Source organism: Thamnophis elegans, chromosome 11, assembly GCF_009769535.1.
Source record: "Thamnophis elegans isolate rThaEle1 chromosome 11, rThaEle1.pri, whole genome shotgun sequence".
Taxonomy (NCBI): Eukaryota; Metazoa; Chordata; class Lepidosauria; order Squamata; family Colubridae; genus Thamnophis; species Thamnophis elegans.
The window spans coordinates 20,917,700-20,989,788 of record NC_045551.1 but is presented as its reverse complement, the minus strand read 5'-3'; positions in this window follow the sequence as shown (position 1 = coordinate 20,989,788).

Genomic DNA, 72,089 nt, shown 5'->3' with positions numbered 1-72,089 from the left:
TCTCTGAATAGGAATATATTATTTTACATGTAAGATATAGTTAAATGTCAGAGAAAAGCAGAAGTGTTAAACTAACAGATTTTATAAATAAAAGTGAATAATTAATCATTGTATAGCATTTTCAGTGTGTTCAAAGAATCTAGAAAATTTATTAATAGTTTGATCTACAAAAGAAGTACTCAACCATGATATTCCACACAGCCCTGAGCATTTGTTTAGTAACTCTTGGAATATTCCCAGATTGTCCTGTCAACATTTAATAGCAAAACTAGTTTGCTATTAATTACACCACTGTAGCTTGAGTGATGTAATTAAGAGAATAAAATAAATAGAAGTATTCTACCTTTATGTGGCAGATAAAGGGTCATTTTGACCCTTGATATTGCTCAAACCCACCATAGAAAATGGTGTTCATATATGTAGGTTTAATATTTAGGGTTCCACCTGCTGAAACTAAAATAAGAATGAAAATTGCTGCCTTGGAACAGAAAAGATGCCACTTCCCTTCTTTGATCATGCTGGTTGGGGAATTCTGGGGTTGAAGTCTACAATTGTTAAAGTTGTCAAGTTTGGACATCCCTGGTATAAAACGTGATAGGATGTGGCTTGATTCAAGCTACTTGTGGGGTTCATGGTGAAAGCAAATGATGACACTCTACTGCTCCTTTTTCCCCACTAAGTGTTGAAATCTTTGTATTGGAAGGAGAAGCTAGAGGAGCATGTCTTCAAGATGTTCCAGGGATGAAATTTGATATATAATATATTACTGCTATGCCTTCTGCATAGCCCCAACTAAAACATTAACTAATTTTTGAAATTTATTGCATTGGTTAGCACCCTAATTTATATTTCGCCATGTAATATTTCCACAAAATTATATAAAGTACAATAGGTTGCTGTTGTGGCCCAGCAGGAGCCGTTGGAGCTGCCGACAGACTCCGATAGCGAGGGACCCTATGAGTCGGATCTGGAAGATGTGGAGGACCCTGGGCAGGGTTCAGACTCCGAGCAGGGACCAGAGAGGCTGGTTGGCCACCAGGAGGTGCCTGAGGCATGGAACTCCAAAGGGAGTTTGTCCCTGACGTCAGGCCCTGGAGCAGTGGGGAGGAGCAAAGGGAGTTGGTCCCGGACACCAGGCAGAGAAGGGTGGATAAACTCAGGCAGCAATTAGGGAGACATAGAAGATAATCGGGCCCAGGTGGTTGTGATTTGGGGGTCAAACAACCCTTTCACAGGGGTCGCCTAAGACGTCCACCTCCACCAGCATCGCCTATGCTCAGGAGCACGTCCTGAAGCGGCAAGTACATGAAGAACACTGGGTGGTGAAGCAGCCTCCTGGCGCAACCCAGCCTTTTTTGGCGCAACCCAGAGGCTGCCCCGCCCAATCTCCATGCCAGGGAAAGGCCAAGGCGCTGAAGGGGGAGGATCAGCCTGGGCTCCGACTGATGTCTGAAACAAGAGTGGTTGGCAGTGCCGCTTCAGCCCAGCCGCCTGCACGGGCTCGAAAGTGCCCAGAGAGCAGGGGACCGGCGGAGCAGTTGGGCCACCTGCTTCAGCCGGCGGAACGGGCTCTCTCCCAGGTAGGCACATGCCGGGATTCAAGCCACCTTGGGCCTGGATGCTGCCTTTGCCGCTCCCGCTGCCAGTCCTGTCCTGCAGGCTAAACTGAGCTCGGAGGCTTTTTGGCCCCTGGGAAGGGCTGGAAGGAGAGGTCGGAGGGGAGGACAGGCCCCGCCCACCCATTCCTTCCATCCCGAGGAATTCCACTTGGGATGGAAGCACAATTCAATGTAGCTTAAGCCTCCGTTTAAAATCCCATTTAAAGGGCAACTTCTTAATCTGTGTTAAATCAATTGCTCACAAGAATTAACTGCTACGCACTCCCACGCCTGGTTGTAATGATAAGAAAGAAAGAAAGAAAGAAAGAAAGAAAGAAAGAAAGAAAGAAAAGGGAGGGAGGAATGGAAAGAAAGTAAGAAAGAAAGAGAAAGAAAAGGGAGGGAGGAATGGAAGGAAAGAAAGAAAGAGAAAAGGGAGGAATGGAAAGAAAGAAGAAAAGGGGGAAGGAATGGAAAGAAAGTAAGAAAAAGAGAAAGAAAAGGGAGGGAGGAATGGAAAGAAAGAAAGAAAGAAGAAACGGGAGGGAGGAATGGAAAGAAAGAAAGAAAAGGGAAGGATGAGGAATGGAAAGAAAGAGAAGAAAAAGGAGGGAGAAATTTTTTTCGTAAGCTGCACAGCGGGCCAGTAGAGTTTGATTAATTGCTTGAAGATAAGACTTATAATGGCATCAAAATTAAATCCTGGGCTGAAACCTCCTCCTAGAAGCACATCCCCCATACCTGGCACAAAGTTGCAGCCTCCACCCTCTATGCCCCCTACTGGAGATGTGCTAACGAAAGAACTTTTTTTGGAAACCTTCAGAGAATTCAGAGAGGAGATAAAGGAGATAAAGGACGAATTAAAAGAGTTTAAGGTGGACTTATATGATAAACTTGATACTAGGATTGCCAAAATAAATGATGATATGCTGGGACTTGTAACTGTACTGACAGAACATGTTTCTGGAATTGAAGATAACCTAGAGGTTCTTAATGAAGCTAATACCAATTTGACATCCCAAACTGAGGTGGTGCAACAAAAAGTTGAAAACGCTGAAAAACAAATTATTATGATACAGTACAGGCAGATGGAGCTGGCATTAAGAGTGGATAAGAATTTTAAGAATTTTAAAAGTCATATTTTAAGAAATGCTTTACTGCGGGTCTGGAAAAAATACCAATATAAACTAAATGACAAGATACCCATGTGGGCAATTCCCAGACATGCAATTGAAAATATGAATATAACATAAAAACAGGATAGAACCACCTACAGACAGCTTCTCACTTTGGAAAGGGGGGTACTACAGTTAAAATCTTTAGAGGTATTGAAAGAGGAGAAGGTAGTTCAAACATGGTTTCAGTATGGACAATTACAGGCCAGGTGGAAAATAGACCAAAAAAGTAGTTTTATCCAAGTTGAGGATAATTTGTTTAAACAAATAAGAGATCAAAGCTTAATGCACATAAAGAGAATATATAATGTACTAATACAGATGGATTCGGAAACAGAATTAGTTAAAGATTGTATGATAAAGTGGGCTCAAAATATTGAAGAACCAATAATGTTGGACACATGGGAAAGAATATGGGTAAGAAATGTGAAATTTACACAAGCTCAAAATTTGAGAGAAAATTTTTACAAGATGTTCTATAGATGGCATTTAGATCCTAAAAAGCTGGCTTCTACGTATCCGAATGTACAGCCTAAATGTTGGAGGTGTGGTTCTCTCGATGCTACATATTTTCATATATGGTGGACTTGTCAAAAGGTTAAGGCATTTTGGATAAAAATGTGGTGGATTATGCAAAATATCTTTAAAAGAAGGATAAAGTTTACTCCTCAGTTATTTTTACTAGGTATAGGTACTGACTTTACAGTGGTAGAGACTAACTTGGTTCTGCACCTAATAACGGCAGCAAGACAGTTGGAAGAAGGAAGACTTGCCTACAACTCAAGAATGGACATTGAAAGTTACAAACCTAGCCGAGATGGCTAAAATATCGGCATATCTTAAAGATCATTCAAATGGGAGATATAAACGAGACTGGAAAAAATGGATTGACTATACACAAAACAAATGCGGGACTAAGAAATTACAGATAGCCTATGCTTATTTATTATAACTAATAGCCAGCACGGGTTTGTTAAAAACAGATCATGCCAAACCAAACTTATTTATTTCTTTGACAAAGTGACTCAATTAGTAAACCAGCAAAATGCGGTGGACATAGTATACTTACATTTCAGGAAGGCATTCAACAAAGTACTTCTTGGTAAACTAGAAAAATGTGGGATAGACAGCATCACCACCAAATCTATTTTTAGGAGGTGGGGCTGATGTTGCAGTGATACAACGCATCACCATGGGGGTCAGTGGAATCATGCTGAATTCGATCTGCCAAGGTATTCCAAGGGATCAAGTCGCCCTGAATGGGTGGATGAAGATAAAGAGGACATTCCATCGATCACAAGGAGACACAAACTCCTTGTTTGATTGGGAGAAAGCTCTCAATCTGGAGGGAAGAAAAAGACAGCCATTGTGTGACAGTCAGCCTATTGAAGCTTTGGCAGCCAACTGATGAAGCAAGCATAAAAAACTAAGGAACAGTGTGGTCAAGCTGGGTGAGATTTTTCCAACTTCTGTTGAGGAACTTGCTCCCTTAAAACTAGCCTGGGTGAAAGTGGGACTCAAAGAAGAGGAGGTGAAATTATTTGTTTTCCACCCCCCAAGAATAGCGATGAGCAAGTTTGAGAGCTATCTATGTAACAGGAAGTAGAAAAAAGAGAACCTTTCAGGAAAGAGAAAGAAGTTTAAAGCTAGGAAAGTTAGACTGGGAATTTTAACTACAGTATTGACAAAGTTGAAAACTTTTTGTAATATGAAATTCTGATCCCTGGGACTTTTAAAAAGCTTTGGATCAGATAATACAATACAAATTAACGAGACAGGAAAAGGAGAGAAATAGAGCAACAGTGACATGTAAGAGCCGAGGTGGCGCAGTGGTTAAATGCAGCACTGCAGGCTACTGCTAGATCAGCAGGTCAGCGGTTCAAATCTCACCGGCTCAGGGTTGACTCAGCCTTCCATCCTTCCGAGGTGGGTAAAATGAGGACCCAGATTGTTGGGGGCAATATGCTGACTCTCTGTAAACCGCTTAGAGAGGCCTGAAAGCCCTATGAAGCGGTATATAAGTCTACTGCTATTGCTATTGCTATCTACAGGTGGAGAAAAACACTGAGAAGTGAAAGTGAGTGAAAGGATGACCTTGACTGTCTGCTGAAGATTAGCTTGTTTGCTACAAATAACACCTGCACTGGCAAATTGTTTATATGGGACAGTAGAGACAGAGAGTGAAATATTATAACTTTTTAACAGCGTAGCCCTTTGAACTTATATAGAAGCTAAATAGATAAAGTAAACAAAAGCTGAGAAATAGCAGGGGAATATTTTTTTAATTTTTTTCTGAACTCTCCTTTTGGTGATTTATGAACTTTTGTTTTTGAATTCTGGGGCTTGGTGGGACTATGTGGATTACAAATTTATCAAGAGAAGAAGAGAACCATGTTTGAAAAACTTGGAAACTAACAAACAATCTTTTTGGGATTACAACAATGGAAAGTGTGAAATTACTTGGAGACTGAGAATAAGAAGAGGGGGAAAAGAAAAAGGGATCTGGTGGTGGTTTGACTTGTGAAAATATTTTTAAAAAGTGGAAAGTTGGTTGGGGATTGAGAAAACATTAGTATAATATTAGAGTTATTATTGATTATCTTTTTAAAATTCCTTAAAGTTTTTAAGGTTATCCAAAATGACAAGTACCTGAAACTTAAGTAAATTAGGGGGGGGTGCATCTGCACCATCAGCAGCAGAAGCATCTAGTCCAACAAGTTAAAGAAAGCATGTTGAAACAGGAAAAAATGAGCATGATGAAGCAGAATTGAAATCAATGCTCCAACTGCTTCAAGAAGCCACAATAAAAATTTTTGAAGACATGAAGGAAAGAATGGAAAAGATGGATGATAAAATGGAAAATATTCAACAAATAATAACTAAAAATGAGCAACGGATTCAGAAAATAGAAGAGAAATCTGATCAAAAAGAAAAAAATGGAAGAGATGGGTAATTGGCTCTCAAATAAAATTTTTGAGAGAACAGTAATTACAATGGAGATGGATAAGGCTGAATACTTCTTGAGGTTCCAGAACTTTGAGGAGAAAAGAGTTAGGGTTAGAACTGTTGGTGGATACCATGGAGGTGGATAAGCAAGAGATGCTTGCTGGGATGGATGAAATATTCAGAGTATATACAAGATATGCATCAAGGAATAAACTCCCCAGAGAGGTGCATGTGAGATTCACTAAGAAGGCAATAAAAGCAGATACTTCAAAGAAGAATAGATGACCCACTGAAATACAAAGGGAGAGAAATTGTAATTTTGAAACAGATCCCTAGAACAGTAAGAGATACAAGAAAACAATATCAATTTTTGACAAGACAACTAATCAGATGCCCCATACCTGAGGAAATACTGGTGACCTGGATAGAACAAAGACATGGTCTGGATTCTATAGAGAAAACAGCAATTTTATGATCAGCAGTTTGGGTCATATGAGGAAAAAGCAAAAAGAGAGGAAATAGATGATTAAAAAAAACAAGAGAAAGCATCAGGAGGGGGAAACGCACAACAAAAAGAAGATGAAATAGAACTAGAGAAATGAGCAGAATGAGAAGGCACAAGGATAAAAGAACAGAGAGAAATAAGAGCGACTAGAACAAGACCTATCTACAAGTAAAACTATGGAAGAAGAAATAAAACTGCTGTCAATTAACATAAATGGACTGAATTCTCCTCTGAAAAGGAAAAGGACTTTTAATAAATTAGGGTTAAAACTAAGGTTAGATTTAATTTGCCAAGAGGGCCACATAAAAAAACATAATAAATTATTGAAATATCCTAAAATTGAGAAATTACATCTTCACTAGCACAGCAAAAGAAAAGAGTTGTGACCTTATATATTAAAGGAACGATAAATGCTAGACAAATTTTTGCAGATGAAGAGAGGAGAATCTTGATGGTGGAGGTAATAATGAACTATAAGCAGATACTTTTAGTAGCAATATATGCACCAAATAATAAATAAGAAGATTTCTATGAAAAACTACACAAGAAAATTACAGAATTGGAATATGAAAATATCTGTGTGGTAGGAAACTTCAATGCAATTGTAGATGCAGAACTTGATTATAAAAGTAAAGTAAGCAAAAAAGTTAGAAAAACACTTCCAAAGACCTTCTTTAAAATAGTGGAAGAAATAGGTATTCAAGATGTATGGAGCAAGCTATACCCTAAGAAAAACCAATATTCATTTTATTCAAATAGACTTGGTCAAGAATAGAAATGATATGGATGTCACCAGAGTTAAAGTCAAAAGAGATAATGGAGATGGACGTTGACTCAATCAATATTAAAAGATAAGGAATTCATACAAACTATGGAAAATGAAATGGACTTTTTCTTTAAAGAGAATAGGAAAGAAGAAACTTCACTGCAAAATGTATGGCATACTGCTATACATTTAAAGGGGAATGTCAGGGCTGCTTCGCTCAGTAACCAAGAAAGAAACCACTCAACTCCATTTTGCAGAATTAAGAGTACTTTTACTGGTCATGAGTAGATAGTAGTTAGGCAAAGCAAGATCTGAGGCAAAAGCGCGCGTAATCATAGATATCATTATGTGACCCAATCCCCTCCCCTTGGTAACCCCATCCCATAGTCCAATCCAAACACCCCACTTGTGTCATGTGGGAGACATCTTCAAAAATCATCAGGTTGGTACGCCGGACAGTTGGCCTTGACAGCAACCTGTCTCTCTGACACATGTGCAATAGATGGTGAGAACAACTCCCTTATTACAGTCTCTCCTGCACAGAATACTTCCCTCACCCATTTACCATGCCCCCCCTTCCCTGTTTCAATGGCAGCCAAAAAGCAAGCAGCAAAACAGAGGCTGACATCCGGCCCTCCGTCAGGAAAGGAAATCATCCCTGCAGGAAAACAAACACACAGACAACATAAAACAGGAAGAAAGTAAAAGTGGAAATGTCCAAGGCAATCTGGGTCATGGCTTGTCAGGGTAGGATGAGTAGAACTTTTGTAAAAGTTGAGGAGCCCTCACATGGGACTTATCGACCCATTCAGCATGAGAGGGGGGAAAATGTTTCCAGGATATGAGATACTGAATTCGATTTCTATGTTTCCGAGAGTCCAAAATCTCCTTAATCTCAGAATGTTGCTCTCCCTCAATGAGAAGAGGGGCAGGTGGTGCAGGTAGAGGAACTTGCAGAGAGGAAGTATGTTCCGGCTTCAAAAGGTTTACATGGAACACTGGGTAAACACGGTTAAGGTATTTAGGCAAGTCCAGTTGCACCGATACAGGGTTAATAATCTTTACAATAGGAAACGGACCGACGTACTTAGGACCAAATTTCTTAGACTTCTGGGTGGTTTAGAGAAACTTGGTAGACAAAAACACATGATCCCCAACCTTGTATTCTTTTTGTTTAGTTCCCTTCTTGACAGCCTGTTTCTTGTGTGCTCGATGAGCAACATCCAATGCCCTGTATGCCAAAGGCCAGATTTTGTGGAGTTGGTCACTCCATTCTGAGAGGGACAGGACTTGTGGCTTTTCTCGTGGTACCTCTGGAATAGGTACAAAATCATGGCCAAACACTGGTGTAAAACCCATGCTGCTGTGCACCGAGTTGTTGTAGGCCACTTCAGTGTGAGGTACTAACTCAACCTAATTATCTTGCTGATAATTAATGAGACATCGGAGGTACTGTTCCAAAACAGAATTAGTCCTTTCACAAGCTCCGTTAGTTTGCAGATGGTAGGCGGAGCTTAGCCCCTGGGTGGAGCCAATCAACTTTAAAAACTCCTTCCAAAATAGAGAGGTGAATTGGACCCCTCTATCGGAGGTAATGTGGTCTGGCACACCATGCAGGCGATATACATGTGTAATGAACAATTTAGCCAAGGTTTTAGCCGACGGGATTTTGGAACACGGAATAAAATGAACCTGTTTGGAAAACAAATCTGTAACGACCCAAATCACAGTATTTCCTTGACTCTCTGATAATTCAACAATGAAATCCATGATACTTCCTTCCATGGAGCCTCTGGACGGGCCACACCTTGGAGCAGGCCCTGGGGTTTCCCTGGTGGGTGCTTCGCAGCAGCACATGTAAAGCAACTGGCCACATAAGACTCAATGTCATTCTTCAATGACGGCCACCAAAATTGCCTTTTAATAAGTTGCAGAGTTTTCACAAATCCAAAATGGCCTGCCATGCGTGAATTCTGGGCCCGTTGTAGAACCAAAGTTCTAACGGCAGCAGGAACATACAATTTAGCCCCTATCCAAGGTAGACCATCTTTCATGGTACACTCATTGGAATGCTTTTTAAACCACTCATCGGACTCAAGGCCCTACTTGAGTTTGGAGACGAGGTCCTTTGTGACCTCAAAATTAGAGCTGCTCTGGCTTCTGGTGACCACTGGAGCAGCGAGATTCTTCACTGGGATGTTTGGGTGAACCACGCTAAGCTTTGAGCTGTTGTATTGAGGGAGTTCTGGATAGGGCATCTGCCATAAAGTTCTTCCCCCCTGGGATATACTTTAAAGTGAAATTGAACCTGTTAAAGTGTTGTGCCCATCTCATCTGTTTAGGAGACAATTTCCAAGGGGTCTTTAATGCCTCCAGATTCTTGTGATCAGTCCACACCTCAAAAGGGTGTTTAGCCCCCTCCAGGAAATGGCGCCAGGTCATCAAAGCCCACCTGACTGCGAAAGCCTCCTTTTCCCATATAGCCCATCGCCGCTCCATCTCAGTCAGCTTCCGAGAGGTGTAAGCGCAAGGTTGTAGCTTTCCATCAGCATTGGCTTGTAGCAATACTGCCCCCACTGCAACATCACTAGCATCCACCTGGACCACAAATGGCGAAACAACCAAGAGGACAGTTGAATACAATTTTCCACTCGTCACCCTCCTTAATTCTGACTCTGTAATAGGCTTCTCACAGGTCTAATGTTGTGAAAAATTTTCCTTTACCCAACTGGGCCAGTATGTCCTTCATTAACGGCAACGGATAGAGATTCTGAATACAGATAGCGTTTGATTTTTATAATTCACCACTAAGCGAAAGAAGCCATCTTTCTTTTCTCTGAACATAACTGGGGCAGCCACCTGGGGCCTAGCAGGCTCAATGAAACCCTTCTGCAAATTTTTGTCAATAAACTTCCTTAACTCATCCATTTCATGGGGGGGTCATTGAATAAATCTGAGGTTTCGGAAGTTTTACTCTGGGAAGAATGTCAATGCTGCAATCAGTGGCATGGTGTGAGGGTAATTTATCAGATGACTTTTTACTGAACACATCTTTCATGTCCCAATATTCTTTTGGGATTTTCTCCTCCCCCTCAATTTTTTCTTGCCCCCTGGCTGCTAGGTTGGAGTCAGCGTCATTCCATTTGGGAGCCTCCCCTCTCCCCCAGGGGATGTAGCAGACCAGATGCGTATCAAACCTTTCCTCCAATTGATGTGTGGATTCCATTTGCATAACCAGGGTAAGCCTAATATAAGAGGCCGGTCCATCCCTGGAGCAACAATAAAACTTATTGACTCTTGATGAGTTCCCATCCACATGTCTATTGGCTCAGTTACAAAATGGGCCAGGGTCCCTCCAGCTATTGAGCTATCCAACTGGTAAAAAGCAATTGGGACTTTCAAAGTTTTTAGTCTTAGGCCCAATTTTTCCACTACTTCGGGGTTAACGATGCAACGTGTGCAGCCCGAATCTAAAAGAGCCAGCATTTTCTCTTGCGCTCTAGTAGAGGGCATTTTAAATTCCACTGGGATAGTCATGGGGCCCGATCAGGAGCTCACTAGGCGATCATCATTAGATTCAGTTTCACTTTCCTCCGATGAGGAGGGTGATTCCTCTTCCCCTGGGGCAGGGTGGATTTGCGGAGGAGCTTCCAATGCCTTCATGGCAGTCTCCCTCCTCCCCCCAGGTGGTTCCTCTGGCCTCCTCTCCCCCCTAATACAGGGCCTTGGGCTCATTTTGGTGCGGCAGTTTACTGCTTGGTGCCCCTCCCTCTCACAATTGGAGATGAACAATCTGGACTTGCTTGCAGAGCCGCTTTTCCCTCCTTTTGGAGCTCCTTGGGAGGGTGGGGGGGTAGCCTTCTCTCTCCCACTATCTTTGCTATAATTGTCATGGACTAAATCAATTCCCATCTCTGCAGCCAGTTCATAGCAGAGCTGCAATTGGGGGGGGGGGGCTGTTTATACAGTTCTTGTTTCCCTAGGTAAGGGTTTTAATTTTAGCTTTTGTCACTCTGTGAGCGAATCATCAAAGTATTTACTCAGAGCAGCCATAAATCTTTTATAGTCTCTCAGTAGGGAGGGGTCAGCATCATGCAGGGCCTCCATCCAAACGGATGCCTTATTTTCCAATGCCATAGTAATTTTTCTTACGTTGGCCTCGTCAATAAAAAATATGTCTTCGAACTGTTGCATGTAATTCCACAGCTGCCTGAGGGGAAGCCATAAATCTTTTGATTCTCCCGCAGACTTCACACCCTGGGGGGAGGTTTTAGCCATCCGGCGTCTGTTGGGGGGGCTCCTCCTCTTGGAATGTTTTTGGCTGTTGTCAGTGGGGTCACGGCTAAGTCATTTTGATCAGTTCTACCTTCAGCCCCCCCGCCTTCTCTCAGGCAGAGTACACTCTCTACAGACCTCTCCTCTGTCCCATGGAGATCCGCTTCTTTTCCAGGGTCATGACTGGAGTGTTTCCTTTTCCAAGCCTCTGCAAATAGCTTCATGAGGCTCTCCTCATCTTCCCCCTGGTCACTGCCTTGTTGGGACATCTTCCAGGGGGAGTAGGAATTGGGTGCACTCTCCTTGGAAGTTATCAGCTCCGGGATGAGTGTGAGGAGATTTTGCTTAATGTCAGGGCTGCTTCGCTCAGTAACCAAGAAAGAAACCACTCAACTCCATTTTGCAGAATTAAGAGTTCTTTTACTGGTCATGAGTTGATAATAGCTAGGCAAAGCAAGATCTGAGGCAAAAGCTCACATAATCATAGATATCAATATGTGACCCAATCCCCTCCCCTTGGTAACCCCATCCCATAGTCCAATCCAAACACCCCACAGGTGTCATGTGGGAGACATCTTCAAAAATCATCAGGTTGGTACGCCGGACAGTTGGCCTTGACAGCAACCTGTCTCTCTGACACATGTGCAATAGATGGTGAGAACAACTCCCTTATTACAGTCTCTCCTGCACAGAATACTTCCCTCACCCATTTACCATGCCCCCCCTTCCCTGTTTCAATGGCAGCCAAAAAGCAAGCAGCAAAACAGAGGCTGACAGCATATATTCAGGGATTAGCTATAACCTATACAGGAAAGAAAAAGAAGATAAAGAAACAAAACCAAAAAGATGCTGGAATTAGAACTACAGAAAGAACCACATTTTTAAAAAAATCAAAAAAATCAAATGGAATCAAAAAATCAAATGGCGGAGCCTGACAGGGAGTTGTTATTCTTAACAGCTCTGGAATCTTGGCATCGTTAAACTGTTTAAACAGCAATCCATCAAGTTGTTTAGCAGTTTATTTACCCTCTCTTCAGGCCTAGAAGAGAGAGGTCAGAAGCTATGCATTGAAAGCCCTCTAACTAACCCTCTCAACCTAAACTCAGGGAGAAAGGGGAAGGGCACCGGCAGCAGCATAGCAGCTCTGCGCCGGGACTCATTCTGCCTTTTGTTGCAGAACGAAGGTTTTCGCTCATCCTCAGCATAAATGATTTACTGTGGACTTCAAGTGGAGCTGAACCAATATCTGTGAACATCTAATTGTATGTATAAATCCTTAGCTCCATTTGCAAAGAATTCCTTCTGCTAATTACTTGCTGAAAGTAATTGGCGCCAAGCTGTGTAGGAGGGGCGAGACTCAGATAGAATTTGGTGAAGCCTAGAAGTGATTTATTACCAAGAAGTGATTTACTATCAAACCAAATAGCAATTGCTGTATAATTGGACTGCCTGGACTTTTTAATTGACTAAAGAAGATTAAACTTGAGAGGGCTTCTAAGCATAAATTTCCCCCTCCTCCTCCCCCCGCATCGGAAAGTGCTGGAAATTCCCCAGTGCCTTCTACTAAATTACAGTCATTACTTCCTCCTACTTCTGCAGGGGACCCCTTGACAAGGGAAATTCTGCAGAAACAATTAATTGATGCGTTAAAAAATCATGCTGATACGATGGAAGCAAAACTTAAGGAAGAGATAGCTGCTTCTAACAAACAGATGTCTGAAGAACTTATGACATGTAATCAAATGGTTAGAGGGGACTTTCTGATGGCTCTGAATTCTCTATCTGGCTATACACATGGACTTGAAGAAAAGTTAGAGACTCTAATACGAACCTGGTAATGAAGATGGATGCGGTCCAGCAAAAGGTTAGTGATGCAGAAAATGAAATCATAATGTTACAGTATAGACAAATGGAATTTGCTTTAAGGATAAGGGGCCTCCCTGAAAATACACAAGAGAACCTGAAACAGATTCTCTCTGAAGCCTTCGACCTGATGGTGGGAAGGTCAGGAGGGAATCTTGATTGGCAAATCGAAAAGGTAACTCCTGGCTGGCAAGACAAAAGCAATTACCAAGAGATATAGTGGTGTATTTTGCCACTAGAGATATAAGGAACATGATATTACAGAAGTCCTACAAAAATAAGCTTCAAATTGGGGGTCGGGAGGCGACTGTCTTGAAGGAGATACCACCTAAAATGCTGAGATCTAGGAAAGACTATGCCTTTTTAGTTGAAGAGCTTAAAAATCACCAGATATAGTTTAGATGGGACGCGCCAGCCAGCATTGCATTTAGCTACCTTGGGAAAAGACATCGCCTCAATACAGTATGGAAGGCCCAAGATTTCTTTTTCTTTTTTTTATTATTTTTTTTTTAATTTCAATTTAAAACAAGTACATCTTTCTTTACATGTTATAGAAAGTGTATCAGTCGGTCACAAATAAACTTTGGTACATCTCCTCCACAGTCAACAAACATAACTCATGTTAACTCAAGTATTTTAACTCAGATATTCATACATATCACCATCGTCATATATCCATTTTCATTTGACTGTAATTATTATTTAAAAATATTGATAATAATAATACTCTTAAACAATACATGCCCACACCAGTGGGAAAAGAAAAAATCAAAAAAAGGAAAAAAAAAGGAAAAAGACAAAAAGAACAAAAGACAAGGCAGGGAAGAAAAAACAAAAAACACACAAAAAATGAAAAAAAACACACAGGTATATATTATAAAAAAAGTATATCAGCTGGTTACAACATGTTTTGGTGCATCTCTTCCATTAATTCATATTAATTCAAATATCTTAACTCAAATGTTTACCATATTGACATCATTATACCTCCACTTCTAGTTAACTACAGTTATTTAAACATCCTTCAAACTTAACTATGCCAAAGAGTTCAATAACCACATGCTGACATTTCATTTACTTGTTTGTAAAATCCTCTATTGACATCAAATCCTCATATCCTATTTTAGCTGAACATCCATAATATTTAATACCAAAAATTCCATCTTCCATGCAATATAATTTATTATCATTCTCCCTTCTTTATGTAGTTGTATCGTATATCATAACATTTTCCCCATATTAATTAACATTTAACTGTATATATTTTATTTTATTTTTTAGTAGTGATAATTATTGTGATTAATAACCTTTATATTAGCCCAAAAGTATTTCCAACCTTCCTTTCTCATATCCAATTATTATTTATCATATCAACTCCACATTATATACATTACTATCAATATCAATTATTATTCAGCTATATCTATTACAAATAAGAGTAATTAGATTTAGCTAATTTTAAGTTGTATTCTTCCATCTGTCAGCCTATGTCTCTCCAATAACAAAACCTCAGTCCTATTGCCATTCGTTGAATAGATTTACCAAATGTTTTTATAAGCAAGTCCAAACAGGGATATCTTCGCACCTTTTTGCTCAGGATGTCTCTGATGAGATAATAATGTTGTCCCAGGCTTGTTAAACTTTTCAAATTGACTTTAATTCTCAAGGGTGGAATTTTCATTTCTCCTGCGCTCTGTCTCTTAAAATGAGTCTTCTTTATAGCTCCCCCTCTTTCCAGCATAGCATTCCTTTCTTCCTCCGAGATAGACCAGACGTCATTTCTCACATTTTTCATTTGTATTTCAGGAACATTCAAACATTCAACGTTCTCACCTTTTCCTTCATATTTTAATGTCAAATAATCCAATTTTTTTCCAAATCTTTGATATGAATCAAACAGCTTCCGAAATGCGGAAAAAAGAATTTGAAGCGAGCCCTTGGGAATATAATTCAACGCCATGTTGTGTCGCAGTTAGAGACTCTAAGGTATTTGCAAGTAAAAACACGCAGGGAGCTGTGCGATCTTATCTGATCTTAGACCAACACAGCCAAGCAATAAAAGTGTCAGATCGTGAAGGGCCAATTAGTAGTAGGTTAGTTTTTACAACCCACTTAGAAAGAGTCAGGGGGGAATGTTGAAGAATTCCTTAAAGCGTTTAAGAAATAGGGTAACCACCGGCCATAAATCCATTTAAAAAAAACCAATTCACCGCTAGATTCTTCTGTTCTTTGGTTTCAATTAGCTAAAATTTTAGTGAGGACCGTCTCTCTTTGAGTAATAAAATCAGCTTACCAGTTGAATCCACTTACACCATTCTTAGGGGCAACCTGCAGTTTCAGTTAGCATACAGCTAATCCAGAAAGGAGTTGGCAGGAGGGGTTAATTCCAAGCCCCCCCCCCCCGAGACTTTGCTAACGTCTCTGAGGTCACTGGATCTCCCCTCACCTTTCACTGTCTTCTCCGGGACAGCTAGGGTCCGATGACCCGTCCAAAATTCCTTCGGAATAGGGGAATTTCAGGAATAGCCTGAAACTCCGTCTTCTCACTGCTAAGCCCCGCCTTCTTCCCAGGCCCAAGATTTCTATAGCAACATATTGAAGGCTGGACAACCCCCTCCCTCTAGATTTAGAGAAAGAGAACAAGAAGGACATGATGGAAAGCAAACTACTCAAGCATTAACAAGGGGGGATCAACTTGTTTATTAGAGGTACAAGAAGCTAAAGACAAGACCGCGTGGTTACTAGACAAATGGAACATGAATTTAAAAAGCAACAAACACAAGCCACCGTTCAGGAGCCTACAGGCGTTACATCAGAAGCAATGGGAGGAGCCAGGCCAAAGGTTAAATTCCAAGATGTTCAGATGGCTCTTAAAAAGCTTCAGGGGGCTAATGATGGCAACTAAGTTTCTAACTTGGAATGTCAATGGTTTAAATTCCCCACAGAAAAGGAAGAAAATTAACCACTATCTTAAACAATTTAAGAATGACATAATTTGTTTGCAAGAAACCCATATTAGATCAACTGATCAAAAATACCTGATTAATACAAGACTTGGACAACACTTCATAGCTTCTGCCACTGAAAAGAAAAATGGTATTGTTATATACTTAAGGAAGGATTTGAAAGTTGAATTAATTGAAGCAGACCCCCATGGAAGATATATTGCAATAGATTTGATTTTAGAAGGGAAAAAGACCCTACTATTGGGAATATATGCCCCCAATCAACAACAAGATAAATTTTACAAAATGCTTCATGCTAAGTTAGTACATTGGGACTTTAGATCCTGTATATTACTGGGTGACTGGAATGGCGTCATGGATACCAAGAAAGACAAGAAGGCTCTCCACCAAAATACCCCAAAGCGAGCGAAATTACCTAAGTCCTTTTTTTGATATGATAGAGGATTTTGAATTAAGAGATATCTGGTGAGAAAGGAATGCAGAAGAATATGACTTTACCTTTTTCTCTGATAGACATCAATCCTTCTCTAGGATCGATTTTATACTAACAACCAATGATTTGCTTTCTAGGGTAAAGAAGACGAAGATATGTTCCAGAGCCTTATCAGATCATAATCCAGTCTGGATGGAGTTGGGGGTGGGGATGCGAGCAAGAAGGTCTTGGAGACGGAATGAAAACTTACTTAGATATGAGAAAACCATTAATGCATGTAAAAAGTTGTTAAAATAATATTTGTTTTTAATATGAACAAGGGTACATCTATGGAAATGGTATGGGATGCAAATAAAGCGTACATGAGAGGAGTTCTGATAAATATGAATAGACTACATAGACACAAACAGGGGGAAAGGAGAATTGAACTTGAGAATGAAATTAGGAAGAGAGAGCAGGAGATAATCTTAAATCCAGGAGACAAAAAGATTAAAGAAATAATCACATTATTAAAAGAGCAATTTAACATGTTAATGTCAGATCAGGTGGCTACCAATTTGCTATATGCAAAACACAATACTTTCTGTAATGCAAACAAATCCGGTAGATGGTTAGCATATCTGATTAGGAAAAAAACAGAAGTCTCGTAACATATCGAAATTACATTTTAAAGGAAAGGAAGTGTATCAGCAGGAAGAGATTCAAAAGATTTTTTGTGAACTTTTTTATAGGATTGTATGCGAACGATAAAATTCAAAGCTTAGATATAGATAGATACTTGGATAAACAAAAAATATCCATAGTTAAAGATGAGCAGAGGGAAAGACTGAATCAACCAATAACCTCGGGGGAAATCCTACAGGCAAATAACAGCTAAAAGCAGGGAAAGCACCGGGTACAGATGGCTTGACAGCCGTTTATTACAAAAATTTGCAGTTAGAAATGGTAGAACCGCTTAAGGAATTATTTAATAAGATCCAAGTGGAAGGGAAGGTACCCCCATCTTGGAAGACAGCCTTTATATCTCTGATCCCCAAAGAAGATCAAGACCCTACTCATCCAAAAAAATTATAGACCCATATCATTACTTAATATAGATTATAATAGCTTTACTAAAATACTAGCGAACAGGTTAATGTTGGTTATTCAACAATTGATTCATAACGATCAAACAGGTTTTATTCAAGGGAGACATATGAGAACTAATGTAAGATTAATCCTTAACACACTAGAATACCTGGGGAAGAACAATCAAATCCCTGCGGCGCTTATATTTTTAGATGCTGAAAAAGCGTTTGATTGAGTGAATTGGCAATTCCTGCTGAAAACATTGCAAAAAAATGCAAATAGGGGACCACTTTCTACAATCAATCAAAACAATATATCAGGAACAAACAGCCCAAATCATAGTTAATGGAAGCTTAACAGATTCATTTAAAATCGAGAGAGGCACAAGGCAGGAGTGTCCCTTGTCCCCACTATTGTTTATTATAACTTTAGAATTATTGTTGAATAAAATACGGGGTTCAGGGGGCCTACAGGGAATCAGGATTAGGCAGCAAGAATACAGAGTACGGGCCTTTGTGGATGACTTGGTTATAACATTAACACAACCACAGGAATCTGGTAAGGTCTTAATGAATATGATTAATCAATATGGTCAAGTGTCAGGATTTAAAATAAACTTAGGGAAAACAAAGATATTAGCTATAAATATGAATACTAAACAAAGGGAAGAACTAGAAGGAACGACAGGATGTGAAATAGTTAAAAAAGTAAAATACTCAGGAGTTTATATTTCAACCTCAAACGGGAAGTTATATAAGCACAATTATGAACCACTGTGGTATAGTATACAGACAGAGATGAAAAAATGGGGGAAATTACACCCATCTCTGATGGGAAGAATAGCAGCAGTGAAAATGAATATTTTACCTAAATTTTTATTTCTTTTTCAAACGTTACCAATACTTAAAAATGATGCAAATTTGTTAGAATAGCAGAAGGGTATTAATAAATTTGTATGGGGTAGGTAAGAAGCCGAGAGTAAAACTTAAAATAATGCAGGATGTGCGTGAAAGAGGAGGTTTGAAATTACCCAATTTAAAACTATATTATGATGCAGTAGTTTTATCTATAATTAGTGATTGGATCAATTTAACAGATGATAGAATACTCAATATTGAAGGGTATGATTTGGTATATGGTTGCCATGCTTATTTGCTATATAACAAAAAGGTGGATAAGAATTTTAAAAGTCATATTTTAAGGAATGGCTTACTGCAGGTTTGGAAAAAATATCAATATAAACTAAATGATAAGTTACCTATGTGGGCTATCCTTAGACATGCAATAGAAAATATGAACATAGTACAAAAACAGGATATAATTACTTATAGGCAGCTTCTTACTGTAGAAAGGTGTACCACAACTGAAATCTTTGGATGTATTAAAAAAGGAAAAGGTAATTCAAACATGGTTTCAGTACAGGCAGTTACAGGCTAGATGGAAAATAGATTTAAAAAACTGGCTTTATGCAAGACGAGGATAATTTATTTAAACAAATTAGAGACCAAAGTTCAATGCATTTTAAAAGATTATATAATGTAATAATAGAAATTGACTCTGAAACAGAGCTAGTTAAAGACTGTATGATTAAATGGGCTCAAAATGTTGAAGAACCAATAATGTTGGATACATGGGAGAAGATATGGGTGAAAAATGTAAAATTTACACAGGCCCAAAACTTGAGAGAAAATTTTTATAAGATGTTTTACAGATGGCACCTAGATCCCCCCAAAATGGCCTCTATGTATTTGAATTTACAACCTAAATGCTGGAGATGTGATTGTATATATGCTACATATTTTCATATATGGTGGACTTGCAAAAAGGTTAAGGCATCCTGGATAAAAATATGGTGGATTATGCAAAATGTTCTCAAAAAAAGGATAAAGTTTACCCTCCAGCTATTTTTGTTAGGTATAATTACTGACTGTACAGCAGTAGAGATTAACTTGATTTTGCATTTGATAACTGCAGCTAGATTGTTGGTGGCGCAATACTGGAAGAAGGAAGATTTGCCTACTATCCAAGAATGGACATTGAAAGTCACAAACTTAGCAGAGATGGCTAAAATATCTGCATATCTTAAGGACTATTCAAACGAGAGATATAAACGAGACTGGAAAAATGGATTGACTATATTCAAAATAAATATGGGTCCAGGAAATTTCAGATAGCTTATGATTAAGATCAGAAATGATACAAATTGTTTATAGTTAGCCTAGCAAGGAGGAGCTAAGCTCAATTCAAAGACGTTATTAATTTTCTACTTTCTCTTTAAGTATATTTTAAACTGTTTTTGTTAAAGATTTATACCTTGTATTGGTTCTGGGAAGTCAGGGGGGAAGGTTGGCGGGGATTGGGGGGGAGCATGGGAGGGAGCGGAGTTTACTAAGTTGGAGGAGGGGTGTTGGATTTTAAGGTATTATGATTGTACATGTATACTGCTATTTTTTTTCTTTTTTATGTATATTGAAATGGAATTATAAATACCATCAACACAAAAGGGAGTTTGCTCAGAAGCTGAAATACACCAAGTGAATTAGAGGAAGAGTGGGAAGCAGAGGAGAGAAGAAAGATAGGAAGAGAGGGTCAGGAGAGAGGGTGAGGGGGGAAGATGAGGTGTATAAGGAGGAGTGGTAAGGGGAGAGAGGAGAAGGAGAAAGGAAGGGGAATTAGAGTAGAAAAAGATGGAGGGAAGAAAGGATGTAGAAAGGGGGAGGAGAGAGGGGGAAGAAAGTGTCGGATAAGGTATAAATATGGTGTATGGAGAGTAGAAGAGACAATAACTGTTTTTTTTTCCTTTGGTAGTTGATGGTAAGATGAATTGATGTAATTACTTAATAATACAACATGATATTGACTATGTAATAGTATACATGTGATTATATGCTATGAAAATGGAAAATAAATTTTTTTTCTATGGGCAAAAACAAAAAGAAAATCAAATGAAATTAATAAAACATAAACTGAATTTATTTGATAAAGAAGAATAGGCACACAAAATTAAAAGTGCAAACAGAACTACTTTGAATAAACAAGAAGATGGTTGGTATATAAACTTAAAACAGAGAAAGAAGAAATTTATACATAGATTGGTAGATGAAAAGGGAACTCTATATTCAAAAAGAGGCCAAAAGCCTCTATGGCGGACATAGCACCAGAGCGGCCAAAAGCCTCTATGGTGGACACAGCGCCGGGGCTTTTGGACATCCAAAAGCCCCGGCGCTATGTCCGCCATAGAGGCGGGACGCATCCCACCTCTATGGCAGACATAGTGCCAGAGCAGCCAAAAGCCTCTTTCTTGACAGCAGCCAAAAGCCGCTTTCAAGAAAGAGGCTTTTGGACGCCTTGACGCTGTCTCTGCCATAGAGGAAAAACTTCCTTAGACCAATGGAAGACTTTAAAAGCAGAGAGGACCTATGGAAAGCTTCAAAGAATCAATGCTGGATGGAACCAAAGCCGCCCTGCTGCCCCGACGCTAGAGGCAAAAGCGCCCTGCTGCTATGTCCAAAAGCCCTGGTCTGCTGCTATGTCCAAAAGCCCTGCTGCTATGTCCAAAAGCCCTGCCGCTATGTCCAACATAAAAAAAGTGCCAGGCTGCACGTCACCTATTTCCATTTACCATAGCATATGCAGTCTCATAGTTGGCAACTGCATGTGAAATTTATTTCCTGCCAGGTTCTTTGAATATTAGTCAGACTGCTACCTATATTGTCCCTTGTATGCTTCAATTTCCAGCTACTGATCCATTTTTATATACCAGCAGACTAGCAATGAGTTTATTTTAGAACACTAATTTTTTTTAATTATTTTTATTTTTTATTACACAGACAGCAATGGGAAAGGGAGAGGATGGAAAAAAAAGGGGGGGGAGGGGAAACCCATCTTCACATACAATATGTCGTTTAATCACAGGTGCATCCCTACTAAGTTTATACATCCCGTATCTCTCTATTGTATATTTAATAAGCACCACAATAAGCTAGGGTGTCAGCATCACTCCATTACATAATTAGGAAAGAAAGACTAAGAGACTCCATGGGAAGAAATCCAAAGTACTTTTACTAATTATAAATGGTAAGCAAGCAGTTGCGAAGCAAAGTCTACTTAATTAGGCGCGAAAGTAAGTGATATATAGAATAGCCCATTCCCCACCCCTTAGGATCATAGCTCCAGTCCAATCATAAGTCCTTCAAGTGTCAGGTGTGAGATAACTTCAAAAGGCATCACGAAGATGGAATGTCGAGGCCGTTATTCTACGCGGGAAGGTCCCACGCATGCGCCATCCGAGCATCTCGAACATCCTAGAAGACTTCTCCAGCACATCAATTAACCCCTCCCAAATACCAGCCCTCCCTCCCCGTTTCATGGCAGCTGAAGCAACAGCAAGGCAGAAGCTGACATCCGGCCGTCCCCCGGAAAAAGGCTGTTAGGCCTGAAAGAAAAAAAAAACAAACGAAAGAGACAAACAACAAAACACAAAAAGAAAAAGGAGGGGGGGAAAAAGAAAGTCAAGGCTTGTCGGGATAAGCAGCATAAAATTCTTGAAGTAGGCGGGGAGCACGAACATGGGATTTATCAACCCATTCAGTGTGTGAGGGAGGAAAGTGCTTCCAAGCCACCAGGTATTGGATGCGATTACGGTGCTTGCGGGAATCAAGAATGGCACGAACTTCAAAGTGACGTTCCCCATCAATTAGTAATGGAGCAGGTGGAGGGTCGTCTGGGGGACGCAAGTGGGAAACCCGAACAGGTTTGATGAGGTTAATGTGGAACACCGGGTGGATTCGGTTGAGGTGTTTTGGCAATTGTAAACGAACAGAAACAGGATTGATGACCTTCACAATAGGGAAAGGGCCAACATATTTGGGTCCCAATTTCTTTGACTTCTGTGTAGTGTGCAGGAATTTCGTGGACAAATATACCAAATCCCCAGGCCGGTATTCATAGGGCTGAGAGCGTTTTTTATCCGCTTGCTTCTTATGGGCTTTATGTGCAGCGTCCAAAGTGGAGAGGGTCAATGGCCAAATTCTACTGAGACGCTCACTCCAGTCCGCAATTGAAGGGACCTGTGGTTGGGCACTAGGCAATTCGGGAATGGGGACAAAATCTTGACCGTAAACGACCCGAAAAGGGGTGAAACCCGTGCTGGAGTGAACCGAGTTGTTGTAGGCCACCTCAGCATGTGGTAACAAGTCTATCCAATCGTCTTGTTGATAATTGATGAAACAACGTAAATATTGTTCAAGGACGGAATTTGTACGTTCACAGCCACCATTAGTCTGAGGATGGTAGGCGGAGCTAAGGCCCTGGGCGGAGCCAATGCGTTTGAGAAATTCCTTCCAGAAATTTGATGTAAATTGGACCCCACGATCGGAGATAATACGGTCGGGCACTCCATGCAAACGGTAGATGTGGGAAATGAACAGTTTAGCTAATGCCTTGGCGGAAGGAATTTTGTGACAAGGCACGAAATGAACTTGCTTGGAAAACAAATCAGTGACCACCCATATAACGGTATGCCCCTGGCTTTCGGGAAGCTCAACAATAAAGTCCATAGAAATCTCCTTCCAAGGAGCAACCGGGCGAGCGACGGACTGGAGCAGGCCTTGCGGTTTTCCTGGCGGTTTTTTGGCGGCAGCGCAAATTGGGCAACTGGCCACATAAAGTTCAATGTCTTTCTTTAAAGAGGGCCACCAGAATTGTCTCTTCACGAGGTACAAAGTTTTTACGAATCCAAAATGACCCGCCAATCTGGAGTCATGAGCTCGACGAAGGACCACGAGCCGTAGGGACGCGGGGATGTATAATTTAGCACCAATCCACGGTAGATCGTCCCTCATGGTGCACTCGTCACGATGGTTCAGGAACCAGTCGTCGTGAGGAAGAGCTTTTTTAAGGTCAGAAAGTAGATCTTGAGGCACCTCCCTCTGTGCTTGGGTCTGTTGACGCGTGAGGACCGGAGCTGCCAGGAGCGGTTGGACGATACTCAGTTTAGAGCAATTATATTGAGGTAATCTGGACAAAGCATCCGCCATGAAGTTCTTCCCTCCCAGGATATACTTTAGAGTGAAATTGAAACGGTTGAAATATTGGGCCCATCGCATTTGTTTGGGGGAGAGACGACGAGGCGTCCGCAACGCTTCCAAGTTCTTGTGGTCAGTCCACACCTCAAATGGGTGTTTAGCGCCCTCTAGGAAATGGCGCCACGTAGCCAGGGCCCACCGGACCACGAAAGCCTCCTTTTCCCAAACTGCCCAACGCCTCTCCGTGTCAGTGAGTTTTCGGGAGGTGTACGCGCAAGGCTGCAGGTTACCTTGGTCGTTGGCTTGCAGCAGAATGGCCCCTACGGCGACATCACTGGCATCAGCCTGGACGATGAAAGGCCGGTCGAGGTCAGGATGTTTAAGTACTGGTTCAGCGGCAAAGAGGCGTTTAAGTTTCTCGAATGCCACCTGGCATTCCATGTTCCAGTCCAAAGGCTTAGTAGGTTTAGGTTTTGGGTCGCCTTTCGTCTTGAGCAAATTAGTAATAGGAAGAGCAATCTTAGCAAAAGAGGGAATGAACTGACGGTAGAAGTTAGCGAAACCCAAAAATTTTTGCAATTGCTTACGAGTTTTGGGCGCATCCCATTCAGTGACCGCCCTCACCTTCTCAGGGTCCATTTCAATGCCATCAGGTGAGATGCGATAGCCAAGATAGTCAATTTTAGTTTGGTGAAACTCACATTTAGACAATTTGGCATAGAGGTCAGCGGCACGGAGTTTTTTCAAAACAGTGCACACCAGAGCGACGTGGTGGTCGTAGGTGCGGGTATAGATAAGGATATCGTCCAAATATACGATAACTCCTTTGTAGAGATGATCGTGCAAGATGTCATTAATAAGTTGCATGAAAACAGCAGGAGCCCCCTGTAGGCCAAAAGGCATGACCCGGAACTGAAAGCAACCAAGAGGGCAGTTGAAAGCAGTCTTCCATTCGTCTCCTTCCTTAATGCGTACTCTATAGTAAGCTTCCCGGAGGTCCAATTTAGTAAAGATGCGGCCCTTCCCTAGCTGTGCCAACAAATCTTTCATCAACGGGAGCGGATAGAGGTTCTGAGTTGAGATAGCGTTAAGGTTTTTAAAATTACAGCATAAACGAAGAGAACCATCTTTTTTTTCACGGAAAAGTACAGGGGCAGCCACTTTGGGTCGAGCCGGCTCAATGAAACCACGTTTCAAATTTTTGTCAATGAAAGAACGCATTTCCTCCATTTCCCTGGGCGACATGGAGTAAATCTGGGGTTTAGGGAGCTTAACCCCAGGTAAAATGTCTATGGAGCAATCAGTAGGCCTGTGGGGGGGTAGATTGTCCGAAGATGTTTCGCTGAAGACTTCCTTAAGATCCCAATACTCTTTCGGAATTTTCTCCTCTCCTGCAATTCTCTGTTGCCCCCTAGCGGCCACTTCAGGAATGTCAGTGATAGGTTGGTCCGGAGAGCCCTCCCCCACTGGAGGCACCTTGGAGCGAACGCGTAAGCGGCCCGTCCGCCAATTTATGTGAGGGTTCCACTTCCGGAGCCACGGGATGCCCAAAATGAGTGGCCTGTCCATGCCCGGTGCGACCACAAAGGAAATTAGTTCAGTATGGGTACCCATCTTCATTTCCAAAGGTTCCGTAAAAAAACGGGCGCCCCCCCCCGCAATAGATCCATCTATTTGGCAAAACACAATTGGGGTTTTCAAAGTGCGCAATTTGAGGCCCAATTTTTCCACCATGGCTGGGTTGATCATGGATCGGGAACAGCCTGAATCGAGCAAGGCCTGAAGGGTGGCAGGTTGCCCCTCAGGAGGAACTTTTAACTCAATAGGGATTAGCAGGGGCCCCTTGTTTGAACTCACCCAGTGAGGCGATGTGTCGTCATCGGAGTCCTCAGAAGAAGAGGAGTTGGCGTCCGCGTCTCCCTCTAATGGCTGGGCGAAAGGAGGGGGGTTGGAGTCCACAGCGAAAGCTGTTTCCTTCTTCTTCTTCTCTGCGACTCTGCCAGACTTTTCTTCACGTTTGGGGGGGAGTTGAGCAGAGAGGGGCAATTTAGCACGGCATTCGGGGGCGGTGTGCCCTAATTTTCCACAACGAAAGCATGTTAAAGGTCTGGAGAGGCCTGAAGGGGGCCCCCTCCCTTCACCTCGTCGTTTGAAGAGCGATTGAGTGGCTTGAGGGGGGAGGGACTTGGCAGCCCTCTCTTTCCGCTTCCTCCTTTCCTCTTTAGCATAACGGAGCCGGGTTAAGTCGAGTTCAGCGTCCGCTGCGTGCTCAAACCACGTGATCAAACGTCTAGGCAGGTTACGATTGACACATTGCTGATAAATGTCTTCATCTAACCCCGAAGCAAATTTGTCCAGTAGGGCGTCCTCCCCCCAGCCTCTCATGTATTGTGAAAGACACTGAAATTCCTGGATGTATTGGGCGACAGGTCTATCGTCCTGTTCAAAGGTTATAAATTTCAATTTGCTCCGCTTCTCCGTTAACGGGTCATCAAAACGTTGGCGGAAGGCCTCCATAAAGCGGTTGAAATTCCCCAAGAGGGGAGAGCCAGACATATGCAAAGCAGTTGACCATTTGGCAGCTTCACCATCTAAAGACAAAAGAACCATTCTGACCCTCATGATGTCAGTCTCAAAATCTCGGCCATAAATTTCCATGTAATTAAACACCTGCATAAGAAAAGAGGCCAGGCCAGCAGAATCACCATTGTAACGCACAGGCAAGGGAGGGATTTTAGCCATCCGATGTCTTCGGGGGGGGTGGGCCCCCTTGGTCAGCAAAACCTCTAGCCGCAGGGGGTGAAGCAGGCCGAGGGGGAGGGGGAGACGGCGGGCGTGGGTAATGTTGCCAGCTTCTCCAGTCTCTTTCATCGTCCCCCCTTCTTTCCCCAAAGTACCTTTGACTCCAATAATCAGGGAATTCACTCGTCTGGGGTTTTCTCACGGCTCCCGGCTCCAGCGACGGTTGTCGGGGTTGCCTTTGGGTGATTCCAGCATTCCAGCTTGTCTCTGCCTCTCTTTGGCCCACCGAAGTCGACCATCGGGGTGGGGGAGGTTCAGGCTGGCTGGAAATTTGCAATTGAAATAAATCTTCGTGTAGGGAGAGGTCGGGCGGGCCGGGCTCGTGTAGCGAAAAGTCGGGAGGTCCTACTCTGCTGGAATCTGCACCTCCAACGGCCCCCTCCTCCTCCCTGATCGGAGAAGACATTACCTCCCTTCTCGGTAGACGTAAATCTCCTGGAAAGGGTTTGAGTAGACTTTGCTTCTTGTCAGCATCACTCCATTACATAATTAGGAAAGAAAGACTAAGAGACTCCAGGGGAAGAAATCCAAAGTACTTTTACTAATTATAAATGGTAAGCAAGCAGTTGCGAAGCAAAGTCTACTTAATTAGGCGCGAAAGTAAGTGATATATAGAATAGCCCATTCCCCACCCCTTAGGATCATAGCTCCAGTCCAATCATAAGTCCTTCAAGTGTCAGGTGTGAGATAACTTCAAAAGGCATCACGAAGATGGAATGTCGAGGCCGTTATTCTACGCGGGAAGGTCCCACGCATGCGCCATCCGAGCATCTCGAACATCCTAGAAGACTTCTCCAGCACATCAATTAACCCCTCCCAAATACCAGCCCTCCCTCCCCGTTTCATGGCAGCTGAAGCAACAGCAAGGCAGAAGCTGACATAGGGTTTAAAAAACAAAAAACAACAAAATAAAACAAGAGAGAGAAAAAAAAAGGGTAGGGGGAGGGGGGGAGGCCAAAAAGGACAAAAAAAGGTCCAAGAAGGAAAGGGAAAAAAAAAAACCATCATCACATGCAGCATGTCGTTTGATTACGGTTGTTTTAACATCTACATCTTCAAATAATGTTTACCATCTCAGATATTTCCTCTAATGTAACTAAAGGTCTCATTTTCCTTCTACAATATATATTCAGTTAACATTAGCATTGTTTTCCCCCAGAGAATATACTTCTATTCATTGTTAATCTTGCATTTCATACCTTCAAACAGAGATCTTATTCCTTCATTGTTCAACAAGGCATCGCTGCCTATATATACCAGTTTTCATTTGTTCCCCTATTAGAATTGCCTTATCAGCAGCGAAATATCATTATAATAAGTTCTTAACCTTATACATTATATCACCAGACCTTATATTAGTACTTCCTTATATCATTGTTGAATTATTTCACAGCATAATTATATCATCATTTACTTTTTCCAACTAAGGCATAAGTGTATCATTTTCATTTCCAAAATTTTGTTTTTTTTTCCCTCAGCCATTGATAAAACAAGTCCCATATCTTATAAAATTGTTCATCCTCTTGCTCTCTAATTTCAAATGTCAATTTACTCATTTCGGCACAGTCCATTATTTTTCGAATGATTTCTTCCTCTTTTGGTATTGTTTCATTTTTCCAGTTTTTGGCAAATACAATTCTGGCTGCTGTTAACACATTTACAATCAAATATTTTAAGTCTTTGTTGTAGGTTTCTGATAAAATTCCCAATAAAAAGACCTCTGGTTTAAAGTCTATTTGTTTGTGTATCATTTTCTCCAACCACATGTGGATTTTAGTCCAGTATCTTTTGGCTTCAGTGCAAGTCCACCACATGTGGTAGTATGAGCCAGGTATCTGGTGACATTTCCAACACTTTTCTGATTTATTCTTGAACATTCTTGCGATTCTGGTCGGGGGTAGATGCCACCTGTAAAACATCTTATACAAGTTTTCTCTATATGCAGTAGACATTGTCATTTTGTAATTTTGAGACCACAATTTCTGCCAATTCTCTAAATCAATCCCATACTTAAAATTTTTCCCCCAAGCAATCATAGTTTCTTTAACTTGTTCTTCATGCAATTTAAACTCCAATAAATATCCATATAGTTTTTTAATTACTTTTTCATCAGTACCTGTTAGAATTTTGTCTAGCTCAGTCATTTTATTATAGAGACCTTTAGTTTTTCTATCTTCATTATATCTAGATTGTATCTGTACATATGAATACCAGTTCATTTCCATCCCTTCTTGCTTCAACTCTTGACTAGATTTGAGCTCACCCTCTGTATTCAATAATTCTATATATCTAACTGTTTGTTCCTTTTTATGTATTATCGGATACGAGAATGCTTCAATTGTTGATGTCCAGACTGGAATTTTTAAATAATGTAATTTTTAATCTTTTCCCAATTTAACAACAACGCCTCCCTTATATAATGTCTTCTAAAATAACCATGTGGTTTAGTTCCCTTATACCATAAGAAAGCATGCCATCCCAACAGCAAATCGTGACCTTCTACGTTCAATAATCTAGAGTTTTTTAATGATATCCACTCCTTAATCCACATCAGGTTTGCTGCCTGATAGTATAGCTCCCAATCGGGTAAACCAAAACCTCCTCTTGATCTAACATCTTGTAGTAATTTAAGCTTTATTCTAGCTTTTTTCCCTTGCCAAATAAATTTCAAAACTATTTTATTTAAGTCTAGAAAAAAATCCTTACCCAGTCTAATTGGGATTGTCTGAAACAGATATAGAATTCTAGGTAGAATGTTCATTTTAATTGTGGAAATTCTTCCCATCATTGATAAATGCAAGTTTTCCCATTTCTCCAAATCGATTGCTATTTGTCGTTTTAATCTGGTATAATTATCCTCTTTAAGAGTGCTACATCTAGGTGATAAATGTATCCCCAAATATTTAATCTTACTTGTGTTTTGAATCTGCAACATTTCTGACAACTATTCCTTTTGTGTAGCTGGGATATTCTTTGTCATGATCTTTGTTTTATCTTTGTTTATTTTCAAGCCTGCTACTTCTCCATATTCCTCTATTCTTTCTAACAATTTGGGTGCGGTTTCTAATGGATCTTCAAGAATGAAAACTAAGTCGTCTGCGAACGCTTGCAGTTTATACTCTTCTCTCTTAATTTTCATTCCTCTTATTTCTTCTTCTTCTCTGATCTTTCTATTTAAGACCTCTAGTGTTAGGACAAAGAGTAGCGGTGATAGTGGGCAGCCTTGTCTTGTACCTCTCTTTATTTCAATCGGTTCTGTTAGTTCTCCATTTACCATTATCTTTGCTGCTTGTTTCTGGTATATCGTTCGTATACTTTGAGTGAATTTCTTGCCAAAGTTCATCTGCTCCAGTTGCAAAAACATAAACTGCCAATTCACATTATCAAAGGCCTTCTGCGCATCGAGGAACATCAGTGCCAATTGTTTTTCTGGGTGGGCCTCATAGTATTCCAAGGTATTCAAAATTATTCTCATATTGTCTTTGATTTGTCTTTTAGGTAAAAAGCCATTTTGATCTGAATGGATGAAGCCATTTAAGTATTTTTTAAGTCTCTCAGCTAGTATAGATGCAAATAGCTTGTAGTCTGAGTTTAATAAAGAAATTGGTCTATAATTCTTGATTTGTGTTAAATCAGTCTCTTCCTTGGGTAGTAATGTGATATACGCTTCTGACCATGACTTCGGTATTTGGTTCTCAGTCATCACTTCATTCATGACTTGTAGGAGTGGGAGGGTCAATATTTCTTCAAATGTTCTGTAGAATTCCACTGGTAGGCCATCTGGTCCTGGGGCTTTCCCATTATTTTGTTTTTTAAGTGCCTCTGTTAGTTCCATCATTGTTATTTTTCTTTCTAACATTGTTCTAGTTTCATCTGGTACCTGGGGGAGATTGGCATCTTGTAAGTACTTTTTGACTCGTCCCTCCTCCACCTTCTCTTGTTCATAGAGTTTAACGTAGTAGTCATGTATAATATATATTTTTTCGGAATTTCCATATTGCATTTCTCCTTGTTTATCTCTTAGTTGAAGTATTTCTTTGTTTCTCTCTCTTTTTTCATCTTATATGCTAACCACCTGCCTGGTTTGTTCGCATTTTCAAAATAATTCTGTTTGGCACCTCTAATTTTTTGTGCCAGTTCTTCCTTTTCTAATAGGTCCATTTTGTGTTTAATTATGTCCATTTTTATTTTAACATCTTTTTTTTGTGGTGCTCTCTGTAGGTCTCTTTCAAGTATTTTATAGTCATTGTCTAAAGCTTTATGCATTTGTCTTTTTTTTGAGTTTCTCTTCCTTGTGTAATCTATTGTCAAACCTCTGATAACAGCCTTCATTGTGTCCCAGAGATTCTGCAACGACGTATCTTCTTTCCTATTTTCTTTAAAAAAAAAGGACTAGCTCTTTTTTCCATTTTTTGTACAAACTCTTTTTCTTTCAATATAGTGTTATTTAGTGTCCATCTAGATCTTGCCCTTGGCCTTTCCATTTAATTAAAATTGGATTGTGGTCCGCCCAGGTACTTGCTTCAATCTCAATTTCTTTTATGTTGGAGCTCAACTCCGCTGAGACCCATATCATATCTATTCTAGAGAATGAGAATGTCTATTTGAGTAGAAGGTATATTGTTCTTTTTAGCGTTTCTTTCTCTCCATATATCTTTTAAATTTAGTTCATCTGTCATCCTAAAAAAAGATTTCGGCAGAGGCTTCCTATTTAATTTTTTTGTTTTATGTGTTTTATAGTCCATATTTTGATTCACAATGCCATTAAAGTCTCCCATCATACAAATATCAGCATAGTCTAGTTCCAAAACTTTTTTGTGTAGTTTTTTGTAGAATTCATCTGTTTTTCATTGGGGGCGTAGATTCCAATTAGGAGTGTCTTTTTGGTATCCATAATTTCCACCATCAAAATTCTTCCCTCTTCCTCTGCGTATACTACTTTTGTTGGGATGTTGCCTTTAATATAGAAGACCACTCCTCTTTTCTTACAATTTGCCAATGATGAAAACATTTTCCCAAGCTTGGTGAGTTAGTAAATGTTCATATTTCTTTTGAATATGTACTTCTTGCAGACAGATTATGTCAAGTTGTAATTTCTCTAATTTATGGAATACTTTCTTCCTTTTAGTTACCGAATTGAGTCCATTAATGTTAATTGTAATCATTTTTCTTTCTTCCATGTTTATACTTTATATACAGGGTTTATCGCTCTAGTGGATCTAGGTTCTCGTTTTTCTTTGCGGCTCCCATTCCCTGTCTCCCCTTCTTTCTCACTTCCACCTACTGCTCCTTCTATTTTTTCGGTCGTGGTTACAGGTGGTTCCAGTATTTGTATCACTGCATCGTCTTTCCCAGCTTTCTCCGCCATTTCTCTAAAGTATTCTTCGTAGAAAGCTTCTGCCTTCTCAGTTGTATCTATCCTGTGTCTTTGTCCTTGCCAAGTACATAATAAACCTTCCGGTATGAGCCATCTGTAATTAACACCTTTTTTTATCAATACTTTGGTCAGAAATTGATATTCTATTCTCCTCTCTCTCACCTCTCTTGGAATTTGTTTGAGTACTACAATCTCCTTACCTTTATATTCTAATTTTCTATCTCTCATTTTCTGTAAGATTTGTGATTTAATTGTTTTCTTAGTAAATCTTACATGCACTTCCCTTGGAAGAGCATTTCTCATTGCATATCTTGTGTATACTCTAAAAGTCTCATCAATTGTTTCTTTTATTTGGTCCTGGGACATCCCCAGAACATCTATCAAAATATTTGAAATTATCTGAACTAAGTCCTCTCCTTTTTCTTCTTCTATGTTTTGAAATCTTAAAAAAAATTCAGACCTGTCCATCTCCCATCTTAATATTCCACTGCTCTCTCTTTCTACATCACTTAGTCTGATCTCTAGCTTTTCAGTTTTCTTCTCTCCTTCTTGAATCTTATTTTCAATTTTTTGAATCCTATTTTCGTATTTCAGCATCCAGTTGTGTATACTTTCTACTTTTCCTTCCATATTATCAACTTTTTGCACTATGCTTTGGTTTTGTTGTTCCATTGCCTCCATTTTTTTTACAAGAGTATCGTTTCCTGCTTGCATTTTCTGCATCATTTGTATAAGTATTCAAAGTTGGCTTCCTTCTCTTTTTCCTGATGGACATCGTCTGTGTTGTCCTCTGGCCTCCGCAGGTGAGGGGGCAGGGGTTGATGTAAAGCCAGGGGCAGCTGCTTTTCTACTCATAGCCAATTAGTATTAGAGGGTGGAGGGTTATAAGTATGGTGGATTAAGTACGTAAAGTACACAGAGGAAAGGGGGGGAGATAAGAAAAGGGGGAAAAGAGAAAGGGAAGGAAAAGAGAGAAGGGAGAGAAAAGGAAGGAAAGAAAAGGAAACTTTTTTTGTTTCAAAGATGAAATGCAGTAAGAATGCAATAAAAATATATATATATAAATAAGAGAATATGAAATAGTAAAAAAGAAAAGGGAGACACCCCCCCTCCAAAAAGGGGAGAAGGGGTGCTTCAGTTACAAGTGAGAAAAGAAAGAAGCAGAAAAAATGTAAATAGTCAAGAGGTGATCCAAAGGTTAAAAAGAATAATCAAAACAGAAAAGAAAAAAAATGTAAAAGATCAAAAGGTCGATGGTGATGATCAAAAAGAAAAACTCAATGTCGATGTCTCCACAGCCGGTAATATGAGAATGGTGTTGGGAGATGAAAGGAATGCCAACAAGCTAAAACAAATGATTTTTTCCGGACTCTTTCCCCCCCCCCCTAAGATAAGAGTCTCTCCAAGGTCACTCTCAGCTTTGCTGTTTTATCTCACAGGTTCCCAGCTGCGTAAACACGTAAATCAAATGCATTACAGGGGGGATTTTAATAACAAAGTTCGAGTCCACAAGATGGCAGTGTTGGCTTGTAGTTTGTAGTTTACAGCTTGTTTTAGTCCGTCGTGGCGTTTGTTAATTACTAATTGTTAAAAAAAAAATCAAAAGGGCTAAAAGGCAACGAAGAAAAACAAACAAAAAAAAACCCAGATCTTCAAAGCACTTTAAGTTTGAGATTTAGTGCCCCATTCGATTCAAAGTTAAAGGTATCGACAACAAAGAGAAGGAACGCAAAAAGCCGATTCAAATTACAGGAAAGTCCAGCCCAGCTTCCAGGAATTAAAAAAAAGGAACAGAAAAATAAACTTCCAAATGGCAAACATTTATCACCGCCGCTTTTCTCACTTATCAGCCTTATTTAAACTAAGTTTCCAAATTTAGAGTGTTCTCTTTCCAACAAGAAAAAAGGATTTAAAACTCACATCAAACGACATGTTCATATTCAGCTCTCTCTCTGGGCCTTTGCAGTTGCAGTCGGCATCGAGCCGATCCGGAAGTCACTGGATTAGGAAGGCTTTCCTTAGGTTCCCAGAGATTTTGCGAACATCTCTGGGACCACTGGAGTTCCCCCCACGTCACTGTCTCTACGGGACAGCTTAGATTCAAACGAATCCTCCAAAAAAGACTCCGGTATAGATGGTCATTCAGGAAATGCCTGAAAGTCCGTCTTCTCACTGCTAAGCCCCGCCTTCTTCCCTAGAACACTAATTTTAAGTATATCTCTCTCTAATGGCAGATTTCTTATTTAATTTTTTATTTTAAACAATATAAATTAATACTTTCTGAATTCTCATATTCCAGAGATCCAGAGACTAAACGTGGTCTGAATGCATATGAAATTATTTGAGGGAATGTCACAAGCAATTTGCGTAATTTGTAAATCAACATTGCTGCAGCCGAATATTGCTTGATATGTAAAATAGGTAAAATGGCTTGCTCACACCAACCATTATTAAAATAATCAATTATATATAATTTATATGTAATAAAATTAAAACCAACTTGGCTTAGTTCAGTACCATATACCTCAAGTGGTTTGGTTTATAATCTAACCTAAACCATAAACCAACACAAATTAACGGTGTCTTAGCTGAAGCTTTTTCAATGACCATGTTTTTGTAAAGTGGCATATACATCATGTGTATATCCATTTAGTCTGCTTTTTTTTTAATAATCCCAACATTTCTGGTGAAATGTGACTTTCATAAGGGATTTTTCCCCTCAACAGGGTCTCCATCTCTATCATTTGTTTACCTTAAGATGTACCCTATATCACATTGATTCCACTATGGGATTATCTTTCTTTAAAGGTGATCCTAGTGCTTCTTCTTGAGATGCTTCAGAAAGAGTTAAGTCACATCTCTTTGAGTTACCCTTTAAAAACATGAACAGTGAGCTTGCTAACATTGTATTCATGTTGTTTTAAAAATTTTATAGTTTCCTGAAGTTTTAATTGTTATGTCCTATTTTCATGAAATTTGTCAAGAAGCAGTATTAATACCATAAATAAGGAAGCAATGTAACAAACATCCTTTGCTTTTTCAAAATCATGATAAGGAAACCTGACTGCAATCATCAATCCTGATTCTTAAGACCTTTGTGTAATCGAGATATAATCTTCTATAGATATAATCTCCTATAATTAATTTTTGTTTTATTTTGGGCCGTTTTTCAATTATCCTAGGGGGGTGGTAATTAACTTATTGTTTATTATTTCCCCTTTTTAATTATGGAACCCTTTTTTACTTGTGCTTTAATTACATAGTTTTATTGAATTTCTATTGTATTATTATATTGTATTTAATATATTTATTATTACTTTGTTGTAAGCCAGGGATGTCAAATTTGCGTTGTCACAATGACGTCATGTGATGTATTGGGAATTTTTTCCCCTTTGCTAACTGGGCAGGGGCAGAGCCAGCACGTGACGCATCTGGCCCACGGGCCATGAGTTTGGATACCCCTGTTGTAAGTTGAAGGGAGTCAGGATGATTTGATGGTACACAAATTTAAATAACAAACAAACAAACCTTAAGCCACATCTGGAAACTCACTAGGACATCTTTAGAATTCTATCCCTCCCCAGAAGGATTCTAAGTATGGAATTGCTCACAGCTGCCTGCTGCTTCTTGGACATATGCAGTTGTATAGGTAAGGATGTAAAGCAGTTGCAAAGGAAGGTGAAAGTGCATTTCCTGAAATGTTCTGCAATTAGGGAAAAATAATCAGATGCCCTTTACTACCTTCAAAGGGTGAGGATGGAGAGAAGAAAATATCTGCATAAATTAGGGAAACTTTTCTCATTTTGATTTTAAAAACTATGATGGGGAATAAATCTCTTGGAAGATAATTGTGGGGGAACAAAGGATCGAAAGAAGTATTACTAGAAAGACAATCACCCAAAAAAACCTGAAGAAAAGAAAAACATTCAGAAAGAAAAAGAAAAATGAGCAGGAGACTGCTGGAAAAGATTTTTTAAAAATCCTTTTGGGGGGGGAGCTTGCCTTCTGATAGCTTGTTATTCTCCTTTTCCCAGTCCTTTGTTCCCATTTTAGAGGTGCAAAGCCTTGATTAATGTAAAAATGTTCTGCTGCCAATTATGACATTATTTCAAGAGAAAGCTCTGGATCAGATTAAACCCAGCCATTTCAAACTCATTTCACTGTCCAGGGCACCATTTTGACTTCAGTGAATAACAAAACCAAAGGAAGGAAGTGATGCCTGCTTTTCAAAACAGGTCAACAATGTGACCTCTGTTGTTACCAACATGCAGTGAATTTTCTTTTATTTTGGGAAAGTTGCTTCAAAAAGTATGTTCAGTGCAATTGAGGAATGTTGTTCTGCCCAGTTACTCATGATTAACTTTGAAGATAAAGGCTGTTGGTAATTGACAATTTTTGGAAAAAAAAATGGGTCAGATCAAGGAATAGGTATGTTAAATATTGGTCCATTGACCTTGGAGAATAATGATTGGTTCAAATAAAAAGCTACAGTCCAGGAGAAAAGTAGTCCAATGTCACAAATCACAAAAGCTTTATACAGTATGAACTTGGAAAGACTATAAAACAGTCAGGAAATAAAGATGCTACATTGCTAGATGATGAAAAATTTAACTTGATGCCAGGGTTTCTTTGGTAGAGCTACTATACTCCTGTATGAATTTGTGATATATATTGTAGAACTGTTTCATTAGCTGCAACTTCTGTCCATCAGTGATAAAAGATTATGAAAAGTGTATGTTAACCCCTAAATACCAAGCATATTGATATGGAAAAGGTACCCATGTCTCTAAGATCAATGCTCCACCCACCTCTTCCTGTTTGATGGAAGCTCCTGGAAAAGGCCTTTTACAACAAACAAACAAACAACAAACAAACAAACAAACAAAATTATCTAGAGAAGCATATATACCAGGAGTTGATTCTCATTTCTGTAACGTACATTAACAGAGTGCCTTTTAGAAACATCAATTGTATTATCTCTCACTTCACTTTGTACTTATATTTCTCCAGTTTCTATCTTTTTATGTATCCTACATTCCTTGGCAGGCTGATTCCAAAATTTATTCACCGAGTTGTAATTTCTGCTGGTTTTCTTGGGTGATAGAACATCTCTGGAGGAAATGAGAACCCTGCTTGGTTTTTCTTTCTATAATGGGTTCACTCTCTTTATTTAGCTAATCTCTATTATTTCACCATGGTTCCAAAAATCTCTATAGCTTTGACTCTTCAGTGGAGACTTCCTTCCTTTACAGATTACAGATTAACAGAGTTGGAAGGGACCTTATAGGTCAACCCCCCCGCCAAGCAAGAGACCCTACACCTCCTTATTTCTAGGTTGAATCTCTCCTTGATCAGTTTCCACTCATTATTCTTTATCTGGCCTTCAGGTGCCTTGGAAAATAGCTTGATCCCTCTCTCTCTGTGGCAGCCCCTCAAATATTGGAACACTGCTATCATGTCTCCCCTAGCCCTTCTCTTCACTAAACTAGCCATGCCCAGTTCCTGCAACCATTCTTCATATGTTCTAGTCTCTAGTTCCCTAATCATTTAGAGTCCCAACATCTTTTTATAGTGTGGTGACCAAAACTGGATGCAGTATTCTAGGTGTGGTCTTACTAAGGCTTTATAGAGTGGTATTAGTACCTCCCTTCATCTTAATTGTATCCCTCTGTTAATGCAATTTAGGATTGTGTTGGCGTTTTTTGCTGCCGTAGCACACTCTAGCTCATATTTAACTGGTTGTCCATTAAGACTAAGGGATGCAGTGGCTAAGACACTGAGCTTGTCGATCAGAACGGTCGGCAGTTTGACGGTTCGAATCCCTAGTGCTGCATAACAGAGTGAGCTCCCATTACTTGTGTCAGCTTCTGCACAAGTAATGTGCAGTTCAAAAGCATGTAAAAATGCAAGTAGAAAAATAGGAATCACTTTTGGTGGGAAGGTAATAGTGTCCCATGCACCTTCAGCATTTAATAATGCCGGGCACATGACCACAGAGATATCTTCCAACAGCGCTGGCTCTTCAGGTTAGAAATGGAGATGAGCACAGCCCCCTAGAGTCAGGAATGACTAGCACATATGTATGAGGGGAACCTTTACCTTTACCACTAAGACTCCAAGATCCCTCTCACAGTTACTGCTATTAATGCCTGGTTTCACCTAGTCTATATGTGTACTTTTGGTTTTTCTTGCCTAAGTGTAACACTTTACTTTCTCTACATTAATTTCATTTTGTTTGGATAAGGCCAGTATTCAAGTCTGTCATAAGCCATCTGGATCTTGAGCCTAACATCTAAGGTGTTAGCTATTCCTATCAGCTTAATATCATCTGCAAATCATCTGCAAAGTTCCCCTTCTATTCACTCATCTAAGTCATTTACGAAGTTATTGAAGAGTACTGGGCCTAAGACAGCACCTGGTGGTAGCCCACTGCTTACTCCCTTCATGTAGATGTAGACCATTAAGAACTGCTCATTGAGTGTGGTTTGTCAGCCATTTATATTATCCATCTATTCCACTTTTTCCAGCTTACCAAGAAGTAGATTGTGGTCTACATTGTTGAATGACTTGCTGAAGTCTAATATATTATGTCCACAGTATTTTGCTGGTCTACTAACTTAGTTCACTATGTTGAAGAATGAAATAAGATTGGTTGGCATGATCTGTTTTTAACAAACCCCATGCTGACTTCTAGTTGTTACTGTACTCTTTCTAGATGTTGGCAGATCTGTTTTTTATTATCTTTTCCAGTATCTTCCAGGGTATTGATATTATGCTGATTGGTCTATAGTTTCCTCGGTCTTCCCCCCCACCACCACCACCTTTTTTTTGAAGATGGGAACTACATCAGTTTTTTTCCAGTCCTTTGATAGTTCCCCAGTCCTCACTATTTTTATAAGATGTGATACAGTGGTTCTGAGATGACATCTGCCAGCTCCTTTAGAATTCTGGGATGTAATCTATCAGTTCCTGGTGATTTTTATTCATCAAGATCAGACAGGTGTTTTCTTACTTTTTTTTTTTTTTGCTTATTTTAACTTTTGTTTCTAGTCTGTCTTTTACAATTATATTTTTGGTAGGCTGGGCTTATAGTTTCTTTTTGCGGTGAAGACTGATGCAAAGAATGAGTTAAGCAGCTCTGCTTTCTCTCTCTTTCCTGTTACTTCCTTGCTGTCTTCTTTCTTTAGTGGACCTACTGTTTCCTTGATTTTTTTTCTTGTTATTTATATGTTGGAAGAATTTTTTTATAGCTTTGACTTTGCAAGTCTTTCTTCATTCTGAGCCTTTGGTTTCCTGACTTCTTCTTTGCAGATTCTGGTTATCTGCTGATATTCTGCCTTAATTGTGGGTCTCTTTTTCCATTTTTTGCACCTGTTCTTTTTGTCTTTCAATTATCAGAGAGATCTTTGTGTACCCATGCAGGTTTCTTCTAGGATTTCTTGTTTTTCTTTCTCAGTGGTATTGTGTTGGTCTGGGCTTTTATGATCATATTTTTCAGAGTTTCCCAAGATTCTTGAGGTTGTTTTCCCCTTTAGGATTTTCATCCAAGGAATCATTCCCAAGTTCTCTCTGAGTTGTTAAAATCAGCTCTTTTAAAATCTAAGACTCTGGTATCATTATGTTCTATTGCTTGTGTTTGTGTTATGTTGAATTCTAGTATGACATGGTCCTCTCACCCAGGTTCCTGCAGTTTCAATTCTCTCTTCTCCTCTATTGGTAAGAATTAAATCCAGTATGGCTGTCCTCTAGTTCCCTCCTCTACCTTTGGGGGAATAAAGTTGTCAATTAAGTTGGTTAGGAACCTGTTTCTGTTCCCCCCTCCTTTGCTTGTTAACAGACGACAGGCAAACAAAATGAAAGGGAACTTTCTTTATCAGTTCTCAGTTTCAAACTGGCTGCGAGCCAAAATAAACCTAATTAAAGTCTCTGCCAAAGATAACGGACTGAAAAACAAATCTTTCTTACGGCAACACAAGGTGAACCAAATGAAAGCAAAGCACTTCTTCCAAAGTCTCTACGAATCAGGGTTACAGAAGTCAAATCACTTTTCCAAGTGTACATCAAAGAAACCATGATCAAGGATCAAGGAACGTTGACTCCTGCAACTAGGGCATGGCACCATCCGTCCTTTTATCCCCCAAAGACCCACTAATGAGCCCCAGCTGCATTATGAAACTTGCATCCCTAAAAGACTCACAGAAGACTGCTGCTGAGTCACAACAGGAACCTATTTGAATTCTCACTTGGTGCAGAATTAGTCTTCCAATTGATGTCAGGGCAGTGACGTGCAGTCAGGTGAGGCAAGTGAGGTACAGCCTCACCGCTCTCATCATGAAAAGAAAAGAAATGTAAAAGGAAAAAGGGCAAGAGCTGAGGTGAGGCTAGCTAGCTGCTGCCTCACCGTGGATGACTCTGCTTAACTGTTTAAAAAAGCCTCTAAAAAAGCACCCTCTACTATGAGGCAGGAGAACTGCGTGCCTCATCTAGTCTGACTTTTAGGTGTTTTATGATCGCTTAAGCAGTTAAGCAAGGGTTAAGAGCCTAAAAAGTCAAGAGGTAGGTGAGGCACACGTTCTCCTGCCTCATAGTAGAGAGTGCTCATTCTTCCTGTGACTCAATGGCCCTCTTCCCCTCTACCCCTCTTCCTTCTACTTGCAATACAGTGACAATAAAGGGGGAGTGCAGAGATGTACCTTTATCTTTTCATTGATTTCCCTTTTTACAGGATGAGCCAGCTTCCTGCTTCTTTTATTTTCTGGAGGGCTCACTTCTTTCTCCATTTCTGCCATTTTTATTTTATTTTATTTTTTGTTTGGTGTGTGTGCGTGTGTGCGCGCGCACGTGTGTGTGTATGTATTTACTTTGGTGGAGATGAAATGGCTGCTGGTATTATTTGGGAAAAAGCTTTCGGGGGAAGGTTGTGAAGAGGAAGGGAGGGAGGATCGGGGCAATTTTTAGCGCTGGGCGAAAGCGTCAATGGGTGTCAAAGGAGAAGAGCTCCAGCCCTTTTCTTGTGCTATCTCTTATCTCACAGAGCCACGCTGTGCAGGAGGCTACTCAGCGCTAGACTCAGGTCAGCACGAGCCATGGTCCCCTTCATGTTGGCTCAGGAAGGAGGGGAATGGGGAGCAGCAGCAGCAGCAACAGCTGGTTGAGTGCAGGGAGGGAACTCGAAGCCAACATGAAGGGGACAGCGCTGACCTGAGTCTGACACTGAGGAGTCTCTGCACAGCGTGGCTCTCCTCAGCATCAGAGGGGGAGAAAGAGAGAAATGAAAGAGAGCTGGAAGGAGAGAATGGGAGAGAGGGAAAAGAGAGGGAAACAAATTAGAGAGAAAAGGGGTAGAGAGAGAGAGAAATGAAAGAGACCTGAAGGAGAATGAGAGAAGAGAAAAGAGAGGAAACAAATCAGGGGGAAAGAAAGAGAAAAGAAGAAAGAGAAAAGAAAGAAAGAAGAAAGAAAAAAGAAGAAGAAAGAAAGAAAGAAAGAAAGAAGAAAAAAGAAAGAAAAAGAAAGAAGAAAGAAAAGAAAGAAAGAAACTTTCTCAGACCTATGACGAAAGCAATGGCAAGCTAGATCTCTTGCCAAGAAAACTGCAGTTTGCCAGAAGGCACAAATTGGGAGCAAGTCTCATTTTTAAAAAAGAAAATAACAGAGATGGCAAAAAAATACATCTGAAAATAAGATTATTTATAATTTTGGATAACGTATTATATTGTCAAACTGAAAAGGCTTTTGATACTTAATTGTCATCATCATCAACATCTCTCTCTCTCTCTCTCCCCCACTCCCCCCCCCTCGGAGGGACTGTCGTCCCTTGGGAAAAACACAAGGAACTCCTCAGCTCCTTGCCCCCCCATCTCTTTTTTGTTGTTGTTGGCCACTGGTGGTCACCACATATGGTCCTCAGTGATACGGTCTTGTCCGCCACCCCTTCAAAACGGGCAAGGACGGGACAAAATGGTACGGATCCTTTTATTAAAACACCCTGTATTATGAAAGCATTTTAATAAAAAGATTGTGATGACATCAGTGCCTCACCAGCCATAAACCTCACCGTACGTCACTGTGCCAGGGTAATTGAAGTCCCTCATTACTATTTGTAGTGTGTTTCCTACCTATATTGATTGATTTCTGTGCAACTCTTTACATTTGGCAAATAGCAATTTATTGTACCTATGGCCCACTGGTATTCTCTACTCCACAATTTCTCAGAAGTGTGAGCTATTGCTACCATACTTCCTTTATCTCTACCCCTATGTTCAATTAACATCATATACACTATTCACCCATATCTACAACCATGTAATCTATAACTGCAAGCTTTTTTCTCCACTGTGTGTAAATATACCAATTTCTCAAAACCCCTCCAACATTCCTTTAATTAGCCACCATTCTCTCTCTTTGCCTTCAACTTCTGAAAGTGTCTCCCCCCCCTTTTTTACCATCTTCTATTGTTCATGTCTAATTTGACCTTTTTGCAACCTAGTAAACATGTGACTCAACTCTTCATATCCATCAACTAGTAACATAATTGATCTTGACCAGACACACTGCCTTCACTTTGATGTTTATTTTTTTCATATATTCAGTTATCAAATTATCTTGTACGTGAAATAACCATTCATTCCATACTGTGCCCAGTTAAAATTCGGTACCAGGGATGTTACTGTAATCATATCTTCCTGTGTTTCAGTAAAACTTATCTAACATACTCCACATATATTCAGTAGAGCTGTGCAATGTTTTGGATTTGATGTGAAACAGCTGCTTTGGAACACACACAAGTACAATTGTGTATAATCCTTTCAAGAGTCATACAGTTGCTGCAAGGAAGTTTGTTGGTGATTCTGGAAACAGACAAGGCTGCTTTAATAACTTGGACCACAGCTGCTCAGTTCATATTCCTCATGTTCTTCTGAAATAAATCCAAAGATATTTAATATCTGATATTTAACAAAAGGTTAATGGTTTCAATAAAAAACTCTGAAGTTGTGTTTCTAATTTCAGTAAATTCTCTTCACCTTTTTATTATTTTCCTAAGTTATTAGGAGAATTCCTATTTGATTTGGCCATCAAAATATTGCAACCACTAACTTAAACGAAGTCTGCTCATTCACAGGCATATAAGGAGGAGGGCAGGGCACAATACAATTGTATTTGCAAGATTTTGTTATTATTTTCAATAAAAGCTAAAGTATCTTTAGCCTTCCTGTGGAGTTGATTTCCTGCTCTGGTCAATTCACTTAATGACTGTTAAAAATTAAACAGCACTGAAAAAGTTACATGACCATTTTTCACACTTATGACCATTGCAGCATCCCTATGGTTATGTGATTTATATTTGGATGCTTGACAACTGACTTATATTTATGACAGTCGCAATATCTTGGAGTCATGTGATAAATGGAGAAACCAGACTCACTTAACAACTGTGTTACTAATTTAACAGCTGCAGGGATTCATTTAACAAATGTGGCAAGAAAAGTCATAAAATGAGGCAAAACTCACTTAACAAATTTCTTACTTAGCATAATAAATTTTGGGCTCAGTTTTGGTTGTAAATTGAAGATTAACTGTAATTGGGCTGACACTAATAGACAGAAGCTAACATCTAGCATCAGTAATTCTTCCACTGGGCCCCTCACACATATAATAGAAAACATTTTCCAGTAACTTGAGCTAATGCCCTTATTTCCAGGAATGTGTTTTGGTATGTTGTACGTCCTTGATTTCTTTACCTGTGTGTGTATGGAGTTGAAATCTCTTTTAAAAAGGTTTCTGCTGTGCCCAAGGACACACTATAAAATGCTGTGTACTAGTTTACAAATGCACCATCACACAATCTTCAGCCTCTCCTACCAGGGGATTATTCTCAGATAACCTAATTTCTATCCCAGCAAACTAACATTAAAGGGAGAAAAATAATGGCAACTGCTTCATTCCATCAGCTATAGAAGCAACATTATTACAATTCCTTGGTTTTTAGTGTTAGTGTTCTTTGTAATTAAAGCCTTTGGAATGAAAAAGTAGCTTGAGATACATATTTACTACATATTCATTTAGTTCACTTAGGTTCCCAATAGCTCAATTTGGACAGGAAATAGATCATATTCGTGATCTGTCAAGGCCCTGGCCAAACCCAGACTTTAACTAACAGCCCAGTCTTTTAGCATGACAGACCAAGGAAAAACTAGGCATTACTAATATTGAAATTGTTATTGTATTAAGTTCAAGTCAAACAGAATCATCAAATCAGCTTGCAATGCACATTTAAGTGGATATATAATTTTCTTCTTTGCAAATGTATTCATGGAATAATATTTATGTAAAAGTATATAAGAACAGAAATCCTTCCTTTGAATCAAAATCAGAACAATATCAACAATCTTTGATGAATAGGAGTTTCTTCTCTATATGAACCGGCTTTCCCTAATCTGTTTATCAGATTTCAACTTCATAGCATATATGATCTAAAACAGGGAGGCTCCAAACTTGGCAATTTTAAGACTTGTGCATTTCAACAGTCATTTGAGGAATTCTAGGAGTTGAAATCCATAAGTTAAGAGACCCCTGCCAAGTTTGGAGAGCCCTGATCTTAAGCTTTGCTGCTTCACAGTAACTTGAGCCTGCAAAACAGTGTCTCCTAACCACCATAATTGGGACAAATAACTCCATTGCTAAGCAATGCAATCATTAAGCAAGACATCAGATGACTGTGATGGGCTTATGACTTCACTTTAACTGTAATTATTTGGTGAGACATCACATGACCCAACTTGTGATTTTACTGCTGGCTTCTCCATTCACTCTGTTGTTGGACGTTGGCTGTGAAGCACACAAATGGCAATAATATGACTGCAGGCCATTGTAGGGCTTGTAAGTGGCCCAAAGCTGTGTAGCACCTGAATCTCAATCACATGACTAGGGTATACTATGATGGTCATAAGTTCCAAGACCAGTTGCAAAGTTACTTTTTCAGTGCTGTCATAATTTTGAAAAGTCACTCAAAGGGCAGTTCTTAAGTGAGTACTGAGCCACCAATTCTGTAAAGTACAATTAAGGTATGTATATATCAAGAAAGTAACAATATTGCCAGATTTATCTAAAACAGCAAAGACTACAACTGGGAGGATTTTGGCACAAGTGAATAAAGTGCAACCATCTGGGTACAAAAATAGCAGGATGTGGAATATTAAACAAGAACAAAGGGTGAGGCATCAGGAAATAGTGTACCAGTTGAGTGATTTCTCCTCAAACTCTCTAGATGTAAAATACTAAATGAGTATCCTTCATGCAAGAGCTTCCTTTGTAGTTTACCTTTGTATTTTAATTGCCTTATGTGGGATAAAACTGTAAAACTGCAATCTAAATTAAGAATTTAAATAATTTCTGGGAAGAGTTGATTTACAATTTTAGTTATTACCTGATTTGGTTGAAAATAATTCTGAGTGTGTTTGATGCTTGACTACATATTAGCAGCACTGTTCTTAAATGAATAGAGAAATATCTGTCAGCATGTAGCTCATTTTTCTTCACTTAAACCTACAACCAAGACGTCAGAAGACTATTCCAGCTGCCAAAGAAGGTACGCAATCCAGTGGCTTCTTAAAGCCAAACACATTAAGAATGCAACTCATGTTGGAGTTTGTGGAGAACCAGCACATGGGAACCAGATGTGTGTTCCATCCTTTAACAATTCTACCTTTCTAATGAAAAAAAATAAACTGAAATTACTGCCAAAGGTAACAGTAAAGATGACAAAACCTCTGCTGAATATATGATAGGAAATGAACCATATATGAAAACTATACATCAGCTTGGAATACTAATCCTTGATTACATGGACACAATTAAAGCAAAATAATTATAATCTCAGACCAGTTACTGTTCATTAGGGTGAAAAATAGTACAGTCTTTTTTTTCCTTCTAGGCTCACAATTATCCCAGATACTATTGTTGTGTCTTTACTGCTTACTGCTTCCCTGCATAAAATTTCACCATTGTGGGGGTAGTCAAACAGGTCATTGACAAGAGGAAAGACTAACAGTGAGTAAATTAAAACAAACCATAGCTTAGCATGTTTCATAAACACAGTGTCAGGGTTCCAAATAACATCCAAAATTAAATCAGATTCAAAGGCAAAGTATTGCTCAGTTCCAATTTATTAAGAAAGTTATGTTGGCACATCTGGGAAAACCCAAATCTGAAAGCTTCCTGGTTTTCCCCACCCAGTTGAAAAGTTCAAGATCTTGCGCCCACACCCATAAGTCCATCACATGGTCCAATCTTCCACTGCCATGCTGGTAGTTCCACCCATCCAGCTCCGGTCAGGTGCAGAGGTACAAAGACAAAGGGTGACCTTGGCAATCTAAAAGGAATTTTGTTTTGGTTACATCACATCCAACTCCTTACTATCCCCTCCCATTTCTCCACTATAGAAACAACATGGTAGATAGAAGTGTGGCAGGCCAAAGATCCCGAAAGGAACCTGGCTGCAGGCCTGACACCCGGGCACTTTCATTTCCCTACTTAGCCATGGTTTGCAAACCACAATGGTTAGGTTCATACACTGTAGAATAGAATAACAGAATTGGAAGGGACCTTGTAGGTCATTTAGTCTAACCCCTGCTGAAGTAGGAGACGCTATATCATTTTTGACAGATGGCTGCCCAGACTCTTCTTGAAAGGTTCCAATGATGAAGCACTCACAACTTCTGAACGCAAGTTATTCCATTGTTTGATTGTTCTCACTGCCAGAAAATTCTTCCTTATTTCTAGGTTGAATCTCTCCTTGATCAGTTTCCATTCATTACTCGTCTGGACTTCAGGTTCCTTGAAAAATAGCTTGATCCCTTCCTCTCTATGGCAGCCTCTCAAATATTGGAACACTGCTATCATGTCTCCCTGGTCCTACTCTTCACTAAACTAGCCATACCCAGTTCCTGCAACTGTTCTTCATATGTTTTAGTCTCCAGTCCCTAATCATCCTGGTTGCTCTTCTTTGCACTTTTTCTAGAGTCTCAACATCTTTTTTATAGTATGGTGACCAAAACTGGATGCAGTATTCAAGGTGGGGTCTTACTAAGGCTTTATAGAGTGGTATTAGTACCTCACTTGATCTTGATTGTATCCCTCTGTTAATGCAGCTTAGATTGCATTGGCGTTTTTGACTGCTGCTGCACACTGCTGACTCATATTTAGCTGGTTGTCCACTAAGACTCCAAGATCACTCTCACAGTTACTGCTATTAAGCCTGGTTTCACCCAGTCTATATGAATACTTTTGTTTTTTCTTGCCTAAGTGTAAGCCTTTATAGGTTTAGGTTTAGGTTTATTAACATTTATAGGCCGCCCTTTTCCCTGAGGGACTCAGGGCGGCTTACACAGGATCAGGGGAGGGAAATACAAACAGTGACGTAGACAAACATAGAGTAAACTAATGAGCAACATTCATTCATCATTCGGGAGGGGCGATTATCTTTGTCCCCAGGCCTGACGGGCTAGCCAGGTCCTTAAGGGCTACTGCGGAAGGCCTGGACGGGTGGTGATATTTATTTCTCTATATGAATTTCATTTTGTTAGATAGGGCCCAATGTTCATGTCTGTCAAGATCCATCTGGATATTGAGCCTATCATCTAGGGTGTTAGCTGTTCCTGCCAGCCTAGTCATCATCTGCAAATTTGGTAAGTTCCACTCCTATTCCCTCATCTAAGTCATTTATGAAGTTATCAAAGCGTACTGACCTAAGATGGAACCTTGTGGTACTACGTGCTTACTTCCCTCCATGTAGATGTAGACCATTAAGAACTACTCATTGAGTTATGTTTGTTCAGCCACTTATATATCCATCTGGTGATGATGCTATCTATCCCACTTTTTTTCTAACTTACCACGAAGTAGTTTGTGGTCTACATTGTTGAATGCCTTGCTGAAGTCTAAGTATAGTATATCACAGCATTTCACTCGTCTACTATTTTAGTCACTTCGTCAAAGAATGAAATAAGTTTGGTTTGGCATGATTTCTTTTTAACAAAACAGCCTAAACCACAGTGTTATTTGCTTGGTTTGGTTTATAAGCTCCCTTAGCCATAAAAGTTGGGTTTTATGTTGTTTATGAACCAGGCTGGAAACTTCGCTTGCACCTGACTGGTCCCAGCAATAAAGTCAATTCTATGCTATTAAAATAGTTACATATCAGCAACACCAAACTCAAATGGTACTATTGGAGACCAAAAGTATAATCAAGTTGCAATAACCTAAATGTTAAAATGGCTTCTAACAGGGTTGTTTCTTTGATAGTCCCAGCAGCATCCTTGAACTTGCAGTTTTGACTTGCATATTCCCATGGTCACATACACTCAGAAATATAAATATATGCAGAATTGAAATAGGCCAGCCTTACATATACATAAGCTATGCATACCTAATTACAATTTGTAATATTTGACTGTAGAAAGAAAGAATGATAGACTTCTGATGCCTTCATCTAAATGAAATTTGAAGTTTAAAAAATATACGAAAACAAGCAAATTCTTCCCTTATTAGGACAAAACTCTTTGTTTTTGAAGGAAAGACATGTGAGCTCAGTAACCAGTGACAGATTACAAGTTCATGTAGTGTGTACACCCAAAAATAAAATGGAAGGAGATTTTTAGGCCTCCTTTCTTATTCTCTGTCTCTGAGAATTGCATGGGGATTATCTCCTCATAATTTATAGATGCTCAGAGTTTTCTTTCCTGTACTATATTCTCGCTGGTTAAACAAGTTCCACAAGATTTTTACATAAAGCTTTTTTTTTTTTAATCAAGGCCTGCTTCACTGGAGATGCCAAAAAGAAAGAAAAAAACAATAGTGCATAAACCATTAGCAATAGTACTTGTAATTCTGGAAAACACATACTAGGCTGATACATGGGGGCATTTGCCAGGTTCGCCTGGTGCGCCAGTTGGGCCCTACTGAATCGGGAGGCCCCACAACAGTCACTCGAGCCCTGTGATCTCTAGGCTGGAATACTGCAAGTGCTCTACATGGGGCTGCCAACTTGAAGAGCATCCGGCGACTTCAGCTAGTCCAAAATGCAGCCGTGCGAGTGATTGTGGGCGCACCACGGTTCGCCCACATAACACCGATCCTCCGTGAGCTGCGCTGGCTACATGTTGATCTCCAGGTGCACTTCAAGGTCCTACTTACCATTATAAAGCGCTCCATGGTAGTGGATCTGGCTATTTGAGAGACAGCTTCTGCCGATTACCTCCCTCCGTCCATCAGATCGCATAGAGTAGGCCTCCTCCGAATTCCATCCGCCAGTCAGTGCCGACTGGCGACTACGCGGAGGAGAGCCTTCTCAGTTGCAGCTCCGACGCTATGGAACAATCTCCCCGTGGAGATCCGCACCCTCACCACCGTCCAGGCCTTCCGCACAGCCTCAAGATCTGGCTATCCTGTCAGGCCTGGGGATAAGACTTTACTCTCGCCCCTCCGAATGTGAATGAATGTTGGGTTTTTACTGCTAATTATTTTTAATCACATTTTCTTTTTGTGTTTTGTCCTGCACCTCCCCCCCCACCCTATTATTGTAAGCCACCCTGAGTCCCCTCAGGGAAAGGGCGGGCCTATAAATGCTTAATAAAAATGAAAAAAAAAAGAAACATGGTGTGTTTATTTGCTCACTTACCTACAAATCTCGCAGAACTAACGCATTGGTGGATTTTCTCCTAACCTTATTTCCAGGTCTCCAAAAGATGCCCTAATTAATTTACAAGCCTCAAGGTAAAGTTCAAAAGAAATCCAATCATTTATTAGAAGCAACATTTTGGTGATACCTGCTGTGGAGTCAGATCTGATTTCCAGTTAATGGTGGCTGACTTTTCCCTTAGTCTGTGTCATAAATCACATCCCTCAACAAAGTGCTGCAGCAGGTTGTAAACTTTCGTGCCTCACATGCCTGCTGTAGAAATCTGAGATCGACCCTGGTCGAATGTATGCGTGGAATTCTCCCTCCCTTTCTTTCAATGTCACTTGATATAAGCATGGAAACGCTTTACAATTTGACATTCAGCCCCCCTCACTTCCCAAAAGCAACTTTTGTAAAGCAAAAACAATTTGAGTACAGGTATATAATTTAAGGGTATGTCCCACCCTCCCCCAAGGCTTGCTTGGATTTTCTGCATGGAATTTTGCTATAAGGCGATCAGCCTAGATATTTCTACTTTTTTACCCAAGATGCCTCTGATAAGGGGTACCTCTTCCACTTGATTAAATATTGGAGTTAACTCCTGTGCCACCTCAAATCAAGGACTCGTTGCACTTATAATGGGTTTGCCGCCTGTGACCACAGGGCCTGGGAGCTCCCAGGGTAGTGGTTACTGGTTGCAATAGTCCAGGGGTGGGAGTTCCTGGTTGTCTCTTCATTGTAGCACAGATGGTACAACTTTTCACATAACTGTCCACATCTTTCTTTATGCTGGGTCACCAGACCTGTCTCCGGGATAAGTGTAAAGTCTTTAGGAACCCAAACTGGCCTGACGGCTTGTACTTGGCTTGGTCCATCTCTGTTCCCTCATTTGACACTCTGTAGCCCAGGTGGTATAGACGTGCATGGTGGGATTCACATTTTGATAACTTGACATACAGGTTGGCTGCCAGTTTTTCCAGTGCCTGTCAGACCAGGGATATGTGGTCGTCCATGGTCTCTGTGTATGATGAGGATGTCATACAGGTAGATAAGGACCCCCTTGTAGAGGTGCTCTTGCAGCACCTTGTTTATTAACTGTACGAACACTGCTGGGGCTCCCTGCAGTATGAAAGGCATCACTTTGAATTGGAAGCTCCCTAGGGGGCAGTTGAATGCTGTTTTCCACTCATCTCCTTCCGTGATCTGTACTTGGTAGTATGCTTCTCTGAGGTCTAGTTTGGTGAAGACTTTTCCCTTGGCGAGGTGAGAAGCATGTCCTTCATGAGGGGGAGCAGGTATAGGTTGTGTACGCACATGGCATTGATTCCTCTAAAGTCTACACGCAGTCTCATAGTTCCGCCTTTTTTCTCTTGAAGAGGATGTCACGGCTCCTTCACTTAATAACCAAGAAAGAAACCACTCAACTCCATGTTATAGAATTGTGTATTTTTACTGATTATAAACGATGAGAAGCTAAGCAAGCTGGATCTGAGCAAAAGAGTGCAAAAGCAATAGATACATGATTCATTCCCCACCCCTGGTACCCCAGTCCATAGTCCAATCATATATCGCCACAACTGTCAGTTGGGAGACATCTTCAAAAACCATCATCAGGTTGGAATGCTGGACAGTTGGCCTTGGCAAGAAACTCCCCTCCTTCCACATGCGCAAACGAATGGTGAGAACAAACTCCCAATTAACAGTCCTCCTGCACAGATTATTTCCCTCACCAAATACCATGCCCTCCCTCCCCGTTTCAATGGCAGCCGAAAAGCAAGCAGCAAAACAGAGGCTGACACTGGAGCTGTGACCTGTGGCTTGGCTGGCTCGATGAACCCTCGTGCTAGGTTTTTGTCTATGTATTTGCACATTTCTGCATTTCATGGGTGTCATGTCATACAGTTTGGGTTGGGTAGTTTGCCCCAGGATGATTTTGATGGCGCAATCTGCCTTACGGGGGGGGGGGGAGAATGTTGCACTTGGTCTCCCTGAATATTTCTGCGAGGTCCTGATATTTACATGGGATCTGTTCTGTTCTCTGGGATTTCATCAGATATGGCTGCCAGACGTTCTGGTGGGCTCTTTTGAGGGGTTCCTTGCTTGCATGGTGTTTCTGCTTCTGGCCTGGTAGGGGTTGGAGCCCCTTTTCTATCCTAGGTCTGCGGGTATCCCCTTTCCACCAGATGGTTGGTCTAGCCAGGATGAGTCCCAGTATGCCTGCATCTGTCATTTTGGGGGCTATTATGAATCGAATTACTTCCCAGTGATCCACTAGCTCTAGTCCACTGGTTCAATCAGGTGGGTGGCATAGGCCTCCCACATTAGGGACCTGTCGACCTGTTTGAACCGGATTGGGTGGGCCAGTCTTTTTGCTCTGATTTCCCAGTTTCAGGACTGTAGTCAAGTTGATCAAGCATCTAGTGCAGCCTGAGTCTATTAGGGCTTGAAAATCCCCCTGGCTCCTGTTTTTGGAGCTGTGAGGCATATGGAAAAGGAAAGGATGAATTGGTCCGCTCACATTGGGTCATTTTTGCCCTCATTGTCACTGTCATAGGCTCTGGTGACTGGTCATTGTTGCCTGGGTTTCCACCCTTCATCTGGGTGGGGAGGGATCTCTACAGCCTGGAGGGCCTTCCGGGATGCATGGGTGGCCCGTTTGTGGGCCTGTTCCAGTCGTGCCCTGGGTGGTGGCTCTGGCCTTGGCAATGGGTTGGGGTCATGCACACAGATGCAGTGTGGTCTACCCCCCTGCATCTATAGCATTTCAGTGGACTTCAAGAGGCCTGGTTTCGGGGCCTGCTCTGTTGCTGGGGGTCCTGTGGCTGGGTTTTTACAGGTTGAGTTGACCTCCTCTCTTTCACATCCGGTGGCTTTTTCATCATTAGCGCACAATCCGCTGTCAACTTTTATTGCTACTCAAAACCACTCAGAGAGTGGGTTTGGGATGTTGTGGTAGGCAATTGCTTGTGCAATCTGCTGGTCCAGACTTGTTCTGAAAAATACACTAACAGACACTCTGGTAAAGTGGGTTAGCCTTCCAATGACTCTCCTAAATTCACGGATGTGCTCTTTGATGGGGCAGCCCTTCTGCTTTAGGTCACTGAGCTCATCTTCCACATACAGGTCCTCCTCTACCTCCTCAATCTGGCCTCTAGCAATCATAGGAAGTCATCTGTGCTTTGCAGTTGGGGGGCTCTCCTCTTGTGGAGGGTTGCTAGCCCTTCCCTTGCTTCTCCCTCTAGTCCCTCTGCGATGGTATTCACCATGGGTCTGGGGGATGGGTAGAGGTGCCCATAGCATTCTAGGTGGATATCAGCTGAATCAAGAAACAGAGCTAGCTGGTCTGAGTCCCCAATAAAACTTTTCCCTGAATTGGGGGGGTCATTCAGTCCTGCTCCTCCCACTTCTGTCGACCTCGGTATGCTTGTGCTTGATATGGCTGACCGTCTTCCTCACCTCTAGTTTGGAGAGAGGGAGGGGATTGTCTGCCCTGGGCAGCCTTCCTGCTGTGGTGGGAGAGGCACTGGCTGCAGTTTTGGGCTCCTTCTCCTTCTGTTGGGTGGAGGACGGGGGCTGCACTCTAGTCTGCATCTCCTCCTTTCAAAGGATCGCATGATGGCCCCTCATCACAAAGGGGTCAAAATCCTCCCCTCAGTTGCTCTATTGCACTCCCTTGGGATTCCATCTGGGGCTTTGGGAGCCTGACTTGTTCTCAGTCCCCATCCAGTCCACCCTTGTGTTGTGTCCTGATGTGGGAATAACACAGGAGCCATGGATAGCCAGTAAGATGTTTATTAGCACCAGATGACAAGCGATTCAAAGATTTCCCTTCAACTGTCAGTGCATTTATACTCGAGCCCGAAGCAACTGTCAAGCCCAACTGTCACGAGGGCCAGCCAATCAGATGCTGTGCCTTGACCAACCAATTAGAACGCAACACAGGTTGTTGCTGGGTTATAACACTCCTTCCCCCCAGTTATTTGTATAATAACCATTCAATTGTACATTATACATTTGCCCTTCTGTGTTGTACAATTCATTCACATTTTTGTCTTCCTGTTTTACCATTTGCAATTGTGTTCTCTCCTTCCCCCCAGTCAACCTGATAACTGTAACCACTTGTAACCACTTTAATGTAATGCTTAACTTTGTAACAGAAGTAGAAATTTAGCAACTCTGTCCAGGAACATTCTGGGACTAGTAGCTTCAATTAGTTTAGTAAATTCTTTCAGTTTATTTTTTTTCTATTTTCCTTACCCCCCAGTGCCTATTCACATTTTATTTCTTTATTTACATTTTTTTTTTCTATTTTTCCCTCACAACTATTTTTCCCTCACATTCCTGCGCATGCCCAATGAATTCCCCAGTCCAGGCTCGTTGAAGGCCTCGAGCAGTGTGGGAAGCAGGTTTGTATCTTAGGAGACAGGCAGGACAGGAGAGTAGGCCCCTGCTAGAAACGAGAGCGGAGGCAGGAGGTGAGTTCGATGGCACGGAGGGCGAGCCGGCAGCGTGGTCCTGGAGAACGGAGGCCGGTGATTAGTCCGAGCTCGGCTCTCGGCTTCTGCAGCAAGTAGAGGCAGCTTTCCTGGAGGTTGACAGGCTGTCTTCTCGGGTAAAGAGGCAGGCAGGCGTTGCAGGCCGGCAGAGTGGACAGACGGATCCGTGAGGCGCACAGACAACCCAATGACCTCGGGCCCAGACAGTTGACTAGAAACTGGTTTAGCTGGGCGCATGCTGGCCTCGGGTCCCAGCGGTCCTTCACGTGCTGTGCTCCACGGGTACAATGCTCGTCCTGCGCACTGGCAAGTTGGCTGAAACGGGCGGTGGCCACAGCTGCTGCTGCTGGAAGGTAGCCTTGGGTAGCCTTTGAATCTCTGCTAGGCAGAGGTGGCTGCGACTGGCCTGTTTTTCTTGATCCAGGCCCTGTGGGAATCGCAAATCCCATCCTCGTCGCCAGTTGTTGTGTCCTGATGTGGGAATAACACAGGAGCCATGGATAGCCAGTAAGATGTTTATTAGCACCAGATGACAAGCGATTCAAAGATTTCCCTTCAACTGTCAGTGTATTTATACTCGAGCCCGAAGCAACTGTCAAGCCCAACTGTCACAAGGCCAGCCAATCAGATGCTGTGCCTTGACCAACCAATTAGAATGCAACACAGGTTGTTGCTGGGTTATAACACCTTGCCAGCTCGCTCAGGACCCTCCCCTTTTCCTGGGCATTGGGGTAAGGAATCTCAACTTCAGCTGCTTTAGGGGCTAATTTCCACCAGTACTCATCCCTTCTTGCTTCTGCCGCTGGGAAAGGCAGTGATGTCTGGAGCTGGCTACATTCCTCCAGCTGTAATCAGGCTCTCTTTGGATAGTTCGTCCTCTGCATGGTTGCCTGATTTTCCCTCAAGGACCCCAAATATTGGGGGAGTGATTGGAAAGCCTGGGATTCAAGAGACCCGGTAATCTTGATAGATTTTAAAAGTTAGATCTGACTTTCTGTCAGGTCTCCAAAGATGCCCTAATTAATTACGAGCCTCAAGACAAAGTTCAAAAGAAATCAATCATTTATTAGGAGCAATGTTTTGGTGATACCTGCCATGGAGTCAGATCTGATTTCCAGTTAATGGTGGCTGACCTTTACCCCTGTGTCTCCCCTCCCCTTAGTCTGTGTCATAAATTACATCCACCAACGAAGTGCTGCAGCATGTTGTATAGCCAGATAATTAACATAAAGAAGAAGCAAGAATTGCTTTATTTGGGGGATGATCCAGAGGTACTTGCAAAAATAGACTTGGAACCAGAAGCCACAAAGTCTTCAAGGTGTGGGTGTAGCATTCCTGGGAACACACTGTAACAGCAAAGAATAGCTGACAAGCAAAGAATAGCTGCAGATTGCTGCAGTTTGTACTTACACGTGTAACCTCAATTCTAAGGACCATCCAGATGATTCACTGTAAAAACCCTACATGTGGGAGCCATAAAATTGAATATCCCAGAATTTGGAAACAGTAGAACTAACTGAAGTCAAATTATATAGACAAAACCACAAAGACTTTTATAAATTCTCTTATTCAGGAACTCTTGACCGTCTTAGCATTCCTGGAGTTGTTAAAATAAACTATATTTTTGCCGTTTTCTTCTTTACAATCATAATGAATATTATGGGAAGCTCTTATGAGTGGCCCCTGACACTGCACTGGTGCTTGGCCTGGTAAATGTAGCAAGCTAGAATATTTGGAGTTTCCCATAGCTCAGACTGAACAAAGTAATTTCGAGCTTTTATGACACATTTTATCTAAAAATTTCCAGTGATTAGGATTATAAATGAACTGTTCATTCTCAGCTACAAGTATCTTTAGAAACTGTAATCTGTACAGTAGTAGCCAAACTTTTAAGATTACAAATAATTCAACAGTGGAATCTACCTTATTTTATTGTTCCCTTCTGATGAATATGTTCAAGCAAAGTTGAGTAAAAATTTCTCAGAAATACTTAAATTCGAACTCCTGCACTGAACAGGGTGTTGTACCTGAAAATCTAAATAGCTTTCTCATTCTGTTTCATTATATAAGCAGATTTTATATATTAATAGGTTACAACATTTGTTGCTAGATAATAATATGTGAAAAGATCTAATCAATAACAACATTTGGGGATCTTTTATGATAAGGACAACAGAATAGGAGCAAGTATTTTCCAGATCTTATCATCTGAGATATGTTGAAATTGTTAAAATTGGACTTTTCCATAATGTGCACACATTCTTGAGAAAAGTATAGTGAGATGTAAATTAAGAGACTTAAGCCAGTGAGAGTCAGATTCAAGTTCCCATTGAATCATGAGGCTCTCTGTGCGTCTTAGATCAATCCCCCTCCATCCATTTCTCTTTGTGTATGTGTCCGTGTCCCCACCTACCTCGCTGGATGACTGATGGGAATAAAATTAATTCAGATTCCATGAAATGACCTTAAGCTTTCAAGAAAAGTAACAGCATAAATGCAATTAAAAACCTGAAATTAGTGAAACTTGTTTCCTAATAAATTGGCATAGAATTGGCTACCAGGACTGGAATAGGTGGATCATATATTTTCTATGCTATGACCATAAGGACTTACCTGTCTAATAAGAATTTTGCACTAAATGAAGAAATAGTACTGGCTTGAGAATATGTTCATATACGTGCATAGCAGAACATGCCAATTCTGAAACGGTGTGTGAATATATTTATTACTGTATTATTATGTTCCTTGGGATTTTCTCATTACCAATTCTTATTACTGGCTGTTTCTAAAACAACATGTACAAAAAGTGTGGGAAAATAGTATGAAATCACCCACTGTATGAAGTTAAAAACAAACATAGCACAAATATTTAACTAGTATTATTGGAAGTTGACACATACATTAAGGGAAATCTGACCCAATGTTGTTGCTTCTCTGGGAAAATTATAGTTGGGTTCCAAATCCTCAATATTGAATAGCAACCAGATGTTGAGAAAAAATTGTTCTGATCCAACCATCACAGCCTTCCTCATTTTACACCCCATTATCATGCTAAAATATTCATATTCATGGATTCAAGCCTATACCAGAATAATTAGAATAAATGAAACACGTGCTTCCTTATTTCACATACTTTTGCTCTTTTTTGGGGTGGGCAGCAATGGGACTTTTGGAATCAAAGGTTCAGAGGACATCTTCCATCCTTAGAGGCACTTCATTAGCCTTCCTCAGATGTTTAGCTAAACTGTTCTCTAACTAGGTAGAGAACTAAGAGCACATACAAAGGTCTGCCCAGTGGTGGGATTCAACTAAATTAACAACTGGTTCTCTGCCCTAATGACCGGCTGGGTAGACGTGGCTGGGTGGTCATGTGACTGGGTGGGTGTGGCCAACTCAAAGTCATGTCGAGGGGTTGCCTCACCTTGCCCAATCTCTCCTTGCCACACCCAGCCTCATCCCTCCCCTTACCCCTCCCCTCCCTTCCCAGCCACTCCTTGTCACATCTCCTCAACCTAAAATCACAACTGAGCCGAAAATTTATGTTGCTAAGTGAGAAATTTATTAAGTGAATTTTGCCTCATTTCACAACTTTTCTTGCCCCATTTGTTAAGTGAATCATTGCAGTTATTAAGTTAGCAATACGGCTGTTAAGTGAATCTGGCCCTGCTCATTGACTTTGCTTGTCAGAAGGTTGCAAAAGGGGATCACATGACCTGGGAAACTACAACCGTTGTAAATGTGAGACAGTTGTCAACCATCTGAAATTTTTCATGTGACGATGGGAATACTGCAACAGTTCTAAGTGTGAAAATGGTCATAAGTCACTTTTTTCAGTGCCATTGTAACTTTGAATAGTCACTAAATGAACTGTTGTAAATCAAGTGAACTATTGTAAATTATCTATACAAAAATACCAATCATTAGATTAGAAATTGGGGGAATACACACTGAAGATCAATGAGTCACAGCCACCATGGAAACCTAAACCATTCTGTCAGAAACTTCCCTTTTCATCAGCAATACCGGCAAGCGGAGTTACAAGTCAGGCAGGGTGCCAGAGCACCTTAAGGAATTAAAATAGTTAAAATGCAATGATAACTATCAGCACCAACTCTTGCTCATAAAGTGAAACCCTTTAGCAGGGAATTCATTTAAGCTCTCCAGAAAGTGGCTGGGCATACTTGGGCTACAAAATGCTGAGCTAAAGAGACAAATTAACAAAGTATATAGGGGACCCAGGTTCAAGTCTCTGCCCTCCAAAGCTTGTCAGGATTACAATAAAATTAGAACATGCCACAGATATCTAAATAAACTTCAAGCCTGGTGCCATGTTACTAAGCCTTATCATCATGAGAGAAAACTAAAACAAATTGTAGGGAGGAGCCACACCCCTACCTCCTATTTTTTTTAATCTTACTATCAGTGAGCAATCATGTGCCTTGGCCACTCCAAAGCAGTGCAAGAGATTCCTATCCCAAAGGTGCTTTTTCAAGAGGCAAGTGGGCTTTCTGGAAATCAAGAAGAACTCCAGTGCCTCTTGAAAAAATCACTTTTGGGACAACCATGACCTGGATGACTGAAGAATCCCTTCATCTTAACTGCCACAGGCCTGAAAATGAAGCATCTTTATATTTGTTTGAATATAACTACAAGTCTCTTCATGATCTGATTCTTAAGCCCTTATTTCTAGATCAATATTAAAACAATGCTTTATTAGACTAATCATTATATCATAATTATATCATTACATTATTATAAACTGATCATTATATCAGACCTTATATCCAAATAAGCCTCATCATTTTATAAACCTTCAGTTGGTCAAATCAGGTATCATATTATCTAACTATGGATTTCACAATCTCCCTCTCCTCCATGTTAAAGCATTTCTCATCTAACTGAACAACACAACGTAAAATATTTTCCAGAAAACATTGATCTAGGTCATAAAAACTACTTGTCATCATCAGTAGCTAAAGTTATATCTTCAAGTACCTGCAGTTAGGCTGCTCCTGTCCTGTTCAACTCCGTTTGAGTAAATCCTGCCTTAGCATCAGCCTATGACATTTCATCTAGAATGCAGGCTAGCATATTTTCAATGATAAATCATTTCCCATTGTTTGGGTAAGTGTTCCTGGACATTTTGTTGTATGTGTATAATATAATATGATATGATATGATATGATATGATATGATATGATATGATATGATATGATATAATAATATAGATTATATATTCTGTATATATAAATTTAATTTTGTCAGTGGGAGGGGGATATGTGTAAAGCATGAAAGCTTTCATCTTAACCTCCAAACAAACCATAGAATATTTGGGCTGTCTGAAAGTTGAGGATGAATCTCGGCTCAGGTAACTGGAAAATGAATGAAATGGTGGAACTATACTGTTAGAATAAATAAGCAAAACATAAAGGAAAATTAAGAAGCTTGGAAAGAAAAAGTAATTAAAAGAAAATATGTTACTCTGTTTAAACCAGCAACATTTGTGTTACACAACAAACGTTTTATTAACGATACCATTCTAACAATTGGAATAAAATAGTGGCCCAAAACAGTGTTTGTCAACACCAGTATGCTGGCTAGGGAATTCTGGGAGAAGGTCACACATCTTAAATTTGTTGAGGTTGAGAAATATTGACCCTAAAACATTAGCATTACCACTTACCATTAGATCAGTTGAAGAGATGGTTGTTCCTCTGCAAAGTAGCTAACAAATTGTTCAGGTTAGGCAAACGAAAGTTTTCTAACTCAAATATAAGCCTTATATTGCTCAAGTCGATATAAGGAAGAAATGTGGTGGTTGATTTTAGAGTGGGCGAAGGACCAATATCTGTCCATAAATGGCTGCCACAATGCAAGAAGTAGGTCTGGATCTGCTGTTACTATGTATTTTACAGCATATTGCTAATGTAAGGTTATTGAAACAGTATTTAAAAGAACATAATCAGCTTGACATAGCAGTACTTGAGAGCTAGAACACTCTCCTCCTTTTAGATCAATAATGTTAGTTTCTCTACAGTACTGCTTTCTATAGCAGTCTGTGGTACAAAGCAAATAAAACAATATGAAAACTCCATATGAAAGTTAAACCAGTATTAAAATTGTATTTGTGAGAGAGTCCAAGTAAAAGCTATACAATTGAGAAATTTTTTTTACTGTCTATGGTTTTTTTTTTTCTTTTTACAATCCTGTAATCCCTTTCTTTGGAGTGGGGTCGGGGTGACTGAATGGAGCTGAATGTTTGCTAGCCAGATGCCCTTCCTGATGCCTATGTGGAGTTCACAGCAGATATTTTCTCTTTGTGCCCTGATAGAGCAACATCTGTTGCTGCCTCGGACTGAACTCTCAACCTTCCAAGTGGGAGGCAAGCATCTTCATCTCTAGGCCATCATGCTGCTCCATCTATTGAAAATAATAATATTAAAAAAAGGGGTAATAATATTAAAGAAAAGGGGTATTGATGGAAATCATAGAGCAAACATCATATCTATATGAAAACTTGAAAATGTAGCATAATAAGTGAGAAATAATAAGGCTTAAATTATTAGGCTGCAATTTGCTTTGAACCTTGAAAAGGTTGGGAGACTGAAGTTAGCATAAAGTACATTTGAAGATGCACTTACTTTTGACTTGTTTTTGTACACAATTTAAGATGCCATTAATATTTTGATGTCTCCATATAGGGGCTGCTATCTTCTCCCAAATGCATGTAACTTGATTTGTAGTCATTAGTGGAAATCTTTTGCATCCATCCTATTGCCTCGGTTAGAATGGTGAACCTTCAAGATATGGCTTTTGCTGTGGCATACAAAATTTAATAATAAAAATAGATCTTCAATATTGAATTTTTTATAAGAAAGAACAAACTAATGCTACATCTTTATACTGGTTTAGGCTGGTTGTGAAAAAGATATTTGCAAATGATATTCTTGTTATGAAAATTTATAATACAAATTTTCATTGTTCTTTGCTATTCTAGCTGAGAAACATTAGGAGAAACACAGTGTTTGTACTGGAATAATGTTAAACTGATATTTTACAATCAAAAGTGCAATATCATTTTTAAAAGAAAAGTCATGTAGGAAGCTAGTCAATCTCTTGTTAAGTTTGTATTTTAGCAGATTTGAAATAAATTCAATATGATTGTTGGGGCCAAAAAAGATTTTCTTTCCTTCCTTCCTTCCTTCCTTCCTTCCTTCCTTCCTTCCTTCTTTCTTTCTTTCTTTCTTTCTTTTCTTCTTTCCTTCCTTCCTTTCTTCATGCCAAATGCTGGAACACTCTGCAAGAGATAAATACAAGCTCTGATTGTGGAAGAAAGGAACTGCATTAAATAATAAGCACAACAACATTTCTGAATCCTTTTAAAATCTGATTCTGTTCGGAAGAACATCATTCTCTTCTTTTTCTCTCTGACACCAATCTTGGCTTGTTTAGCCACACACCGAGGGGCCAGAAGTTTAATTACCATAACTGTGGTTAAACAACCACATGATGCAGAGAATAATTTCCATGATGTCACTTTCTGAAGAGTATGCTTGTGTTTCAGACAGTCTTTTGGCTTCTCTAAGACAAGTATACAAAACCTAATTACAGAGTCTCTCTCCTGCCCAGCAATGTCTTTGCTTCCTCTCTAGCACTCTCATTTACCACCACATTGCTATAATTTAATAAAGACCAGTTTACAGATGTAAAAATTGGAGGGTGGAGAGAATTCAGAAAAAACACAAAATGTTTTAGTTGATCACTCTAAATATTTTTCTTCTCCCCCTATCTTATGTTAGCATTTTTCCCTAGGGTATAGAAATATGTTTACAGTCTGTTTGTCTGTCCATCTTTGCCTGCATGGGTGCTGGCACTGCCTAAGTTTGAAATTTCCTATAGCACACTGGATACTTATTCGTTCAGGTCTTCAATGGTTTACCAGGATGTACATGGGTTGAATTAGCATCTCTTTCTTTTTTCTTTTGCCATTCATTTCTGGAAGGAAGGTACACATAGTATAAAATTAGAGCCAGTGATTATTTGATAGTAATCTATTGGTGCTAAGGGTGATAGAATGCATTGACTGCTATAGCAAGAAGAATCTCATATGTGACAACATTAAATCTCTTCAACATACATTAAAACTTGATTACAAAACAAATGACTCTTTAGTGGAGAACCTTTTTTGAAAGACGATTGATAAAAAAGCCAAATATTTAAATATAAAAAAAAGATTAGAGGAGTAGAATAATTGACCTCCTAGACATATTGGCATGTTTCACACAGTATTTGTAGGAGGGAAATAGCTATATGAAAATTATATAGCAGTACTGTAATAATATCAACAGTCTGTTATTGGATAAAATCACAATCTATTTTGCCTAGTTTAAAATATCTACCACTTACAGTATTTCTATTTATGAAGAAAGGCTTTAGGAGAAATGTAACATTAAGGAACTACTGAGCCACAGTTAAATTTAAGTGTGCTCCATAACAAGCATCTATCTAGCTACTGGATATCATTAATTCTGATGTTTAAAACAGAACCTGCTTCAATGGCTTTCAGAGTATAGTCGCCAAAGAAACATTATTCTTATGTGTATTTGGTAATTTTCATGGAATCACTCATTCTTTCAACTTCATTCATTAATATTTCTAAGTCAAAATACATTTATTATTTTTATTATTATTTTTATTATTATTATTTATTATAATAATTTCAAATAGAGGTAAAATAAAACCTATGACAGACATATTTACTGTAAAGCATCTTTCATGAATAAAGTTTATTCAAATCTTGGGCATAAGGTTATATTTATGCATGAGTAACCTCAGTTTATCACATTGATTTCTAGTTTCTTGGTCTATCTCAGCTGCTTTTTTATTCTTATACCCTTTCACAGTCCTTAGCATGTAAATGCAGATTATGTACTGTAGAGGAAAGATAACCATCATTCCTGACTATTTACTATGCTAAGCTGTTGGAAACATATGGCATGAACCAAGCTGTTTATCACATATTATTGTTAAATGATTGTTCATATTTTTTGATACAGCTAATATAGTATAGAATCTGGATTAATATCTATTATTCTATGTAAGGACCGGATTTCATTTAGTATCTTTCCAAATTCCAGTAGATTCTTTCTTCTTGACTCCCTGATGCATTCATTTCATGTCATTCCAAACTGACTAGTAAAAGTCCCAGGAATGCTGAAACAAAAAAGACTCAGAGTTGCTTTATTGATGAGATGGATGGCATATACATACATACATACATACATACATACATACATACATACATACATAGAAAATAAATAGAATAATAAAAGATAAATCACATCTGACCAACCCCTGCATGCATTTCATTTAGTCCTTATATCTTTTAACAATTGTGTAGTCCATCAAATGATAGTTCACAACATTTCAGGATTGTGAGACTGAAAGCCTTGTAGTCCAGACTGTCAAGTTAGCTCAGAAAAATGAATATAGAATATTTCCACATGCCTTAATTCCACGCCTTACTTTAGTGTGCTTTGGGGAATATTTGTTTGTTTGTTTTCCCTCTTTTTCATTGTCTTGTCAAGGTTCCCTGTAGATTTAGCATATACTTAATTTGCTTTCTTCTCTTATTATTGTTGCTATGGTTATATTTTGAATTTTTGCATCTTGCTTTTATTCTAACCTGTTTGGCTGTCTAGACAGCTTGCTTTGGAAAAGATTAATTAAGCACACAGCATTTTTCAGTGTGTTGTTTTTTAAATATCTTTTTTTTTTAATTTTTGGCATTAGTGACACAATTCAAGTTGTTAATCAAAGGCATCCAAATGCTGTTTAGCCCAAAAGAAATCAAATAAAGGGCTACAAAGCTTTCCTTGAAAAATGCAATGGCTTGTTGCTGTATGATGGGCTTCAGTGGGAAAGACTAGATGGAAGATGAAAGGGAAAACAAATAGGCTTGCTTGCCTTTCAGCAATTATGTCTGGATGCCAATTGACTTTCACTATTTTTCATAGGTCATTCAGATTTTTATCCCAAAATTGTATTATTTGAATATTGAGAGCCAGTTTAGTCTAATGATTAAGGCACCAGGCTAGAAAGCAAAGACACTTTCTGCCTCAGGCAGGAAAGCCAGCTAGGTGAATTTGGGCCAGTCACTCTCTCTCAGTCCAACTTACTGCACAGAGTTGGGGTGGTGGGAAAAATAGGAGAAGGAAAGGGTATTAAGCATGTTCACTGCCTTGAGTTATTTGTAAAAACAATAAAGGTGGAATACAAATAAATAAATACATATTTCTAGGTAAATCCTGATAAAACTATTGGTCCAGGGCCTCCTGAGAATTTGTTTATTAGTATTAAGATTCTTAATTGCCTGATGTTTTTAAATTAACTAAAATAATGCTGGGGAGAAGGGGAATCCAATAAATTCTTATTTGTATCTATTATTATTATAAACATGTCATTCCTCTACTCTGTTACACAACTAACATTTTATAAAATCCATTTTTTTCTAATTGGATTTTATAAAATGTGTAGCATATTTAGTATTATTTATTTATCTCATTTAAAGCCCCCCTAGTAAATTAGAGTGTTTAAAATATTGGACAGAAGAGATTTGGGCTTTCTCCCCTGCCACGGAAGCTCACAGATTGACATTCAGCCACTCAGGATCTCTCAGAGAAGTTTATAAAAATGTTTCTCATGCCCGGATGGGGAATTCTGGTATTTGCATTCACACATCTTAAATGTAATGAGATTGAGGACAATCTTCTATGATATTGAGTGGTTATTGCAGTTATTGTGGAGAAATGTTGGAAGCAGCACTACTATGTATATTAATTCCTGAATGTAGTGCTTTATATAAACAGAACTCCAATGTGTTTTGGAAGTCTTATGTGTTTATGATAATGAAATAAGTTATATTATCAACATCCCTGTGGTTTTTGATAAGGAAATAATGCAATGAAACATCTAATAAAATTCATGAGGCCAACAAAAGCAGATTAATATATAAAGAATTTGTCTTTAGAGGGTGAATAGTCAGACTGTTTTCTGAAACAGACATGCTGAAGTGTTTATGACTCCTTGACTTATCTCTTTTCATGCTCAAAATTTCAAATTGCTTAAATTGGAATATTATGCCATTTTGGAATTCCACTATAGTATAATGTAATTGGTGTGTGTGTGTACGTGCCCATGTATATGTACATAGAAAATATTTTTCTGCATCCTCTAGACTAATGCTCCCCAATCTTTTAGACACTAGAAACCGGTTCCATGGAGAGAGGTTTTTTTTGTGGCCTGGAAGGGTTGTGGTTTCACGTGCTGCCTGCATCCTGTGGATGGGACATTGCTTGTTTGCATGCTACAGATCAGTGGTGGGTTCCTAACCGGTTTACTACCAGTTCGCTGAGAGAGGGTGTTTTGTGTAGTCCAAAAACTTTGTGCTTCACATGTGCACCGCACGTTGCTGCGCATGCGCAGTTTACAGAAAACTGTTCTGCGCATGTGCAGAAACATGCCGGCAATGGGAGAAAAGACCGGAGAACCAGTTCGGGGCCGTGGCAGGCCTGAGTCGCTGCCAAATCATATCAATAGCATTCCTCTGGTCCAATAATTTTGTCACTTTGTCAAAGAAGGCAATAAGATTAGTCTAGCATGATTTGTTTTTGAGAAACCCATGTTGGCTTTTGGTTATTGCTTTGTTTTCTTCTAGGTGTTTGCTGATTCGGTGCTTAATTATCTTTTCCAGAATCTTCTCTGGTGAGTCAGATTGATAGATCTGTAGTTTCTTTCCCCCCCCTTTTTTTGAAGATGGGCAATCTCAAAATCTTGTATTTTGCATGATGCTTCTATTAGCAAAATGTCAAATATATCCATTCTTCTGTATAATATAATGTAATTTCCTATTTTACAAAACTGACATAAAATAATAGCTACTAGTCATTAATTTGCTATTTTCTTCAGCTTTAGAAACAGCATTTAACACTGCAATAAAAGATGATGACCAGTTACCAGTGGATCTCTTCAAGAAGATTTTTAAGTACTAATATCAATAATTTTGCTTCTATTTGGACTCCAACTAAACATGTGGCGTTAAGGAGGGAAAAGCTACAATGAATACATTTATTATTTATGGTATTATTTGTTGAATTACCAACAACCTCAGATGTTCTGTGCATATGATATTACAGGTAGTCCTCAACATATGATCATAAAAGAGCCTACCTATTACAGTCATAAGTCATAAAATGGGTCACCCACACGATCAACTCAACTTTATCTAGGATACTTGAAAGTATATAACTGTTATGTGGAAACTGGGAAACAATCTGTGCATGTGGTAAAACAGGTAAAATATTGTATTTCCTAAGATCTCTTACTCTTATTGAAGACACAGTGATCAGTGCAACTAGTGATAATCACTCATTCTACCATTCCCATTATAGTTTCTTTCTTTCTTTTTTACAAATCTTATATTTTTCTGGATTCTTTTTCATCCCAAAGAAAGGGGGGGGGGAGAAACCATCCTAAAAGAGAAAAAGAAGCAGAGACTCAGGCCTAAAAAACGTTTGAAGATAATTGGAGACAGTGCTATCCCATGTAGCCTTGAGGAGAATATAGCAATCTGGATGGAGAGGACACATGAAAGACAGAATAAATTGGGATAAATAGCCATTCTCATTGGTGGCCATCTATGGTGTATATAAAAGCCCAGGATTTTTCTCAACTTTTACTGTGTCTTCAACATCTTGCTCCAGCTCCTATCAAATGACTATGGTCTATATATTTGATTCAACCAACTCAATGTTCCTCTTCCAATTTCATTTTCAAATTCTCTGTGGAAATTTCTTTTAGCTGTGAATAAACTTCTACATTCTAAGGTGCTACATCTCTTCATATAGTTTACTAGGAAGAAATGATAAAACCATGGTGAATATTTAACAAAACTCTATCTTTGGCCTATAGTAACATATGGTTAATGAGCCAATGTATTATTTTGAAAGGTTAATTGACTATGTCCTTAATTTTTTTAAATCAAAATAAATCTGGGTTAGAAAACTAACTAGCCATTTTTCTTTGCAATTTTGTATGATTCAATCTTCATGTATGCAGGTGCACCTACATGCAACCAGACATATACAAAGAAAGAGTCTGCAAATCTGCTTCAAATGAGCACAAATGGTAAAACCGTTTAGCTAGAGGGTAAATCAACAGAACAAAAGACCCCGACTTTATTTCACTTCTGAACATATTTCTAATTCCCTTTTCAAACTTATATTTCATAAAATAAACTCTGCCGTGCATCAGGAATGTAATCAAGTCTGGGGAGCTGGTTTGGGATTATAGTTTAGCTGCTCTGTCTTTTGGCAATGTAACCATAGCTCAAGCCATATTGTAAGAGGTAAAGGAAATTGCAAGGGTGGGTTAGAAGATTCAGCCCACAATGGTAGCTAAAGTGGGTGGTCCCTGTGGCAGGACCACATTTCCTGCTTTCTCCACAATCCTTCACAAAGCCCTGTGGAATTCAACATTGAAGAATCTTCTTCATATACTTCTTAGCTGGAGCCTAAGCCTCAGCCCAAAGAGTCTGGGGAGGTTAGTGGAACATAAAACTACCCTGTGCTGTTTTTGGCAAGGATATCATATTTTCTATAAAGCTTTGTGCTGCTTCCTCTTGATATGTTAGAGTATTCTATCTTTCTTCCCCATTTTTCTGGCATTACTCTATTAATCATCTTAAAATATATGGTCTCTGACTCAGCAGTCGATGTGTAAAATAGCATGTGGCAAGTGGAACTTCTTTCATTATTATTATTTTTAAAGTGTTTACCTGGGCTTACTGCATATTCAGCATATGGCCTTGAGCCAGTTTCTGCTCCTTATTTCTTTCTTTCCCTATTTTCCAGCTGGGCTGACATAAGAAGAAAGATGAAATGGAGTTTTCAAAAGTTATGCAGCAGACGAATGGTTCAGCCAAGAATTGCAACACCTAAGTGATACAGTTCTTCCCTCCCCTCATTTCCTTGTGTCTAAGTACTCTGTGAATCCTGACATTGCTGTAGCAAAATAATAATTACTTTACTATACAGTAAATAATACAGTAAATAAAGTAGTATAGTAAAGTAATAAATATAGTAAAGTAATACATTTTTTCTTTCTTTTTCCTTTTGAAATCTTTTGTTTTTAAATACCAAGTCCAGGGGAACCTGATATTGATCATATGCTCGACAACCCTATCACACTTTTTGATTTATAATTTGATTCCAAATTTAAGTGTAATATATAGATCCTTGGCATCAATTTATGACAGTCATTACTCTAATGCATTTGAACTACCATCTTCTGGTACATTCAAAGGTACTTAGCAAGATATGATGACATGCCCTTCTGTAGTGATTCTAGATACTTGATTTATAAGTGGGTAGAGGTGAGTCTGGGGTGTTTTATAAACCCCAGTTTCAGCAGTAGACAATATAGGCCCACGCAAAACTCTCATTTTCTTCTTCATCTCCAATCAAAGAGCTTGTTGCACAATTGTAAAGATTTTAGCACCATCTCTCCTCAGCTTTGTTATGAGATTATGAGAGGTGTTTCAAGGAGAGAGGACAAATGTAATAAAAGTAAAATCTAATGCATGGTATATTTAAAGTCTTTACTCCTATTGAAAGTTAATCAGAAATGAAGATGAGGAGATAATTTAACACACAGGAGTAGATTCAGTTCCCTAAACTTCTGCTGTGTTGTGGAATTTAAAAGATACATGTCAGCAACAACTTTAGAAAGATGGCAATTTATTAGTTTTATTACTCAGTTACAGGAGCAATTGATTATAATTCCAAAATATGAAATATTTTATTCAAAAATTGGGAATGCACCCCGCCCCCCCAGAAAAGCTGTCTTTCCAAGTGTGCTGAAAATGTTGATTCATGGCATAATATGTTACTTCTCCATAGCATGGAGATGTGTTGTACAATTTAATTGTTATTCAGAGCTGTGCAGTCTACATTTTCCTATTGTTACTACCCAAATCTAGTGCTGGGTTTCTTCAACCACTCAATATTCTCTACCCAATTTCAAATATTGATTAGAAGCATGATTGATAGCAGGCGCTGTTCCCAGTGGCAGTTTTTAAGGAAGTCCCAAAACTCATGCATTTACCCTAGGCTTTTTTTCTGAATGTGTTGGATTCTTCCTGGAATTCAGTCAGAGCTAGGTTTTTATCAATTTATTTTAATACAGGATTTGCTAATATTTATTATTTTTATATAAGCCACTTTGGGAAAGTTTTTTGCTTAAAGGCAAATGCTAAAAGGTTGACAGTGCAGTGAAACACATTCATTTTCATTGGAAATGGGAAATTTCTTCCTTTTTGCTTGCCTCCATCAGGTAAAGGTGGATCTAATAGAAAATGAGATGATTATTAAATATGCCACAATTGCAGTCAACCCAGGTAGCTCCATTTACAGATCAAAGAATCCATTGCCTGTTGAAGGCATCTAATAATTTCAAATATTGAATTATACTTTTGGAAGAGTTTCCTCTTTCCCCAGGGCTTGATCCAATTACTCCCATTTCTTCCATGTATCCATTTTAAGTGTAAATATTAACTAAAATGCAAAATTCTGCAATAAGAATTGAACTGCAGCCAGTATTGCCTGCACTATGCTTATATGAAGTTTCTGAAATATTGTGGTAATGCAACGCCTAAAGTAATACATGAACCAAGTTCCAGCCCATTATGAAAAAAAGCCTCTCCAATATTTAATTGAAAGAAACCTTGTAACAGAAGTAATCATGCTACTTATTAAAAGATATGTAACTTGAGTCAGACTTTCTTGAGTCAGGCTTTACATTTCATCAACACCAGTGGTGATCACATTTGCTTTTGCTCTTATCACTAAAGATGTTTTTTAGGAGAGAGAGGGGGGAGGGAGAGAGGGAGAAGGAGAGGAAGAGAGAGAGGGAGGGAGGGAGAGAGAGGGGGGGCGGTATGATTGCCTGTGGTTTTCATAGATGGCTTGACTCAGAGATTTAGCTGTATCTCAAAATGTGTTCTAGATTTTGTCTGACAAAGGCTGCTATGGAGAAGAAAAAGAATGTTTTGGTATCTGCACGTACCTGATTAATGTTTTTTAAATGCAATTTTCCCCATTTGCTCTTGACCTGATCTCCATGATGTCGAAGCTTACGATTTGAGAACCCCTGTTCCTACTTTAATGGAATGAGAGAAATAACAAATCATACAACTTTGGGAAATGAACATTGATATTAGATTATGCAGCTGGTTTTCATTAAATCAATTCAGGCTTTTATTGGAGACCTTTATTTCAATGTATGTTGCTGACTTAAGTTATAATGTATTCCAAGATACTCCTATTTTTAGCCACATTTTTTTAATTAAAGCAGTTCAAATATGACCCCAAAATAAGGAAAGTCTTATGACGCTTTGAGCATTCTTAAAAAATTCTTCTCATTCATAGTTAATTTAAACTTGAGCAGTAGTTTAAAGCAGCTTTGACAGGGACGGAATGCAATGTAGCTGCAATTATTTTCTTCTGAGCTGTATGTTTTCCCTTTATCCTGGATATATTTCTTAGATTTAGTAAGACCCCTCTTTTGCTTATAATACTGTATTTTCATATTTCTACCATCACACATTCTAAATGTAAATTCATGGGCAAGTTGAAGCTTGCAAAAAATGAACATTTGGCATCAGAAATAATCACAGAAAGGAAAAAATATTGGGTAGCCATGCAGTGGTATTAAAAATATATCTGGACTGAGTAATACAGGATATAGAGGGCATTATGCTACATAAGTATTTGTTTTACACCTATTGGTCACCTATTGGTCAGTAGGGACATACGGCTATTATTAGTTTTATATGCAAATTACATATAATACAGGTAGGGAAGGGTGCCCTTGATGCATTCAGCACTCCAGGCTCAGGAACATGATCAGGCTTTTGGGACTTTACGAAAGACTAACACTGTGGGGCATTCTAATCTATGAGGGAGGTTGTTCCATAGAGCAGTGGCCACTGCAGAAAAAACCTGTCTTCTAGTCCCCATCAGCTGACTGGTATATTTACTGTATGTCATAGCTTCTAACACATAGTCAAGGTCTTTTTGTAGGGTGGCAGCATTGCTGGTGGTGTTGAATATTTTTATATCATCAGCAAAGAGAATGCAGTTGCTTATAATATGATTGCAAAGGTCATTTATGTAAAGTATAAAGAGTGTGGGTCCTAAAATGCTACCTTGGGGGACACCGCTCTTAACAGGTACAGGGTTTGATAGGGTGTTTCCTATTTTGATTACTTGTTGTCTGTTTGATAGGAACACATCTATCCACTTATGCAGGGAACCAGAGATGCAATAAGATTTTAGTTTTACAAGTAATTTGTTGTGTACTACTGAATCAAAGACTTTACAGAAGTCTATATAAATTGCTTCTATTGCTTTACTGTGGTTAGTTGTGAAGTCCACATGTTTTTACAGTGTAAGAGTTGCAGATTGCAGGACAGATTTTTTCTGAAGCCAAACTGCTTGTTAGAGAGTAGGTTGTTTGTCTCTAAGTAGAGGGTAACAGGTTGGTTTATGATTGATTCCATGGCTTTGCAGGTGACGCAACATAATAAGGTTGGTCTGCAATTTTCAACTAGGCTGGGGTCACTGTGGCTAGTGACCATAAGTTAGGCAAGGAGCTGGTTCTGAAAGATACTTCATAGATTATGCTAAGAGGTTCTGCTATGGTGGTTGAGAGCTTTTTTAAGAAGTAGGCACACAATCCATCAGGGCCAATAGACAGAGATGGTTTTAGGTTGCATAGTGTCTTTTCAATGACATCTTCTGTAAAATTGACATGTAGTAGATCGTTGTAATTAGTTGTGGTACAATTGGAAAATGTGGGGCATGAGCTGTTGCTGTTTACAAGGACTGAACCGAAGAATGTATTGAAGAGGTTGGCTTTAATGGTTTCATCATTACAATCTTTCCCGTTTGGCCCTTTTAGTGGTGGGATGGATCTTGAGTCTTAATGTGTGTTGTTTGGATGGATTTTGTCCGTAGTAGGTTTTTCTCTTGTTTGCTGTAATAACTGATGCATTCTGC